At 37.1% G+C, this 72,089-nt stretch overlaps 7 protein-coding genes and 1 long non-coding RNA gene across 8 annotated transcripts; 3 read left to right on the top strand and 5 right to left on the bottom strand.

Moving 5' to 3' along the window:
- Positions 1–3,814: 3,814 nt before the first annotated feature.
- On the bottom strand, positions 3,815–4,360 carry LOC110913591 (coatomer subunit epsilon-2-like). The gene is made up of 2 exons (XM_022158414.2): positions 4,090–4,360; positions 3,815–3,940 (listed from the first exon to the last, which is right to left on the bottom strand). Exons 1-2 carry the CDS (start codon positions 4,252–4,254, stop codon positions 3,815–3,817), a joined length of 291 nt encoding a protein of 96 aa, XP_022014106.1. The 5' UTR covers positions 4,255–4,360.
- Positions 4,361–4,861: 501 nt separating this feature from the next.
- Positions 4,862–6,450, bottom strand: LOC110911383 (probable zinc transporter 10). Its single transcript, XM_022155990.2, has 3 exons — positions 5,851–6,450; positions 5,594–5,743; positions 4,862–5,283 (listed from the first exon to the last, which is right to left on the bottom strand). The coding sequence occupies exons 1-3, from the start codon at positions 6,442–6,444 to the stop codon at positions 4,978–4,980; spliced, it is 1,050 nt and encodes a 349-aa protein (XP_022011682.1). The 5' UTR covers positions 6,445–6,450; the 3' UTR covers positions 4,862–4,977.
- Positions 6,451–12,161: 5,711 nt separating this feature from the next.
- On the top strand, positions 12,162–22,712 carry LOC110911385 (probable serine/threonine-protein kinase PBL3). The gene is made up of 4 exons (XM_022155992.2): positions 12,162–12,406; positions 12,925–13,060; positions 13,623–13,759; positions 22,103–22,712. The coding sequence occupies exons 1-4, from the start codon at positions 12,221–12,223 to the stop codon at positions 22,643–22,645; spliced, it is 1,002 nt and encodes a 333-aa protein (XP_022011684.1). The 5' UTR covers positions 12,162–12,220; the 3' UTR covers positions 22,646–22,712.
- On the top strand, positions 18,685–19,900 carry LOC110911386. Its single transcript, XR_002576935.2, has 2 exons — positions 18,685–18,760; positions 19,569–19,900. It is a non-coding gene; the product is annotated as an uncharacterized LOC110911386 (long non-coding RNA).
- Positions 22,713–25,913: 3,201 nt separating the features above from the next.
- LOC110913592 lies at positions 25,914–26,312 on the bottom strand. Its single transcript, XM_022158415.1, has one exon. The coding sequence runs from the start codon at positions 26,310–26,312 to the stop codon at positions 25,914–25,916; it is 399 nt and encodes a 132-aa protein (XP_022014107.1).
- Positions 26,313–41,716: 15,404 nt separating this feature from the next.
- On the top strand, positions 41,717–57,190 carry LOC110913593. The gene is made up of 2 exons (XM_022158416.1): positions 41,717–42,698; positions 56,526–57,190. The coding sequence occupies exons 1-2, from the start codon at positions 41,717–41,719 to the stop codon at positions 57,188–57,190; spliced, it is 1,647 nt and encodes a 548-aa protein (XP_022014108.1).
- A 6,048-nt stretch (positions 57,191–63,238) lies between these two features.
- Positions 63,239–63,917, bottom strand: LOC110909592 (coatomer subunit epsilon-2-like). Its single transcript, XM_022154465.2, has 2 exons — positions 63,638–63,917; positions 63,239–63,488 (listed from the first exon to the last, which is right to left on the bottom strand). The coding sequence occupies exons 1-2, from the start codon at positions 63,800–63,802 to the stop codon at positions 63,363–63,365; spliced, it is 291 nt and encodes a 96-aa protein (XP_022010157.1). The 5' UTR covers positions 63,803–63,917; the 3' UTR covers positions 63,239–63,362.
- Positions 63,918–64,409: 492 nt separating this feature from the next.
- Positions 64,410–65,998, bottom strand: LOC110909593 (probable zinc transporter 10). Its single transcript, XM_022154466.2, has 3 exons — positions 65,399–65,998; positions 65,142–65,291; positions 64,410–64,831 (listed from the first exon to the last, which is right to left on the bottom strand). The coding sequence occupies exons 1-3, from the start codon at positions 65,990–65,992 to the stop codon at positions 64,526–64,528; spliced, it is 1,050 nt and encodes a 349-aa protein (XP_022010158.1). The 5' UTR covers positions 65,993–65,998; the 3' UTR covers positions 64,410–64,525.
- Positions 65,999–72,089: the final 6,091 nt, after the last annotated feature.

A 72,089-nucleotide genomic window follows, 5' to 3' on the forward strand; every position in this document is an offset into this window, starting at 1 on the left:
TCTCATGTGCAACGTATTTGCTGAACCGAGCAGCAACAAAGAGTGTAACCGACAAGACACCACAAGAAGCTTGGAGTGGAAGAAAGCCTAATGTTGAGCATCTAAGAGTGTTCGGTTGTGTAGCTTATGCCCAGATTCCGAAGCAGCAATGAAGCAAATTGGATAACAAGACTGAAAGAACAATTTTCATCGGATACAACGAAAATAGCAAAGCATATAAGCTTTACAACCCAGCAACGAAGAAAATCATCATAAGCAGAGATGTTGTGTTTAATGAAAACCAACACTGGGTCGTTGACAAAGGGAACCAAGAAACTTCACTGGTAGAAATAAACGTACGAGGTGATGAGACTCTAAATGACGTAGCTGAAGATCAAGATACAACAGTTGAACAACAAGTGACTAAAGATATGAACGGAAATTCAACATCTAGTATTCGGAATGAAGATGCTGATAATAATTACAACGAAGGGGTGAACACATCTGCAGATGTACGTAATGAAGCCGAAGACGGAGACTCATCATCATCTTCTGAGAATGAGGTCATAAGAACTAAGAAGGTAACCGATGTATATCACAAAACCAAACCACTTACAAAGACTCAAGTAGAAGCACTATATGATAAAGAAAGACGCAATTCTAATAATGTGGTGAACTTCGTTCTCTTTGCCGATACGGATCCGACAACGTATGAAGAAGCAAGTAAACAACACAAATGGAAAGAGGCTATGGACAAGGAGATGGATTCTATACTTAAAAATGAAACATGGGGATTGGTTGAACCTCCAAAAGGTCAAGCACCAATAGGGGTAAAATGGATATACAAAACCAAATATGATGAGCATGGGGAGGTGAGCAAACATAAAGCAAGATTGGTGGTGAAAGGTTACAAACAAAAATACGGCATCGATTATCAAGATGTCTTCACCCCAGTAATCAGATTAGATACAGTTAGGCTCGTTTTAGCGTTAGCTGCACATCATGGATGGCATTTACATCAAACGGATGTAAAAACGGCTTTTTTAATGGGAACTTAAATGAACAAGTGTTCATTGAACAACCAGAGGGATACGTTGTCAAAGGTGAAGAAAGAAAAGTATGCAAACTAAAAAAGGCACTCTATGGTTTAAAACAAGCACCGAGGGCTTGGTACAATAGGATATTTCTTGTCTAGCGGATTCAGGAAATGTACTCATGAACATACGTTATTTATCAAGATAACCGAAAAAGCAAGACTCGTAATATGTCTTTATGTTGATGACCAAATTATTGTAAGTGATTCATTAATGATGATAAGCAAGTTTAAGGAGTCAATGAAAAGGGAGTTCGAGATGACGGATATGGGAGTTCTGCATTACTTCCTCGGAATGGAAGTGTTGTGTAAAGACGGAGATATTATGCTTTCACAACATCAATATGCTAGAGGGCTATTGGAAAGATTTAACATGCCACACTGCACGGGTATCTCCACTCCAATGGAATACGGATTACGACTCTCCAAGCAGGACCCTGATGAAGACATAGAACCGAATATCTATAGAAGATTAGTTGGCAGCCTCATGTACTTGACTAATACAAGGCCGGATATTATGTTTGCAGTAAATAAGATTAGTGAGTTTATGGAACAACCAAAGAGAAGTCATTGGGAAGCTGGAAAAAGGATTCTAAGATATATTAAGGGAACAATAAATCAAGGACTAGTGTACTCAAAAGGAAGCAAAGGTTCATTGATCGGGTTCAGTGACAGTGACTATGCGGGGAGCATTGATGATAGTAAAAGCACGTCAGGATACGTTTTCTATCTCGGATCTGGAGTTGTGGCCTGGCAATCAAAGAAGCAGAAGGTGGTGGCTTTGTCATCTACGGAAGCGGGGTATATAGCACTTTCGATGGCTGGATGCCAAGCACTCTGGCTCAAAGGAATCTTAGAAGAATTAGAAGAAAAAATTAAGCTACCACCAGTAATCTACTGTGATAACAAGTCGACAATATGTTTAGCCAAAGACCCGGTGTATCACGGTAAGAGCAAGCACATAAGAATCAAGTACCACTTCATTCGGGATTTGGTCAAGAAGGAACAAATAGAATTATGTTACTGTTCAACTAAGAAGCAAGTAGCAGACATTCTCACTAAAGCCTTGCAGTTCAAGGATTTCCAGCGATTAAAGGAACTTCTTTAGTTTAGAGAAATCCAGCTTAAGGGAGGGTATTAGACCGAGAAACAGAAAATATAAGCTGGATTATGTTACATATTAGAATATATTAGTTAGGGTTATAAGTTTATTATTATTCTTTATTCGTTAACATAAGTAGGGGCGGTTATCATATGTGAAACCCCCAGATTTATATACTCTCATATGTATCGTTTATGATTTACCAATTCAGTTAAGAACAATATCGATTCTTTCGTCAGAGATATTCAATCTGAAAGTGTGATTCAATCTAACACTGGTAGCAAAATGTCATCAGGGTCGCTTTAAAAAGGTGGCCATGACGCGCCGATTTGAGTTGTTTGCATTGGCAATAAAGATGCGGGATTTTAATTTTGTGGTTGCATTTGAATTCTTTGAGATGTAACTAGTGGGTTTATCACATCTGATTTACATACAATATCTTTTGTTAGCAAATGTGGTGGTTAAGTAAAGTACAAGTTGAAGTTTTGCATTGTAGATTATGTGTAGTCACGTTTATGATATTCGTTGGCCTTGATGTGCTTACAGAGGAATCACGAGCAAAAAAGAAGAGAAGATGTGTTTTCTTCGTGAAAAATAGATGGATTGGACTGATCAACAGTTAAAACCCTGCAAATGTGGTTATGAGGCTTGATTTTAAGTAACTTTTTTTTTTTCCAAATTGTTTTGTTAAGAACCTCTTAATTGTCTAACAACAAATTGACCATGTTTGACTGTTGACCTAGCTAATGACTTGGTCAAAACATTTCTTCAACAGGTTTGTGATCCTTGAGTAAAATCAGTGACTTATTTACTTGAGTAAAATCAACACAAATCATTTATTCCTTCTGTATTTGTATATTTTAATGACAGTGGTCTTCATTTTTCCATCCAACATAATTACTCTTTCATCAATTAAGCAAAACTTATTCTTATCTTAGGGATAACTCAAGAAATGAATTAGTGAATTGTCTAAATTGCTTTATTTGTAGTCTAAATTGCTATGATTAATTATTGCTACTATTAGACCACATCAATATTTCAGGATATATTTCTCATTTATTGTAAATATTGTGATATATATTTAGAATAGGTCAAAGTGTAATCTCTATATATGGTCTTGTATTATGCAATAGCAATCAACGATTCTTTACCAATTATCAAGCACAATGTTAGTGTTTCGTTGTTGGTAACATGTTTATATGTTCATACAACTGAAGACCTGGATCCGTTAGTGGCTGCTATAGAGCAGTTGGCTATTGCCTATTGCCGACCATGACGCTGAAGATGCGCATGCCCATGCCAAAATTTGAGTTGGGTCTTCACAACCTCCTGTCACTTCATCATCATCGAATAAATTTAAACAATCGTCAACAACATGTGTTAAAATAGTCATTTCATTTTAAACTAATAAACCTGTTTATTTATCCCAAACACATGATCATTCGTGTAATTTACTCTTAGGTGCTGTTTGTTTTTGCAGACATAAACTGTCTGCAATCTGATTTCATCTGTTCTCATGTCTGCAACTGAAGATGTGGTCTGAAGCTCTGCAAACTGAAAAATATAAGACTGTTTGTTTTTATAAATTAATGATGTCTGCACAAACTTTGTTCGAATACTTTCCCCTCATCCCTTTCATTTTAAATCATAGCACACCAAACACTCTCTGCCTTCTCTCTATACTCCGATGACCGGAGCCATTTTTCGGGCCAGTAGGGCAACACATCCACATATCTAGCATCCATACCACTCACACATTCACAGATCTGAAAAAAACAAAAAACCTAAATCAAAAAATTAGAGATCAAGTCAAAGCTGTTTGTTGAATATCAAAAACAAAAATATTAGATCAAATCAAAGCAAATCAAATCAGCAATTACAACTGATGAACGATGAAATCAAATCAGTAACTTACTTGATAGCTTCCGAGAGCAATGTAGGATCTGTAAATGAGGCAATTGCGTTCGATCGCATCCTCTTTGGAGAGGTTTTGAACATCGCCGCTGTTGATTGCTGCTTGAAATGCTCCGAAGTAGAAGTTGTTTCTCAGTGCGAATAACAGATCTGGTGCTCCCGCCATTGTTAGGTTAGATCTAGGTCGGTGGTGTTAACAGACGTGGAGAGAAGATGATGCACGAGTTGTAGGAGATAAGTGATTTTCTTGTACCCTCTCACACACACACACACGCAAAATAGAGAAATAGAGAGAGTTCAGGAGATGGAGGGGAAGAGAGGAAGAAAAGGTTTTGTGAAGATGTTTGAAGAAAGGGTTACATAGCTTTTTTTTTAAGATGAAAAAAACCATTTTTAGATCTGTTAAAAAAAAGAAAACAAACAGTCTTCAAGGGTATGTCTGCGCGCCTGCAGACATCAGCTCCTTGAAGATGTTAATAATAAAAACCCAATGAGTTTATCATCATATATACTCTTTTCGAACGACAAACACATCCCCTCAAATCCGCCTACCAATTCGTGGGACTCAGACCTGCATTATGTTGATAAAGATAAGCACATCCTGCCACTAGGCTAAGAAGCCATTGGCTTATCATCAAATATATAGAAACCTATTTTAATTCGAATACTTAAAACTTAAAAGTTAAAACCGATCGACTATTACCAACAAAAATCTTAAGACGTGAATCCAAACATTCATAAAAAGCAAAATTTATATTATTAATTGATTCAGATATAAGAATGCGTGTAATTATTTGTAGAGTAATCAAACTTATGGATGTTTATACAGTCAATTAAAAGGACAGACTTTTATGTATCTTGAATTGATGACATGGTGAAAGATCTAGGTTTAAGCCCATTTTGTCATCAAAGACATCCCACCGGCGCCAAGTAAGACGGCTGCATAAGACTTAATTTGAAGCTTAATGCTTCCCTGAAGCTTTGGACCCATGAAATCGGCAGCAAGAAGATCGACCAGTGCCATGTAGATAAGAAGTCCAGCTGATGAAGCGTTGAGTAAACCGACTGTGATTAATGAGCTTGGGCTATTCTCTTTGTATGTCTTCGACAACGCAATCCCAAGAGTGATCCCAAATGGAGTCGTTATTGAGAAGAAAAACGCCATTGCTGCTTTCTTCACAGTCTTGTATTCAGCCTGCCATTGCTTAAATATTTAGTTATATATGTAGTGATAGGGTGGGGTTCTAGAGTGAACACTAATGTATTTGCGAACTGAGTGAACAAATCCTGGCCATTGATCTACACACGTGTATGACCAGGATCTCATCATCAAATCGTAAAATACACTAGTGTATTTCAACATCAAATCCTGGCCACTGATCTACACACATGTATGGCCAGGATTAGTTCACTCAGTTCGCAAGCTACACTAGTGTTCACTCTTGAAGCTAATCCTGTAGTGATATATATCAAATATATAAATATAAATATCATTTTTGTAAGACCTGAAGAATGCAACCACCAAGACCCATGCCTTCAAACATTTGATGGAAACAAAGAGCTGCCACCAATGGCTTTATTGTGCACACATCATTTGAAGCCCCAACTCCAAGTCCAATCACTATCGAGTGAACCACTATTCCAAGTTCAAGAACCTGATGATCAAATTTCAAGTTGTTTTAGTTCTTAAAACAATTGCGTCTTGTGGAAACATATAAAAATCATGTAAATTGTAAAATGTCAATGTTTATTTAAAACGTACCATGGCTACAACACGATAACGAAGAAGTTGTTGTCCTATTGCGCCCTTTTGGTGGCCATGATTGTGTCCATGAAAATGCATTGCACCACCACTTGCAGCCGCCATCTCCTGGTCTCTAGTAACTACTTCACCCCCTTCAGCCGCTATGGCGTTGTTCTTCGATGTATACATGCTTGTAGCCATCGAGTCAACTATGAGTGTGAAAATAGCTGATAACATAGCAACAAAGCCCGTGAATGGAAACTTATGCCACGGGTTATCAGCCAAGCAACTTGATGTCAACATGTCAAAAGAATCAGGCAACACATGCATAAATCCAGTAGCCAAAATGATGCCTGAAGCAAAAGCTTTGACAATCACAAAAAGACTACGGTCTGGGCTAAGGGCGGGGATGGAACGAGTGATTAGAGGTAGACATACCCCGATGATGCTTGTTATTAGGATAGCCGCTATACCAATGATCTTTAAGGGTAAAGCTTTGGATTTGTTATTACAAGGGTTGTTGGTTTCATCTTCACATTGTGCCAAGGCTTTGGTGCATAGAAATGCTATATAGATGATGAAAACTGAGAATAATTTTGAATTGAAAGCCATGTTACTTCAAGATTCTTGATATTTGTTTGCTGGGATGTGTTATGAGTGAAGCTCATGGTGGTTGCTATTTATACATATGTTCGTGGTATCATGTTTGTATATATTAAACATGGATATCCTATAGGCCCCAATGGAACTATTTTAAACATTTATATATTGTTACTTTGGAACGTTATTTGGTCAACTCTTAAGAGCATTTTCCACGACACTCTTTTTGTGTGTGTATATCTATTGTATATTTATATATTCTTAAAGTGAAAGGTCGGTGCGATCGACAAAAGACAAAATTGCCCTCCAGCGCTTCCCCCTTTGTTCTTCACGGTGTTTCATTCTTGGCTTTCAAATAATCAATTACATAATTGCAAACTGCGGCGACGATGACCTTCGATTTCGAGAAGGCGAAACAAGCGACGATAGAGCGATTGAAACAGTGATGGGAAGGGAGAGAGACTCGGTTGGGCGGATCGCGATGGAGGAGGTGGTCTATGGCAAGAGCAATTGTTCGTTGCTAACGGCGTCATCGGCTACAACATACAATCGTTCGAACGAATTTTCGTTTCAGGTTTGCAGGTTTTCTTAGTTTTTTTTTCTAGGGATTTTAGCGCTTCATTATGTTCATATGGATTCTTCATCAATTGAGATCAAGGTTCGTTTCTTCATGTTTTTTTTCGCTTTAGTTTTGCATCTGCATCTTTCTAATTTGCTCCAATCGTGCTATACTGCTATTATGTCTAACTTTATATTGCTGTCTTCTCTTTCTCTGTGTTTTGTGGTGTAACAAGTGAACTGAACTAAGTATAGAACTAATATGGAACTGACATTAGAATACTTTGGTATTTTAGGAATTAACCTTACATGAAGAGATAGTATGGTTGGTTGTGTGAGAATTGAAATGTTACTTTGTTGGAGCCATAAGAAAGATGGAAAAGAAGACAGAAGAGCCTTTGTCTAAAGTAACATGATAAATGAGGTTTAAAGAAAAAGATAAGGATGGGCATCGTTTATGCGGTATGATGTCTGGTAATTTGGGGATAACTAATTGTGACTTGATTGAACTTATGTGGTTTCAGTTGAGTTGAGTTGATCAGTGAATTCGAACACGAATTTTAATTAGGTTTTTGTTGTTGTTTCGTGCAGGAACTGTATAAATCGCAACCAGGGATATGCGGCTCATGAGATTTGCAGAGTATTTGCTTCAGTCAACAGTTCTAAGTTTTCGTGGATGAAAACACTCAAGGTCAAGGAAGCTACTATTGAGAAAATAATAGATGTAAGAACTTTCTCTTTTAAGTTGTTCTAAAATTTTAATGTTTATGATCATGTATCACAGTTAGCTTTTGGATATTTATGTTTTTTTTTATGAATTACAAATATCGGTGGCCTTTGTAAACAAGTTGAAAACAGTGTAAAGCACTTTTTTAGTCTTTTAGTTGGAACTCCAAGTCGAAACATGATGGAGAATATCATTGACTCCATCCTCGGGTAGCGAAGTCGGCATCCGAACCCAAGCAAGCAGCATCTGAGTCCATACCTCCTTAGCCAAGGGGCACGAAACAAGAACATGCTCAATGTCTTCAACATCCATATTGTAGTTAGGACACAACAGCCATGAATAGTGATTAGAATTTTTATTCTTTTGGGTTTGCCATGCGCCGTTATTTAGAACAAAGGGAAGACGGCGCCTACTATGTGACAGGACGTATTTGGGTCCCACTATATGGCGGTTTACGAGAACTTGTGATGGATGAAGCACACAAGTCTCGCTACGCAATACATCCAGGGTCGGATAAGATGTACCACGATCTCAAAACAACATATTGGTGGCCTAGCATGAAAGCCCACATCGCTACTTACGTCGGCAAGTGTTTGACATGTGCAAAGGTCAAAATGGAGTATCAGAAACCAGCGGGCCTACTTCAACAACCCAGGATACCACAGTGGAAATGGGAAGAAATTTCCATGGATTTTGTTACAGGCCTACCTAGATCTCAGCGTGGGAATGATACCATATGGGTGATCATGGATCGACTCACCAAGTCTGCACACTTCCTGGCTATTAAGGAAACGGATAAGTTCTCCACTCTCGCAGACGTTTATCTTAAAGAAGTTGTTTCGAGGCACGGGGTGCCCACCTCCATCATTTCGGATCGGGATGCACGATTCACGTCAGAGCTATGGCAAGCGATGCACAAATCTTTTGGCTCACGATTAGACATGAGCACAGCATATCATCCTCAGACGGATGGACAGTCTGAGCGAACGATCCAGACTCTTGAAGACATGCTTCGGGCATGTGTTATTGATTTCGGCAACGGCTGGGAAAAGCATCTCCCTTTGGTGGAGTTTTCGTATAATAACAGTTATCACACCAGCATACAAGCCGCTCCATTCGAGGCATTGTACGGACGTAAATGCCGGTCACCTCTCTGTTGGGCAGAGGTGGGGGATAGTCAGATCACGGGTCCAGAGATTGTAGTGGACGCCACGGAAAAGATTGCACAGATACGACAACGCATGGCGGCAGCACGCGACCGTCAGAAAGCCTACGCGGACAAACGTAGGAAGCCTTTGGAATTTCAGGTCGGGACCGGGTTTTACTTAAAGTCTCACCCTGGAAGGGTGTGGTTCGTTTTGGCAAATGGGGCAAACTAAATCTGCGGTATGTCAGACCGTTCGAGATCATTGAGAAAATAGGCAAAGTGGCCTACAAGCTAAACCTACCAGCTGAACTCGGTGCAGTTCACAATGTATTTCACGTGTCGAATCTGAAGAAGTGCCTGTCAGATGAGACCCTCATAGTTCCTTTTAAGGAACTCACTATCGATGAGCGGTTGCAGTTCGTCGAGGAGCCAGTTGAAATCACGGACCCGGATGTTAAGGTCCTCAAAAACAAGAGAATCCCTCTTGTTCGAGTTCGTTGGAACTCCAAACGTGGCCCAGAGTACACCTGGGAACGCGAAGACCAGATGACAGAAAAGTATCCCCAGTTATTCGGAACCAATGCAATTACTACTGAGGCTGAAGCTCCTACTGCGGAATTTCGGGACGAAATTCCAAATCAACGGGGGGATGATGTGACACCCCAGGAAAACCAGTGAACGATACAGCTTACCTAGCTTCCTCAGTGAGTGGGTACCAAATTTCAGGATGAAATTTCTTTTAAGTTGGGGATAATGTGACAACTCGAATTTCCAAGATTTCTATTTCGCATTTATTGCACGTTCATTTATTGTTTAGTTGTTTATTTGCACAATTAGTTGCTATGGAATTGTATACGCTTTGATGCAATGAATTGTATTGTGTGATTGTGCATGATTGTTTGTTAAATATTGAAAGACTTGACAAATATATAAACTTGGTGGTGAAACTGTGAAATTGATGTGAGATGGTGTACTATTGTAAAATATAATACTTGAGGATGTAGAGGGAAATTAGTGAAATCCTAGTAATACTTAACCCTAAATCATTCACTAAACCCCCACACTAAAATCCAAGCACGTACTTTCACTTCTTTGGTTCTCTCTGGCAATCATCACCATCATCATTGGCAAGCTATTCATCACTTTCGATTTCACATTTCTCTAGAATCAACACAAGGTAAATGATTATTGTTTATTGATTGCTTGGTTCTTATCAATTCTTGATTCTTGATTATGTGTTCATGAAAACCCTAGTTCCTCATATAATATTCTGTGATTTTGATTTGATTCTGGATAATTGCGATTATGATGATGATTAGTTGCACGCTCGATAGATTATTCTTGTGATGATTGTTGTTGTTAAGCATAGGCTGATTGATTATGATTCTGCTGTCAATATGTATGAAATTAGGGTTAGAAACCAAGAAACGTAACTACTTTAATCACAAAGAACGTATAATGTTTGTCTGACCTTTCTTCTTGTTATGCATTGTCCGAATTTTAAAACTAAAGAAAATAGTCTGAGTTTTGAATGATGCTTGTAGTCCGAACTTTAGATGGTGTGCATAGAATCCGAGTTTTACATGTTGATAGGTCCGAACTCTTTAACACAAGCATGTCCGATCTTTTTGTAACATGATAAGTCCGAGTTTCAGGATATATTGTGTCCGAGTTTTTTTTATGATGTGCCTAAGAGTCCGATGTTTGCATATATGAGTAACCTGATGTCCGAGTTTTGCTTGTGTGGTCCGACCTTTATGATGTGTTGTGTTGATGTCCGAGTTTTGACACAAGACATGGGGTCCGAGTTTCATGAGAAACCCCCATGTCCGACCTTTGAACCCCCACCCCCTTTGGTCCGAATTTTGAACCCCAAACCCCCTCACATGGTCCGACTTTTAATCCCCATGTGCTAGTCCGACTTTTAAACAGGGGAAACCCCCCCCCCCCAACACTTGTCCGAGCTTTTAAGAAGGGCAAGGCCCTGTCTATTTTGTGTATGATTAATATGAGGCCATGTATTGTATGTTAATTTATGATTGGATCTGTTAGATGTGTATGCTACTGTGTTTAGCCACAAACTCTGATTTAAGCTTGATAACGATGTTAATAGGTTAAGTATGTTAACGTTGGCAATTAGGTTAAATATCCACGATAGATTAAACAGTGAAAATCAAAGACGTGACGCATGAATTATGTGAATACGATTAACTGTTTACGTGATGTATGATTCTATATAATCGCATGATACTGAATGCAACTGTATGATCCCGTATGTATGAACATTCGATGTGATATCAGACTGTACACAATAAGCACACAAAACACAGTTGCTTGATTACCAATGACTCGCAAACCCTAATTGGATACAAACACTTATATCGTATCATGTGCAATATATCCTAGGTCGTGTGTAACGGACTTAGACATTTGATAAACCCTAGAGCATAGCATACCGAGCAAACCAAGGTGAGTTCACACTCTTACTAAGGCATGGGATTCCCGGGGAATAGGGAATGGGTTGAATGATGGAATTGAACAATTACGCGTACACATACGGTTACTAGACTATCTACCATGGTCCTCGGGTTAAGCAGGACACTTACGTAAAACCTACGTAAACAGGAATATGCTACTGTCTTCCGGAGTCAGGAAGGACACTTACGTAAAACCTACGTAAACAATAACATGCTACTGTCTTCCGGAGTCAGGAAGGACACTTACGTAAAACCTACGTAAACCCCACGCGTACCACTGTCCTCGGGTACAGAAGGACACTTACGTAAAACCTACGTAAAGCTTGTACGTACTACTGTTCTCGGTTGTGAAGAACACTTATGGTTACCAATAGTCTAGTGGATATACAACATGGGAAGCCCCCACCAATAGAACGTACTATCGGCCCAGTAGAGCCACATGTTACAAACGAACTTACTGTTACGCATTTACTTTCTGTGAACTCGCTCAACTAGTTGTTGATCCTCTGTTACATGCCTTGCAGGTCGTTAGATACATGGAGCTTGCACAGGGAGGAGCAGGTCGTTGTGGAGCATGGATTATGAATGCTTAATTAAACACTTATGAGAGTTCATATATTCTTATTATGTTGGGTTTATTTACATGCTTCCGCTACTTAAACAAAGTTTGGTTTTGAACATCAATCATGTCGTGATGAATTACATTATCTACTTTTATTATTAAATGCTGTGTTCGATATGATTGGTGGCTTGATCCTGGTCGGTCACGCTCTCAAGCGGTGGTATTCCGCAGGTGGATTTTGGGGGTGTGACAGCGTTAGTACACCACGATCCGAAGGAGAGGTATTATCATCTTCAAACTTGAAGCCCTTCTCCTTCATGGAGTTAATGAACGCCACGCGAAACTTTAGACCCGACAGTCTGCTAGGAGAAGGAGGGTTCGGGTACGTTTTCAAAGGATGGATTGATGAACTCACTCGTTTGGCTACGAAGCCCGGGTCTGGAATGGCGATTGCTGTCAAAAAGCTTAAACCGGAAGGTTTTCAAGGCCACAAAGAATGGCTGGTATGCATCTTTTCATTTTGTTATCACCTAAACTCATTTGCCAAATGTTGGGCTTCTAAATGGGTCGTATTCGTGGGTTGTTGGGTCAAACTTGACACTAACCTGAAAATTTTACACGAACCTGAACACACACGAGTAATCAATGGTTGACTTGAACATGACCCGTTTAGCTTGAATTTTTCTTTTCACGTATTAATACTCTATATTTTTTAATTTACTTGTTATTTTTAAACGTTTTGATTTTGGCATAGATATATCCAAATAGTTTAGTTTTTTACAAAAACACATTTTAAAATAAATAAATAAATAAACTGGTTAAATGGGTCACCCTGCGAACCTGTCGGGTTGACACAAACACGACCCCTTTAGCTAAACGTGTTAGTAGGTGGACTTAAACACTGACCCGGATCTTTTTAGACTAAACCTAAACCCACGAATTTCGTGTTTGGTTCGTGTCGTGTCTAAAGTCACACCCTTACCAAAATGTTTGATGAATGCTGATGGTTCGTTGTTTGCAGACAGAAGTAACTTACCTTAGTCAGCTGCATCATCCGAATCTGGTGAAACTTATTGGCTACTGTTCAGAGGGTCATAACCGGCTTTTGGTTTATGAGTACATGCCTAAAGGAAGCTTGGAGAATCATCTTTTTAGAAGTAAGTTTTCATGCTTTTATATCTTCTTATATATTTTTATTATTTAACTAGGTGTGTAAATAACTGAACGTTCAGTGAACCGTTCTCTGGGAAGTTCATTCATGAACATAATTTTTTGTTCCTTCAGTTAAACAAACTAACATGAACACATGGCTCTAGTTGTTTACGTTCTTGAACGTTTGTTTGTGTTAGTACACTTATGTTCGTTTACGTATTTTTTTGAATTTGTTTGTTAGTAATAAGTAATACCAATTGCCTATTTTTTTTTGAAATAGTTGTTTACTTTTCATTTGTGTTCATCTATATTTTTGTGTCCGTTTATACTCTTTGTGTTGGTTTGTGTATGCTCGTTTAAACATAAATGAACGAACATAGCACGTTCATTTCCTTAACGAATGGACACAAACAAGAAATTCCGTTCATTTAAGTGTTCCTATTCGTACGTTTGTTCGGTTAAAGTTAAACGGACGAACACAAACAAGCCTCCACCCGTGTGGGTTCAATTCGTTTACAGGCTTAGTTTTATTTCAAATCATTAACGTTATTTTTTTTAAATTTACAGAGGGTCCTCAACCACTTCCATGGGCGACAAGACTCAAAGTGGCAATAGGTGCTGCAAGAGGCCTAGCTTTCCTTCATGATGCTAAAGACCAAATTATATATCGCGATTTCAAGGCTTCGAACATCCTTCTTGATGCGGTAAGTATGAGAATTTGAGAATAGTTAAATGTGTGTATTGGTTTCTGTGACTATTACAACAATTTACAACAAATATATATAAAGGAAAATACATCTATACATTTAATACATAGTAGGGAATTGTGGAAATAAAAAGAGTAGTAATGTTGACTGCATGATTTGCTCCTTGAGATTGGGTAACTTATTGACTGCATGATTTGCTCTTTGAGATTGGGTAACAGCTTGACTATATTAATTATGATCTACATTCCTTATACGCCCACGCAAGATGGAGGATCCGTCGGATACGCCAATCTTGGATCTATTACGAAGAAATGGTGCTCTCGTTAGTGGTTTAGTGAGCATATCCACTAATTGATCTTGAGAGCTAACATGAAGCACCCGTAGCTGCCCGGCCGCAATTTGTTTTCTAACAAAGTGATAATCAAGTGCTACATGTTTCATCCGCGAATGATATACTGGATTGGCGCAAAGATAGGTAGCACCGGAGTTGTCACAAAACAAGGTTGGAGTTGCCTTTGTAGTAAGACCGAGTTCATGCAATAAATTCTTAGTCCATGTGATTTCCGCTGCGGCGTTGGCTAGAGCTTTATATTCAGATTTGGTTGAGGAGCGTGAAACTGACTTTTGACGAGTAGACTTCCACGAAATAATATTAGTGCCTAGGTAAAGCATGTAGGCAGTAGTAGACCAACCAGCATCATGTACACCGCCCCAATCCGAATCTGAGAAAGCCGAGAGATCGAGCGAGGAATTTCGGTTTAGGAAGAGACCATGATGAATTGTGCCTTTAAGATAACGCAGAACACGTTTTAGAGCTTGCCAATGTGTTTGACGTGGGTGATGCATAAATCTGGAGAGTTTGTTAATGGCAAAGGAAATATCTGGGCGAGTGAATGCTAGATATTGAAGTGATCCTACGAGTTTTCGATATGGTGTTTCATCGACCGTAGGGGAAGAGTCAGATTCAGTGGCACTGAGTGGGGTAGCAACATCTTTTGATGCAAAATATCTTGGATGTAGCGATGTTGTGATAGAAAGAGACCATTTGGGGTGGGAATCACTTCAACACCAAGAAAATGATGAAGCATGCCAAGATCCTTGATAGAGAATTTGCGGCTTAGAGCCTCGATAAAGTGATCAAGGAACTTTGAGTTGTTGCCCGTAAGAACGATATCATCAACATAAACCATGAAGTAGCAGGTGATATCTTGATGTTTGTAGGTAAAAAGAGAGGCATCGGCGAGGGATTTTCGAAATCCAAAGTGAAGCAGAAAGTTTGCAATCATGTAGACATCTTCATGGAGTGTGCCATGAAGGAAAGCATTATTAACATCTAATTGACGCAGTGGCCAATTTTTGGTGAGTGCGATGGAGAGGATGGTTCGAATGGTATTGGTTTGGTGACGGGACTAAAGGTATCGAAGTAGTCCTTACCATGTTGTTCATGTTGTTGGAGGAACCCTTTTGCAACAAGGCGGGCTTTGTATTTTTCAATGGAGCCATCTGGATTGCGTTTAATTCTAAAGACCCATTTGCACCCAATGGGTTTATCAGGTGTAGCAGGAACAAGTTCCCATGTTTGGTTTTGAAGCAATGCATTGAACTCGGAGTCCATAGCAGCACGCCAGTGGGGGTCTTTAGATGCTTGGTTGTGAGTAGTGGGTTCAAGAGTGGGTGGGAGAGGGTGGAGAGTAGTGTTGTTAGTATGATGAGAATTGTAATATTTTGGATTCGGTTTACGAATTCTTTGTGGCTGAGAGGGAGCAGGAGAAGAAGAATTGGTTTCGGTTGTGGAAGTAGCGGCTGTAGAGGGTGATGGTTGGCTATCAGCTGGGTTTTGATTGTAATCGGCCGGAGTAGGATTGGATAAAGATTGGATGTCGGCATTTGGTAAGGAATTAGCTGGGATGGAATTTGATGAAGATTGGGTGTCGGCATGAAGGGGAGGAGAGTCGGGTGGTGATGTGGTAGTATGGGAATTGGAAGTGGAGTTCGATGTGAGAGAATTTGAAATTGGTTGGCTGAAAGGCGACACGGGATTAGGAGGATTAGTGGTAGTGTGTGAAGGGTTGGTTATTGGATTAGAGAAGTGCATGGAAGGGGAAGTGGTATTAGGAGGAGTCGTTGAGTTGTTATAAACAGTGTGAATGGAGGTGGTAGGAGTGGGTAGAGGAGTTGGATCATTAGCTTGAGTTTTAAATGGGAACATATGATCAACAAATTCAACATGACGAGAGTGGTATAAATGTTGAGAAGATGGGTCATAGCACTTATAGGCGGATTTGGAGGATGAGTAACCAAGAAAAATACATTTGGAGGAACGATTGTGAAGTTTCGATTTGGCATAAGGACGGAGCCATGGAAAACACAAACAACCGAAGGGTTTGAGTTTTGTGTAGGTAGGTGATGTTTTGTGTAATTTTTCAAAGGGCGATAAAAAATTTAGAATTTTGGTTGGAAGACGATTGATAAGGTGGACCGCGGTTTGAAATGCATGAGACAAAACGTGAGAGGTAGATTAGCATGTGAAAGGAGTGATAGACCGGTTTCAACAATATGTCGATGTCGGCGTTCTGCGACTCCATTTTGTTCCGGGGTGTGGGGAGGGGTAGTGAAGTGAGAAATGCCATTTCGTTGAAAATAAGAAGCAAGTCCTATATATTCGCCTCCATTATCCGAAAAAATTGACACTAGTGGTGTACGGAAAAAATTTTCAACCAGTGTTTTAAATTGTGGAAACAATATAGAAACGTCTGATTTCTTTTTAATTGGGTAAAGCCAATTGTACTTAGAGTAAAAATCAACAAAAAGTACATAGTAGGAATAACCATCATTTGAAGTTTGAACCGGTCCCCAAACATCCGTATAAACAAGTTCAAGAGGTTTGGATGCAATAAAAGAGTTTTCACCGAAAGGTAATTTATGACTTTTATTCAACGAACATGCATCACAATGAAAAGAACTAGCGGACGTATTATTGTAAACAAGTCCTAATTTATTTAGAAGACGCTTTAGAACTTGAATGGATGGGTGTCCAAATATGTGATGCCACGAAAGGAGAGAGGTAGGTGTCTTGATGCTTGAATGAACTTGTATAGGAGGATGTGGAGGATTGGATGTTGCATAGTAGACATCCACTACTAGAAAATTGGGCAATTGTGACCAAAATTTGCTACCAAAAAAAATGGTAGCAAATTTAGCCACCGATTTGCCACGGAAATGAGAATAAGTGTATTTATCATGATATGGTAGCAAAGTGGTTGCAGTTTTTGCCACCTTTTTATTTTCGGTGGCAATTTGTGGGAAAAATACGCAAAAACGTGAAAAATAAAAATGTATTTGTTAATTGTGACCATATTATCGGTGACAAATGAAAATTCAAATGGACAAGTTATTTTTTTATTGAATCTGTGCACTCTCCAAAAGTTAAATAATTAGGGTTCCAACCAATAACTCCCCACCCAAAATTTTATTCCCTGATTCTCACCCGCTCCCCTAGGTATAGCCATTCAAAGAACTCTTCTCCTATATGTTTGATCTGATCGAAGAACTCTACAGAATTCGAACATCAAATCGGCCATTTTAGAGTTCATTTGAAGCCACAACAACTGTTGATTTTCACTATTCAATCTATATTCAGGTCAGATACACAACATCGAACCCTAATTGATTCAGTTTTCGTCATAAATTAGTCATCTTTGTGTACCAATTTGTGAGAATTTTATACTCTAAATTGTTCCAAAATGATTGGATCAAGATACAGTGATGATGATGAAGATGATGTATTTTACTATTGATATTCCTCTGCACCACCACAACAACCTTCATCATCATCATCTGCAGACAAAACCCTAACAAAATCCTCTTCGAATCGGAACCGAAGTGGCGGTTTAGCCCCATCGAAATCAGGTTCAAGTATTAAAATTAACCGCACATTTTAAAACAAAGCTTCTAACAACTAATTACATCAACAATGGAAATAGTTGTATTAAGTTATGAATTATGATGTTATTGGTGTCTATGAATAAGCAATTTTGCATAGGTGAATTTTCTGTTTTTGTTGGAGTTTCATGAGATTCTTTGTGGGGAGAAAGTTAATGAGATAATATACTTCTGTGAATTCCATGTGACCTGGGGAGACTTGGGAGAGAGATAGTCGAGTTGAGTATTCATTGCAAAGTGACCCTGCATTTATAGTTTGAGCTGCATGGTTGTCTGTCCACGATGTCTTATGTTTATTAAATTTTTATTAACATTTTTAGGCAAGTATGTAAGTGTCACACCAAATATCAATTTACATGGTAGGGGATTTTCCAGGAAAAACAGTTAATTAACTTTTTAATTTATCATATTACTGAAAATACATAAAATGGAGATCAGTGACTGCAAGTAGATGTTGCAAAGTGAAGGGTTCTGGTGGGTCAGGTAATGGATAATACTAGTGTTTAATTTGGGCCGAGAGGGTCAATGTAAGTATAACCCAGAACATTGTGTACAAAGGATGTGATTATTTTTACATAATTATCTAGTGTGTTAGGTATGATTACAGTTACGTTTCTTAATGATATAATTTTTTGGTTAAGGAAGACTTAGGAGGTTTCATGCATGAAAGATACGCATTGGGCAACTTTTGATTCATCTGATGCTTCCATATGTTTCATTTAGGGGTGCAAACGAGTCGAGCCGAGCCTGAGCCCGACCAGGCTCGAGCTCGATTAACTTATGAGAGCTCGGGCTCGAGCTCGGCTTGATTCGAGCTTTGTTTTCAAAGCTCGAGGCTCGAGCTCGGCTCGTTGGTATTTTCTCAAGCTCGAGCTGGGCTCGTTTATTATCTATTAATTAATATATTAAATAAAAATAATATAAATAATAGACTTTTTAGGCTCACGAGCTCGATAAGTGAAGCTCGGGCTCGAGCTCGATAAATGAACCCAGGAGGGTAATCAATTCTACAAAGAAATGTTGGAGAATGGTGTCAATAAGCTAGGTGACAAGCAGGTATGTGTAGTAGAGGCTTATGTTATATGTAATGTGTTGACTACTTTTGGCTATTTATCTAATAGTTGTACCTTCTTGTTTGGAGGTGAATCTTTGTTCTTTATTCATATTTATTGTTAATTTGTATTTTAAAGCATACTAAAAACATATGAAATTTGTTTATGTTTTTTAAAGTTTTGAAATTGTGGGAAGCGGGTTTAGGGGTGTTGATGGTTATGGATCAATTCAGATGGTTATGGATCAATTCACTTTTATAATTGCTCTATAATATCTGAGTTTTAGAAAATTTTTGGTTTCAAGAATGAGCTGCAGAGGAAGTCAACGAGGATACAGGGTTTAGATATTCTTGCAAGTATGAATGCACTTTTTCCAATTGCTCAACTTTGTTTTCTTGAAAGATTTAAGTTATTTAGTAAGGACATCATAATTGAATATGATATTAGTCGGGACACTCGCCGCAACGCGTGGGCTTTCCCACTAGTTTGCTTATAATAAAAGTGTGGTATATGGTATAAACCATATCGTTATCTGCCAAAGATTTAAACTCATGAAATTACCTTCTATTCAGCATGCTTTGCCATCATCTTTAAATAGCCAACTTACATGACTCATACGTAATTATATATGTGTTCGTCAGTAATCTTTGCATGACTGGAACTATGATTCTGATGTGTTCGTTAGTAATCTTTGCTTCTAGCACTTGAGTTGTAGCTTACAATTGGATATTGTTATCTTTGCAACCAACTTGACCCGTTATTAGTTTTTGTTAATTCTGAATTCTTGATTTAATTCATTGGTTGTTTTGTAGATTGAAAAGTTGAACTTAGTTATCAAGGAGCTCGTTAAGGAAAATGATGAAGAAAAAGAAAGGCGAAATGGAATTATTGCTGGGTTGTTGGCTGAAAAGAAAAAAGATAAGGTGGATAAAGATGCTATGCTCGATACGATGCCACAAATTGAAGCTATGTTAACAAGTACAATTTGAAGATAGACTACAAATACTTGGTTTTGAATGTTTTGATGTTTATCATATAAGGATTTTTTTAGTTATTTCATGTTTTAGCTGATATTTCTATTAGAATGTTTTATATGCTTTTGATACACATATGTTTTATATAATTTTGGGTTTTCGTGATCTTATTAGACTTTTTATATAATTTTGTAATTTTATTGATTATGTAATTTTTATGAAAAAAGCAGGGAAAAATGAAAAATCAAGCTAAATAAAAAACCAATATTCAAGCAATCACAAAATGGTAGCAAACCCACAGGTTTTCAATGAAAATGGTGTTTAATGGTGGCAAATCGATAGCAAACATGGTGGTTAAATGGTGGCAAATCGGTAGCAAACATGGTGGTTAAATGGTGGCAAATCGGTAGCAAACAAGGTGGACCGTAGCAAACTTTTCAAGGAAAATGGTGGTTAAATGGTGGCAAATCGGTACCAAACATGGTGGTTAAATGGTGGCAAATCGGTAGCAAATAAGGTGGACCGTAGCAAATAAGAAGCGGTGGCAAATAATTTTGACCAATTTTGTGGTGGCAAAAATAAGGTAGCAAAATATAAAAATGGTGGCTATTTGGTGGCAGTAGGGCAATTGACACGGGTGTTTTTGTCACCGCATTTTCGGTGGCGAAATGGTGACAACAGGGACTCCCCGCATTAGGTGCGCCCCCGTGCGAAGATCCTTAACCAAAAAATGAAATGGAAAGAATTCAACAGAAACTTGGTTAGTTTTGCAAAGTTTAGCAACCGAAATAAGACGATTACGTAGTTTTGGAACGAGCAGTACATTTTGAAGTAGTAAAGAACGAGATGATGTAGGAATAGAAGAGTGACCAATGTGAGAAATGGAAAGGGTATTACCGTTACCTAGGACGATCTCATCGGGCCCCCCGTATTCGGAGAGGTTGTGCATGAAGGCTTGGTTGGGTGCGGCATGATCGGTGGCGCCGGTATCAAACGTTAGTGAGGATGAGGAGCTTGCCATAGATGAGTTTACTTGAGGATTTGAAGATGATGCCGATGCAATGGTGATATTGTTGTTCTGTAAAAAACGTGCTAACTTCCTGCACTCTTTAGTATCATGACCGGGAATATTGCAATATTGACAAAAAAACGAGTTACGGTTACCGCGCGAAAAGTTGTTTGGTCCACCGGTTTGTCCTTGGGCCTTGTTGTACCTTGATCCATAGTTATTGGGCCTGTTAGAAACTCTGGCTTCATTACCAGACCTGAAAGAGTGCCGCCCTCCTTGCCTCTGTGTTTGATTCACGGTAGAAATGGCAGGAGTTGGGTGGGAGGAAAACAAGGTCCTTTCATGATCTACTAACTTGTCGTACATATCAGTAAAAGTCATTGGTGTGTCTCGCATCTTGGTGGCAGCAGTGATGTGTTTATAGTCATCTCCTAGGTGGGCAATGCTGTGAACAATTAAGTCTTCGTCTTTGATGGGGCTCTGAGCAAAGGCCAATTCGTCTGCAATTGCTTTCATCTCGTTAAGGAACTGAGCAATCGGTTTGTCACCTTTGCTGTGGGTGGCGAGTTGTGTTTTTAGGGAGATTACCCGTGACCTGGATGTACTGGCGTAGGTTTCAGTGAGCCGCTTAAAGAATTCATGAGAGGTAGCGGCGGAGGAGACAATCGCCTGGACAAGATCGGAGCAGCTGCCAAGAAGGGCTCTGAGAAGTATCTGGTCTTGCCGGTGCCAGAGACGGTAGGCTGGATTTGTTTTGCTGTCTAATTCTTTCGGTGGTGATGAGGTGAGTCTGTCAACAAACTGATCGAGGTCAAGTCCAACCAGTGTGGACATAACCTGTTTACGCCATGTCGGGAAGTTGCTTCCGGTGAGTTTAATCGGAAAATTTGTGGCTGTGGATAGGGGGATGACTGTGTTGGATGTTGTCATTAGAGCAGGTTTCGAAAAAAAAAGAGGAAAAAAATGATGACAGGATCGAAATTCTCAGAGGAGAGTGTGAGCTCTTGATACCATATGAGAATTTGAGAATAGTTAAATTTGTGTATTGGTTTCTGTGACTATTACAACAATTTACAGCAAATATATATAAAGGAAAATACATCTATACATTTAATACATAGGAGGGAATTGTGGAAATAAAAAGAGTAGTAATGTTGACTGCATGATTTGCTCCTTGAGATTGGGTAACGTATTGACTGCATGATTTGCTCTTTGAGATTGGGTAACAGCTTGACTATATTAATTATGATCTACATTCCTTATAGTAAGCTTATTAAAAAAAGCTCACTTTTGTTAAACAAGTTGCTTGATTACTGTGACTTGTGAAGTCCTAAATTCTAGTTATAATGCTTTCTTGATACAGGACTTTAACGCAAAACTAACCGATTTTGGATTAGCTAAAGCAGGGCCGACAGGTGATAAGACTCACGTGTCGACTCAAGTGATGGGTACACACGGGTACGCGGCCCCAGAATACGTTGCCACAGGTCGGTTAACAGCAAAGAGTGACGTACACAGCTTTGGGGTTGTTTTACTAGAACTACTATCAGGTCGCCGTGCAGTAGATAAAGGAAAAGTTGGTGTCGAGCAAGATCTTGTCGATTGGACAAAACCGTATCTAGGAGATAAACGAAAGTTGTTTAGGATCATGGATACTAGATTGGAAGGACAGTACCCTCAAAAGGGTGCCTACACTGCAGCGACACTTGCTTCACAATGTCTTAACAAAGAACCGAAAGCCAGACCGCGAATGTCTGAAATTTTAGCCAGTCTAGAAGAGCTTCAAGACGCTAAAAATGCTTCAAAAGATCACCGAACATTGTCTAGTCCAGTTCCTAGATCACCGGTGGGTCATCATCGTCAACGACGTTCAACACCCACGGCATCTCCGTTACCGACGCCGTGACAAAGTACCAGTCAAGTTAGATGATAAACAAACAAACATAAGTTTTACATGAGTTTTGTTGTTTGTATGTATGTATGTATGTATGTATGTATGTATGTATGTATGTATGTATATGATGGTGTTTTAGTATCTCCCACTTGTATTGTATTAGAATCTTATATTGTCACTATATTAGTCAAGTAACAAGCATTGGCATTTATTTTTAAATGTTTTTGTAGTCTTTGAAGTAGCTAGTATTGGCATCTTAGATGATATCCCATTTATGGACCCCTAGATCTTAAATTCATTGGGGTTTTAATGTGCCGTATTCACGGATTCGAGCCGGCTCGAGCTCGAATTTCAAATCGAGCTGAGATTTGAGTCTCGAGCTCGACTCGATTAGAATTCGAGCTAGCTTGGCTCGGCTCGATCTAGCTCGAACTAACAAAAAAACCGTAAAATTTACTACTTAAAAAGCCCTTAAAAATGAATTTCTTCATAGACTAAGGGCCATAACTGTCATTTAATTTAAATATATTCGCTAAATATGCAAGTATAAATAGTTAATTCACTTTGTACATTGTCTTTACCTTCTTTTATAGGGGAAATACTCCCTTAGTTTTGGTTTTCTAAGCGATGTGGGACCAAAAAATGAAGGATATAAACCTTATCGAGCCAGCTCACGAGCTCACGAGCCGAGCCAGACCAAGCTCGAGCTCGGCTCGTTTACAAACCGAGCCGAGGCTCGTTAACAACCGCGCCAATTTCGAGCCGAGCTTTCTTCGAGTTTTTTTCGAGCGAGCTGCGAACCACGGGTTTTTTGAACACCCCTAGGCCCAACTTGAAAATTGTGTTAAGAGGTATGAAGCGGAATACAACACAAATTGCATAAATATCATAGCTATTACCATACTATAAATTAATAACATTGTTATACTATATAGTGTTGTAATCCACGCATAGGGAGTTTTTCAAAAAAAAAAAAAATAATAATAATAATTGACTTTTTACTTTAAACCCAAAGGTTTTCATCTTTTCTATTTTAACCCCTTTGATTATTTTACATTTGACCCAAATCTTTTACTTTTTGCAATTTAACCCCAATTTTTTTTTGTTAACCATGGGTCACCATACTTTTCATATTTCCCAAATTTTTCGTTTTACGTTTCCTTTTAAATTTTGCGAGTTAACACGTCACAACATACGTGTGAGGTTCAACGTTTTTTCGTCTATTTTTCCCGTTTGACAGACCCATCGCAACGCGTCTATTTTTCCCAGTTTGATAGATTCGTAGCAACGTGCGAGTCGTAGATCGACTTAGTTATTTTTTTCTACGTTTTTACGTTTCGGTCTAATTTCTTCGCATTAACACGCCGCAACGAGCGTGCGTGGTTCAACATTTTTACGTCTGCTTTTTGTTCGGTGTTTTCTTTCTTTTTATTTATTTTATTTTTACGAGTTTTTCTGATGTTGGTGGTCGTTGGTAGTGGTGTGGCATTGGTGCTACTTGGCACGGTTTTACGAACGTTTTAAACATATTAATTTTTTTACTAATAGTTTGTTTCGAATTTACCCTATACTTCCTTTACTTAAAAAACAAATTATTTACGTGCATATTTTTATGTACGTGTCTGCATAAATTTGATTTCCTCTACGTTTTGACGTAAATATTTTCCGGAAACGAGTTAACTCAAATATTATACATTTTCTTTTAAAAAATCATTTTTACGTGCATATTTTTATGTACATTTTGGTATAAATTAGAGTTAGTCAACGATTCGACGTAAACTTTTTTGGGAAACGAGTCAGGTCAATATGTTTTCGTCCTTATTTTATGGATGTTTCCTTTTTTTCCAAAAGCTCTAATTAGTCGCTTTTAATTACACGTGTCAGCTTTTTCTTTTATACCCGTTACATTTTCTATGTATGAGTCGGGTCACATACATGTGTTAGTTTTTTCTTTTATACCCGTTACGTTTTCTATGTACGAGTCGGGTCACATATAATATGTTATGATTGTACGTTATAAACTCGATTTACTTTACGTTTTGATACAATCGTAATGCTTATATAGGTTATATTGAGTTCAATTGAATACGTCGAAATCCGTGTTTTCATAGGATTAACGCATCGCATAACGATTGAACTAACCGATTCGATGTTTGTGATGTACCCGCGCCGCAACGCGCACGGGTCTTGTTACTATTTATTGTTAAATAATAGCTTTTAGTATAATGATATACTAGCTTACAACCCCGTGTATTACACGGGTTGAATGACGAAAAATGTAAATTATAAAGTTGTATATAATCCTTATTAATGAAATGACTTATTTAGATAAATTAGTAAAACAAAAGAACAATTATATTTTCGTTAATTGTACATGTGATTTGATACTTTATTAGTAATTATTGTTTATATCCAAATAATATATTTCATCTTAACAAATATATATGGTTAGGGTAAAATGAAAACTTGTACGAGTTGTGAGAACTTAGAGAACTCAACCTTACAAAAGGTTTTTTGAATTTTTTTACAGAGAGTGTGAATGAGCGTTTAGAGACTCGGGGCGTTAAACTTTTTGATTTTGGATTCAAGTGGTTAAAACCATTAAAACACAGGGACTCAAAAATTAATTTACTATTAATTAAATTTGAAATTATACGTTTGATCTCTAACTATATTAAATAATATTATACTTATTATATTATTTAATACATTTATATCTGTTACAGATAATTATTACTTAAATTTGAATTTATATGTTTATCTCTAACTATATTAATTAATATTATATTATATTTTGTGTAAAAAAATTAATATGTAATACTATTATTAAAAGGGAGGAGGCACCAGAGAGTGACACGTGTACAAAAAGGTTTTCATTATTATTATTATTGTTGTTGTTGTTGTTGTTGTTGTTATATAAGATACTTAAATAATATTATTCTACACCTTTTTAATGTTAATGTTAGTTTGCTAAGGGTGAAAGGAGTGGTTAGATACTTTGAATAGGTAAACTCACAAAACACCCAATCAAACAGTGTCACGTCATTTTACCTATTTTGTTTATCTATTGCTCAAAAACGTTGACGGTGGTTAGACATTTGGAATAGGTAAACTATTTTTTTATTTTTTATTTTTTAAACTAGTATATTTAATATTTAAACATCTATTTTAACATAATAAATGTAGAATAAATTAAAAATAACATTACATTAAATTAAAAACAACAAAAATTACAGTAAATTAAAAAAATTAAAATTACATTAAATTGAAATAAATTAAACTAGTCTTCGTCGGAATCGACCAACAGGTGAGGTAAATCTTGACTTGCGAGATGATTCACGAGATCGTGTTTTAGTCTCCAATGCGTGTCTTCATCCATCAGCTCGTCCAACAGCGTATCGTCTAGAGCGGGCTCGACCGGAGGATCCCGAATGTGTACCGGTGCTATTGCGTTTCCGTCGTCTTTTAAAATCATGTTGTGTAAAATAATACACATGTACACAACATTCCTATTTTTTCTAATGCTTCTTGCTCGCATCGGCCGACTCAATACACCCCATTTCGACTTCAAAACACAAAAAGCCCGTTCGACGTCTTTTCTTGCCGCCTCGTGTTGCCTCTTGAACTTCTTTTCGTCTCTTCGTGAGGGTATGAGATCGATTTCACAAACACGGACCATGTAGGGTAGATTCCATCCACGGGCAAATAACCACGTTTGTATAAATGATTGTTAACGTAAAATGGACATTTAGGCGCGGTTCCATTTCGCTCCTTTAAAAATAATGGAGATTGTTGTAGTACATTGATATCGTTTTGTGAACCTGGTGGACCGCAAAAAGCATGGCAAAGCCATAAATCTTGAGATGGAACCGCTTCGAGCATAACAGTCGGGTATCGGTGATCTCCTCGCATATACTGGCCTCGATACTCTGTGGGACACATTCGCCAAACGAAATGGGTGCAATCAAGGCTACCGAACATACCTGGAAGGTGATGTTTTTCCTCATGAGCTTCGTATAAAAGTGCCATGTCGTGGCTTGTCGGTGTACGTAAGAACTCCGGAGCGTATATTTCCATGTCGCAAAAATATTCTAGGCACTCGCGGGAAGTTCTTTCGGCCATATGCAACTACCCGTCGTTCTCGTCTGGAGTGCTACCAGTTGCGAGCTGTTTAATAGCCGATGTAACCTTTAGCAACGGCGTAAAGCCCTTCATAAACCTCGCGCATCGAAGGCCTCTTGAAACCACGAGTCGTTCGCTTCCACGTCACTCACAATTTTTGGAAACAAACGTTTCGACATACGGAACCTATGCCGAAAAATATCTTCGTTGTATTTCGGATCTTCGACAAAATAATCCGCCATGAGTATCTCACGCCCCACCTCACGTTGACGTTCAATATATCTCCTTCGGTTTGATGTGCCTGTGTCTTGAAGTTCGGCTTCTTCGATGAGATTTTGGAAAAAAAGGATGCTACTATCGGATGATTCGTCGCTACTATCGGGTGGAAAAAACAACGGGAGTTCATCTGCCATTTTGTTTTGGAATGATTGGGTAAATGTTTGGTATTTTTGGTTTGGTTTGGGTACGAATTTAAACGTGTTTGGATATGAATTATGTTTGGTATATATAGTTAAATTTTAATTTTTTTTTTTTTTTTTTTTTTTGTTTTGAACGGCTATATAGCTGTTGAATGTCTCCAATAGTCACATCTTTAACATTTGTCGATCGGTATAGCTTCACTGAACCATCAAACATATCGAGCGGTAAAGGGGGTTGGCGGCGGTGTTACCGCTCGGTAAAGGAGTTTACCGCCCCTCTTTACCGCCCACTCCGTTCACCCTAAGATTAATTTCTTTGTTTCATTTATTATTTTAAAACTTTTATTTTTACAATAAACACTTTAACCCATTGAATATTTTACTATTTACAATTTAACCTGTAATGTTATTATTATTCAATAGGTAAAGATAATCCGTTTCCATTTTTATTCTTATTCATAACATACACACATACCTACTTATAATTGCACCATCCAAGTACTAACACCGATGACAACTAACTAAATATATAACACAGCATACGTATTTGTGCGTCCTTAGCTAGTCTAAAGTCTAAACCATAAAATGAAGATAATCCACCTTATTGCCCGCCCGTACAAGTTAACTACATACTACTATAGCATGTTGAATGGATGTAGCTTTGTGACTTTGTCACAAAATTCTTAGTTTTTCAATCCCCATGTTCCAAAGCTGCATCCAACATGATCTTGAGTGTCAATGTTCTATCGTTGTCGCATCACTACCATCGACGATTAAAAAGCAGAGCCGTCCCTATAGGCTTCTAAATCTAGGCAACGGCCTAGGGCCTCCAAAAAATAGGGCCTCCAAATATTTTAAAAATCTTTATATAGCATGTGTATTATGCATTAAACCCAAATAAATAACCGATTTTTAAATAAAAGAGCTTAATTCCAACTCCAACCAATTTGCAATTCGTATTTAATTTAGGTCGCCATCTTTATTTTCACTAACTCTAACATCGCACTTGCCCATTTTGCTCAATTGTGTTGTCGATTGAGGAAAAATTAGACGTGAAATTAATGGTGTCGCAAGGATAATCTAGGTTGTTTAACGGCTATTTTTTATAGTGATCTCTATATATTGCGATTCACTTAATCACTGTTCTCCCTAAGTTCCTAATTGATACTTTGAATCTTTGACTTTTGATATTGTGCTTGCGACTGAGACTTAGAAGGAAAAAAGCAGAACCGGCATTTTCTTTATACCCATTCAAAGGGCCTCACCTCTGTAGTTTGGTTAGGGCCTCCAAAAACGTTGGAACGGGTCTGTTAAAAAGGAAAACATATTATGTAAAAGCACGTTGACAAGAAGGCATAACATCTACCAAATTGTTGAAATTGTGAAAGTAAAGCTTTGAAGCTAAGCCATCAAAACCGTCTACTACTAAATGCTCCAGGGAGGTCCAAGTGCACAAAAAACACTATTGTTTGAAGCAAACTTCCCTTTCCTTTAACCTTATCCTATTATGACCTTTCGTCATAAGGTCCATCAGAGTTTACCTTTCTACAGTAGCTAGCTATGTTCATATTCCCACCACAATTAGCTAATAAACGTTTTTAAAAGATCCTTTAGATATCAACATCATGTGCGAAATCTGATTAAAGTTAATTCAAGTACTGTTTGAATTACCAATCAATTGGACCGGATTGATAATGGCCCTAACTATCTGCACACCCAGTTTGCCTATCTGCACACTTAGGGTTTACCTACGCAGCGTATTGGTCAATACGCAGCGTATAGGGTTAACCCTATACGCTGCGTATTGACCAATACTCAGCGTATATAAACCATGGATCTCAGTGCCTAATTACCAATCATTGCACAGAAAACAAGGTTTATATACGCTGCGTATAGCTCTCTACGCAGCGTATATAAACCATTAGACTTTTTTGGGTCATTTTGGTAGGTTTGAGGGATCATTTTTTCACAAAGTTTATATACGCTGCGTATTGACCAATACTCAGCGTATGTAAAGGTCTGAAAATGTCATTTTTGCCCTTGTATTAAGGCTATACGAAGCCAAATACAAGGGTAGTTGTGTCATTTTCGTCTTATAGGCTGCGTAGTGATCTCTAAGGAGCGTATATAAAGCTCTATTTTTGTTTTTTTTTTGTATTTCTTTGTTTATTTATAAAAAAAAGGAAAATAACACCCGATACGATACTATACGATACGATATAACACCCGTATAAGCATATAGGTGTGATTTAGTTCCCGTATTGACCTCGTATAAGCCTATAAGTGTGATATCGTATCGTATAGGTGTGGTTTAGGTCACGTATTGACCTCGTATAAGACTATAAGTGTGATATCGTATCGTATAGCATAGTATATGTCCCGTAGTGACCTCGTATAAGCCTATAAGTGTGATATCGTATCGTATAGCATAGTATATGTCCCGTATTGACCTCGTATAAGCCTATAAGTGTGATATTGTATGGTATAACGTAGTATATGTCATGTATTGACTTCGTATAAGCCTATAAGTGTGATATCGTATCGTATAGCGTCGTATAGGTCACGTATTGACCTCGTATAAGCCTATAAGTGTGATATCGTATCGTATAGGTCACGTATTTACCTCGTATAACCCTATAAGTGTGATATCGTATCATATAACGTAGTATAGGTCACGTATTGACCTCGTATAAGCCTATAAGTGTGATATTGTATCGTATTGCGTCGTATAGGTCACGTATTGACCTCGTATAAGCCTATAAGTGTGATATCGTATCGTATAGGTGTGGTTTAGGTCACGTATTAACCTCGTATAAGCCTATAAGTGTGATACCGTAGTATCGTATAGGTGTGGTTTAAGTCCCGTCTAATCCTATATGCATATACAAGACCTATAGGAAACCTATACGAGACTTATACTACACTATACGATACGATACGATACTAAACAATAACACTCGTATAGGCCTCTATACGAGACTTATATACTATACACTATACGATACGATATGATGCAATACGATACGATACGATACGATACGATGCAATACGATAAGATAATTTAATTTAAACGATAACAATATAATATATTTGTATTATTTACGAATAATATTCTTTTTTTATAAATAATTTTCTTTTTTAATAAATAAACAAAGGAATACGATAATTTAATTTAAACGATAACAAAACAATATATTAGTATTATTTACCAATAATATTGTTTTTTTTATAAATAATTTTCTTTTTTAATTTTTATAATTCATAATATTTATATTATTTTTTATTTTTATAATTTATATTTGTATTATTTACTAATAATATTGTTTTTTTATAAATAATTTTCTTTTTTTTATAAATAAACAAAGGAATACATGATAAAAAAAATACAAAAATGGAGCTTTATATACGCTCCTTAGAGGTCACTACGCAGCGTATGAGACCAAAATGACACAACTGCCCTTGTATTTGGCTTCCTATAGCCTCAAAACAAGGGTATAAAAGACATTTTCAGACCTTTATATACGCTGCGTATAGGTCAATACGCAGCGTATTTAAAGGGTGGTAAAATTATTTTTAACCCCAAACCTGTGGTAAAATTATCTTTTTAACCCTTATAGTTTATATATGCTGCGTATTGACCAATACTCAGCGTATGTAAAGGTCTGAAAATGTCATTTTTGCCCTTGTATTAAGGCTATACGAAGCCAAATACAAGGGTAGTTGTGTCATTTTCGTCTTATAGGCTGCGTAGTGATCTCTAAGGAGCGTATATAAAGCTCTATTTTTGTTTTTTTTTTTTTGTATTTCTTTGTTTATTTATAAAAAAAAGGAAAATAACACCCGATACGATACTATACGATACGATATAACACCCGTATAAGCATATAGGTGTGATTTAGTTCCCGTATTGACCTCGTATAAGCCTATAAGTGTGATATCGTATCGTATAGGTGTGGTTTAGGTCACGTATTGACCTCGTATAAGACTATAAGTGTGATATCGTATCGTATAGCATAGTATATGTCCCGTAGTGACCTCGTATAAGCCTATAAGTGTGATATCGTATCGTATAGCGTCGTATAGGTCACGTATTGACCTCGTATAAGCCTATAAGTGTGATATCGTATCGTATAGGTGTGGTATAGGTCACGTATTTACCTCGTATAACCCTATAAGTGTGATATCGTATCATATAACGTAGTATAGGTCACGTATTGACCTCGTATAAGCCTATAAGTGTGATATTGTATCGTATTGCGTCGTATAGGTCACGTATTGACCTCGTATAAGCCTATAAGTGTGATATCGTATCGTATAGGTGTGGTTTAGGTCACGTATTAACCTCATATAAGCCTATAAGTGTGATACCGTAGTATCGTATAGGTGTGGTTTAAGTCCCGTCTAATCCTATATGCATATACAAGACCTATAGGAAACCTATACGAGACTTATACTACACTATACGATACGATACGATACTAAACAATAACACCCGTATAGGCCTCTATACGAGACTTATATACTATACACTATACGATACGATATGATGCAATACGATACGATACGATACGATACGATGCAATACGATAAGATAATTTAATTTAAACGATAACAATATAATATATTTGTATTATTTACGAATAATATTCTTTTTTTATAAATAATTTTCTTTTTTAATAAATAAACAAAGGAATACGATAATTTAATTTAAACGATAACAAAACAATATATTAGTATTATTTACCAATAATATTGTTTTTTTTATAAATAATTTTCTTTTTTAATTTTTATAATTCATAATATTTATATTATTTTTTATTTTTATAATTTATATTTGTATTATTTACTAATAATATTGTTTTTTATAAATAATTTTCTTTTTTTTATAAATAAACAAAGGAATACATGATAAAAAAAATACAAAAATGGAGCTTTATATACGCTCCTTAGAGGTCACTACGCAGCGTATGAGACCAAAATGACACAACTGCCCTTGTATTTGGCTTCCTATAGCCTCAAAACAAGGGTATAAAAGACATTTTCAGACCTTTATATACGCTGCGTATAGGTCAATACGCAGCGTATTTAAAGGGTGGTAAAATTATTTTTAACCCCAAACCTGTGGTAAAATTATCTTTTTAACCCTTATAGTTTATATATGCTGCGTATTGACCAATACTCAGCGTATGTAAAGGTCTGAAAATGTCATTTTTGCCCTTGTATTAAGGCTATACGAAGCCAAATACAAGGGTAGTTGTGTCATTTTCGTCTTATAGGCTGCGTAGTGATCTCTAAGGAGCGTATATAAAGCTCTATTTTTGTTTTTTTTTTTGTATTTCTTTGTTTATTTATAAAAAAAAGGAAAATAACACCCGATACGATACTATACGATACGATATAACACCCGTATAAGCATATAGGTGTGATTTAGTTCCCGTATTGACCTCGTATAAGCCTATAAGTGTGATATCGTATCGTATAGGTGTGGTTTAGGTCACGTATTGACCTCGTATAAGACTATAAGTGTGATATCGTATCGTATAGCATAGTATATGTCCCGTAGTGACCTCGTATAAGCCTATAAGTGTGATATCGTATCGTATAGCGTCGTATAGGTCACGTATTGACCTCGTATAAGCCTATAAGTGTGATATCGTATCGTATAGGTGTGGTATAGGTCACGTATTTACCTCGTATAACCCTATAAGTGTGATATCGTATCATATAACGTAGTATAGGTCACGTATTGACCTCGTATAAGCCTATAAGTGTGATATTGTATCGTATTGCGTCGTATAGGTCACGTATTGACCTCGTATAAGCCTATAAGTGTGATATCGTATCGTATAGGTGTGGTTTAGGTCACGTATTAACCTCGTATAAGCCTATAAGTGTGATACCGTAGTATCGTATAGGTGTGGTTTAAGTCCCGTCTAATCCTATATGCATATACAAGACCTATAGGAAACCTATACGAGACTTATACTACACTATACGATACGATACGATACTAAACAATAACACCCGTATAGGCCTCTATACGAGACTTATATACTATACACTATACGATACGATATGATGCAATACGATACGATACGATACGATACGATACGATACGATGCAATACGATAAGATAATTTAATTTAAACGATAACAATATAATATATTTGTATTATTTACGAATAATATTCTTTTTTTATAAATAATTTTCTTTTTTAATAAATAAACAAAGGAATACGATAATTTAATTTAAACGATAACAAAACAATATATTAGTATTATTTACCAATAATATTGTTTTTTTATAAATAATTTTCTTTTTTAATTTTTATAATTCATAATATTTATATTATTTTTTATTTTTATAATTTATATTTGTATTATTTACTAATAATATTGTTTTTTATAAATAATTTTCTTTTTTTTATAAATAAACAAAGGAATACATGATAAAAAAAATACAAAAATGGAGCTTTATATACGCTCCTTAGAGGTCACTACGCAGCGTATGAGACCAAAATGACACAACTGCCCTTGTATTTGGCTTCCTATAGCCTCAAAACAAGGGTATAAAAGACATTTTCAGACCTTTATATACGCTGCGTATAGGTCAATACGCAGCGTATTTAAAGGGTGGTAAAATTATTTTTAACCCCAAACCTGTGGTAAAATTATCTTTTTAACCCTTATAGTTTATATATGCTGCGTATTGACCAATACTCAGCGTATGTAAAGGTCTGAAAATGTCATTTTTACCCTTGTATTAAGGCTATACGAAGCCAAATACAAGGGTAGTTGTGTCATTTTCGTCTTATAGGCTGCGTAGTGATCTCTAAGGAGCGTATATAAAGCTCTATTTTTGTTTTTTTTTTGTATTCCTTTGTTTATTTATAAAAAAAAAGGAAAATAACACCCGATACGATACTATACGATACGATATAACACCCGTATAAGCATATAGGTGTGATTTAGTTCCCGTATTGACCTCGTATAAGCCTATAAGTGTGATATCGTATCGTATAGGTGTGGTTTAGGTCACGTATTGACCTCGTATAAGACTATAAGTGTGATATCGTATCGTATAGCATAGTATATGTCCCGTAGTGACCTCGTATAAGCCTATAAGTGTGATATCGTATCGTATAGCATAGTATATGTCCCGTATTGACCTCGTATAAGCCTATAAGTGTGATATTGTATGGTATAACGTAGTATATGTCATGTATTGACTTCGTATAAGCCTATAAGTGTGATATCGTATCGTATAGCGTCGTATAGGTCACGTATTGACCTCGTATAAGCCTATAAGTGTGATATCGTATCGTATAGGTCACGTATTTACCTCGTATAACCCTATAAGTGTGATATCGTATCATATAACGTAGTATAGGTCACGTATTGACCTCGTATAAGCCTATAAGTGTGATATTGTATCGTATTGCGTCGTATAGGTCACGTATTGACCTCGTATAAGCCTATAAGTGTGATATCGTATCGTATAGGTGTGGTTTAGGTCACGTATTAACCTCGTATAAGCCTATAAGTGTGATACCGTAGTATCGTATAGGTGTGGTTTAAGTCCCGTCTAATCCTATATGCATATACAAGACCTATAGGAAACCTATACGAGACTTATACTACACTATACGATACGATACGATACTAAACAATAACACTCGTATAGGCCTCTATACGAGACTTATATACTATACACTATACGATACGATATGATGCAATACGATACGATACGATACGATACGATGCAATACGATAAGATAATTTAATTTAAACGATAACAATATAATATATTTGTATTATTTACGAATAATATTCTTTTTTTATAAATAATTTTCTTTTTTAATAAATAAACAAAGGAATACGATAATTTAATTTAAACGATAACAAAACAATATATTAGTATTATTTACCAATAATATTGTTTTTTTTATAAATAATTTTCTTTTTTAATTTTTATAATTCATAATATTTATATTATTTTTTATTTTTATAATTTATATTTGTATTATTTACTAATAATATTGTTTTTTTATAAATAATTTTCTTTTTTTTATAAATAAACAAAGGAATACATGATAAAAAAAATACAAAAATGGAGCTTTATATACGCTCCTTAGAGGTCACTACGCAGCGTATGAGACCAAAATGACACAACTGCCCTTGTATTTGGCTTCCTATAGCCTCAAAACAAGGGTATAAAAGACATTTTCAGACCTTTATATACGCTGCGTATAGGTCAATACGCAGCGTATTTAAAGGGTGGTAAAATTATTTTTAACCCCAAACCTGTGGTAAAATTATCTTTTTAACCCTTATAGTTTATATATGCTGCGTATTGACCAATACTCAGCGTATGTAAAGGTCTGAAAATGTCATTTTTGCCCTTGTATTAAGGCTATACGAAGCCAAATACAAGGGTAGTTGTGTCATTTTCGTCTTATAGGCTGCGTAGTGATCTCTAAGGAGCGTATATAAAGCTCTATTTTTGTTTTTTTTTTTTTGTATTTCTTTGTTTATTTATAAAAAAAAGGAAAATAACACCCGATACGATACTATACGATACGATATAACACCCGTATAAGCATATAGGTGTGATTTAGTTCCCGTATTGACCTCGTATAAGCCTATAAGTGTGATATCGTATCGTATAGGTGTGGTTTAGGTCACGTATTGACCTCGTATAAGACTATAAGTGTGATATCGTATCGTATAGCATAGTATATGTCCCGTAGTGACCTCGTATAAGCCTATAAGTGTGATATCGTATCGTATAGCGTCGTATAGGTCACGTATTGACCTCGTATAAGCCTATAAGTGTGATATCGTATCGTATAGGTGTGGTATAGGTCACGTATTTACCTCGTATAACCCTATAAGTGTGATATCGTATCATATAACGTAGTATAGGTCACGTATTGACCTCGTATAAGCCTATAAGTGTGATATTGTATCGTATTGCGTCGTATAGGTCACGTATTGACCTCGTATAAGCCTATAAGTGTGATATCGTATCGTATAGGTGTGGTTTAGGTCACGTATTAACCTCATATAAGCCTATAAGTGTGATACCGTAGTATCGTATAGGTGTGGTTTAAGTCCCGTCTAATCCTATATGCATATACAAGACCTATAGGAAACCTATACGAGACTTATACTACACTATACGATACGATACGATACTAAACAATAACACCCGTATAGGCCTCTATACGAGACTTATATACTATACACTATACGATACGATATGATGCAATACGATACGATACGATACGATACGATACGATGCAATACGATAAGATAATTTAATTTAAACGATAACAATATAATATATTTGTATTATTTACGAATAATATTCTTTTTTTATAAATAATTTTCTTTTTTAATAAATAAACAAAGGAATACGATAATTTAATTTAAACGATAACAAAACAATATATTAGTATTATTTACCAATAATATTGTTTTTTTTATAAATAATTTTCTTTTTTAATTTTTATAATTCATAATATTTATATTATTTTTTATTTTTATAATTTATATTTGTATTATTTACTAATAATATTGTTTTTTATAAATAATTTTCTTTTTTTTATAAATAAACAAAGGAATACATGATAAAAAAAATACAAAAATGGAGCTTTATATACGCTCCTTAGAGGTCACTACGCAGCGTATGAGACCAAAATGACACAACTGCCCTTGTATTTGGCTTCCTATAGCCTCAAAACAAGGGTATAAAAGACATTTTCAGACCTTTATATACGCTGCGTATAGGTCAATACGCAGCGTATTTAAAGGGTGGTAAAATTATTTTTAACCCCAAACCTGTGGTAAAATTATCTTTTTAACCCTTATAGTTTATATATGCTGCGTATTGACCAATACTCAGCGTATGTAAAGGTCTGAAAATGTCATTTTTGCCCTTGTATTAAGGCTATACGAAGCCAAATACAAGGGTAGTTGTGTCATTTTCGTCTTATAGGCTGCGTAGTGATCTCTAAGGAGCGTATATAAAGCTCTATTTTTGTTTTTTTTTTTGTATTTCTTTGTTTATTTATAAAAAAAAGGAAAATAACACCCGATACGATACTATACGATACGATATAACACCCGTATAAGCATATAGGTGTGATTTAGTTCCCGTATTGACCTCGTATAAGCCTATAAGTGTGATATCGTATCGTATAGGTGTGGTTTAGGTCACGTATTGACCTCGTATAAGACTATAAGTGTGATATCGTATCGTATAGCATAGTATATGTCCCGTAGTGACCTCGTATAAGCCTATAAGTGTGATATCGTATCGTATAGCGTCGTATAGGTCACGTATTGACCTCGTATAAGCCTATAAGTGTGATATCGTATCGTATAGGTGTGGTATAGGTCACGTATTTACCTCGTATAACCCTATAAGTGTGATATCGTATCATATAACGTAGTATAGGTCACGTATTGACCTCGTATAAGCCTATAAGTGTGATATTGTATCGTATTGCGTCGTATAGGTCACGTATTGACCTCGTATAAGCCTATAAGTGTGATATCGTATCGTATAGGTGTGGTTTAGGTCACGTATTAACCTCGTATAAGCCTATAAGTGTGATACCGTAGTATCGTATAGGTGTGGTTTAAGTCCCGTCTAATCCTATATGCATATACAAGACCTATAGGAAACCTATACGAGACTTATACTACACTATACGATACGATACGATACTAAACAATAACACCCGTATAGGCCTCTATACGAGACTTATATACTATACACTATACGATACGATATGATGCAATACGATACGATACGATACGATACGATACGATACGATGCAATACGATAAGATAATTTAATTTAAACGATAACAATATAATATATTTGTATTATTTACGAATAATATTCTTTTTTTATAAATAATTTTCTTTTTTAATAAATAAACAAAGGAATACGATAATTTAATTTAAACGATAACAAAACAATATATTAGTATTATTTACCAATAATATTGTTTTTTTTATAAATAATTTTCTTTTTTAATTTTTATAATTCATAATATTTATATTATTTTTTATTTTTATAATTTATATTTGTATTATTTACTAATAATATTGTTTTTTATAAATAATTTTCTTTTTTTTATAAATAAACAAAGGAATACATGATAAAAAAAATACAAAAATGGAGCTTTATATACGCTCCTTAGAGGTCACTACGCAGCGTATGAGACCAAAATGACACAACTGCCCTTGTATTTGGCTTCCTATAGCCTCAAAACAAGGGTATAAAAGACATTTTCAGACCTTTATATACGCTGCGTATAGGTCAATACGCAGCGTATTTAAAGGGTGGTAAAATTATTTTTAACCCCAAACCTGTGGTAAAATTATCTTTTTAACCCTTATAGTTTATATATGCTGCGTATTGACCAATACTCAGCGTATGTAAAGGTCTGAAAATGTCATTTTTACCCTTGTATTAAGGCTATACGAAGCCAAATACAAGGGTAGTTGTGTCATTTTCGTCTTATAGGCTGCGTAGTGATCTCTAAGGAGCGTATATAAAGCTCTATTTTTGTTTTTTTTTTTGTATTCCTTTGTTTATTTATAAAAAAAAAGGAAAATAACACCCGATACGATACTATACGATACGATATAACACCCGTATAAGCATATAGGTGTGATTTAGTTCCCGTATTGACCTCGTATAAGCCTATAAGTGTGATATCGTATCGTATAGGTGTGGTTTAGGTCACGTATTGACCTCGTATAAGACTATAAGTGTGATATCGTATCGTATAGCATAGTATATGTCCCGTAGTGACCTCGTATAAGCCTATAAGTGTGATATCGTATCGTATAGCATAGTATATGTCCCGTATTGACCTCGTATAAGCCTATAAGTGTGATATTGTATGGTATAACGTAGTATATGTCATGTATTGACTTCGTATAAGCCTATAAGTGTGATATCGTATCGTATAGCGTCGTATAGGTCACGTATTGACCTCGTATAAGCCTATAAGTGTGATATCGTATCGTATAGGTGTGGTATAGGTCACGTATTTACCTCGTATAACCCTATAAGTGTGATATCGTATCATATAACGTAGTATAGGTCACGTATTGACCTCGTATAAGCCTATAAGTGTGATATTGTATCGTATAGCGTCGTATAGGTCACGTATTGACCTCGTATAAGCCTATAAGTGTGATATCGTATCGTATAGGTGTGGTTTAGGTCACGTATTAACCTCGTATAAGCCTATAAGTGTGATATCGTAGTATCGTATAGGTGTGGTTTAAGTCCCGTCTAATCCTATATGCATATACAAGACCTATAGGAAACCTATATGAGACTTATACTACACTATACGATACGATACGATACTAAACAATAACACCCGTATAGGCCTCTATACGAGACTTATATACTATACACTATACGATACGATATGATGCAATACGATACGATACGATACGATACGATACGATGCAATACGATAAGATAATTTAATTTAAACGATAACAATATAATATATTTGTATTATTTACGAATAATATTCTTTTTTTATAAATAATTTTCTTTTTTTATAAATAAACAAAGGAATACGATAATTTAATTTAAACGATAACAAAACAATATATTAGTATTATTTACCAATAATATTGTTTTTTTTATAAATAATTTTCTTTTTTAATTTTTATAATTCTTAATATTTATATTATTTTTTATTTTTATAATTTATATTTGTATTATTTACTAATAATATTGTTTTTTATAAATAATTTTCTTTTTTTTATAAATAAACAAAGGAATACATGATAAAAAAAATACAAAAATGGAGCTTTATATACGCTCCTTAGAGGTCCCTACGCAGCGTATGAGACCAAAATGACACAACTACCCTTGTATTTGGCTTCCTATAGCCTCAAAACAAGGGTATAAAAGACATTTTCAGACCTTTATATACGCTCCTTAGAGGTCAATACGCAGCGTATTTAAACTTTGTGAAAAAATATCCCTCAAACCTACCAAAATGACCCAAAAAATCTAATGGTTTATATACGCTGCGTATTGACCAATACGCAGCGTATATAACCCTTGTTTTCTGTGCAATGATTGGTTGTCAGGCACTGAAATCCATGGTTTATATACGCTGAGTATTGGTCAATACGCAGCGTAGAGGGTTAACCCTATACGCTGCGTATTGACCAATACGCTGCGTAGATAAACCCTAAATTTGCTAGGGTTTGGTGTGCCAATAGGCACTTTAGTGTGCCAATAGGCACACCCTTGATAATCTTCTTGGTTATTTCATGGTAAACATCATGCGTCATTTTCGATTATAGTTTATTCGATACTGTTTAATTACATTACATATCAATTGGTTTTGGTTGATATCATAAATTGATACCTCACGCTTTCATCGCTACTAAAATCAGGCGTCGGTTCTTCGTGATTAAATTGATCAACTACTGTTAGTGGTGACATAGCCTCTATTGCATTATATGTAAGCTAAGATGGTTGATGAATCTCATAGTACCCAACATATGGAGTCCTAACTGGCTGAGATGTACCCAATTGTGTTGTTCTATAAACACCTGCCGGTGACTTGGTTTTAAGTGTTGGTTACAGGCCCCTCAATACACTAGCTATACACTCAAACAAACTTACGTATGTATGTAGTATATGTGAAGGAGAAGTTGCAGAGGTTCTAAAATGGCTACTGTATTCAATAATCAAAAGACGGTACAAAAGAAATAATGCCAATCTATCCTATTTATAATAAAACAAAACAGCACATGCTAAATTAATTCTAAACAACCCACGTAGAGTTTGCATGCCCCATGACTTTGGATTTCTTCAACAATCCATATTTCTTCTCCCTTTTATTCGGTCAAATCATGACCCAGTTTTCCACAAATAAAACGTGTGGAAAGTATTAAATTAAACCCATCGAACCATTTAGTTCGTGACCTGATCACGTGCCGAACCAATGACCCGCGAACAAACCCGAGTAAACCCAACATTTAGGATGGTTTGGCGGCGGTGGCTGCAATGAGAAATTGTACCATTGGGTTAGCTGCCTACTGAGTATATAATACACGAAATTCTATGCATTGTAGGTGCTGGTTATTAGACCGAGAAACAGAAAATATAAGCTGGATTATGTTACATATTAGAATATATTAGTTAGGGTTATAAGTTTATTATTATTCTTTATTCGTTAACATAAGTAGGGGCGGTTATCATATGTGAAACCCTAGATTTATATACTCTCATATGTATCGTTTATGATTTACCAATTCAGTTAAGAACAATATCGATTCTTTCATCAGAGATATTCAATCTGAAAGTGTGATTCAATCTAACAAAGTGGTATCAGAGCCACCGATCGTCAAATACAAGATCTGCAAATTATTTTTTCTTTCGAGTGTAAAAGCCTAATTTATGCATGGCGACCAACGGGGGAATCCAAACTCAGATTCCAAAGTTACTGGGGCGAATTACTATCATTGGCATATACAAATGAGAGTATTACTAGAATCACAAGAGTTATGGACGATAGTGGAAGAGGGATACTCCGATCTGCCTACAAATGCGTCTGAAAGCGATCAGAATATTGAAAGGGAGAAGATCAAGAAAGATCGGGAAGCGTTACACATAATGTTTCAGGCTGTCAGTGAAACGATATTCGAGCGATTGGCGACGTGTAAAACTTCAAAGGAAGCGTGGGAAATTCTGCATAAGGCATATAGGGGAGAGAACAGGGTCAAAACGGTAAGGTTACAAACCCTCAGATGTGAATTCGATGCATTAAAAATGAAAGATAGTGAATCTATAGAGGATTATATTAATCGGACAACGGTAATAGTTAATCAACTCCGTTTAAATGAAGAACGGATAGAGGAACAAAGGATTGTAGAAAAATTTTTAAGAAGTTTAACCCGGAAATATGAATCGGTGGTTGTTGCCATAGAAGAATCTAAGGATTTGAACGCAATTTCCACTGAAGAACTCCAGGGAATTTTACAATCACATGAATTACGGTTGAAGCAATATGATGATGCACCAACCGAACAGGCTTTTCAAATACAAAGCAATCAATATGACAGATCAAGACAGTCAAGATCAGAAAACAGTAGCAGAGGACGGAGCAAGGGAAGAGGAAAGTTCAACAGTTCAATACGATGTTTCAATTGTCAAAAATTGGGACATGTGGCACGCTTCTGCAATAAGAGAAGTGAAGATGATAAATCTAATACAGCACTCATACACACTGATGAAACAGAAGACGGGAATGATGAGACTATGTTCATGATATTTAATGTCGAAGAAGTTATTAAAAATGATTGTTGGTATCTTGACAGAGGGTGTAGCAATCACATGACGGGGGATAAGAATATATTTATCACATTAAACGATTCCGAACGGCGTGAAGTAAGAACCGGAGATGATAAGAGATTGGAGGTACTCGGCTGTGGAGAGGTACTGATAAAGGTTAATGTAGGTCCCTTTTCTCGGAGGATCGAGAACAAACCTAAACCTTGTTATACTAACCCACTAGCGAGTGCGGAATCCAAGCTAGCGGGCAAACCGGAATGATGCAAGAACAAACACAAGAACACACAAAGTTCACCGATTAACACCACTGTATTAATACGTATGAAGGTTTACGGTTACAAGCACAATGTTTACAATCTTGTTTGCAAACTCTCTCTAAAGTGTGTGTGTGTGTGTTTTCCAGCAGAGTTTCTCTAACTCTCTATGTGTGCATCTATCTAACACTAACACACTGCATGGGTATTTATACCCATACAAAGCAGATCTGTCCGAAGGATTCGACAGATGGTCCGAAGGATCATCTGTCGATGACAATGTGTCCGAAAGATCAGCATGGACATCGAAGGATCATCCTTCGATGCCTAATGGTCGAACCATGGTCGAACCATATCTTTCGAGCACCTCGAAGGATCAGTTGTATCCTTCGAGGCTATCCTTCGATCCAGACAACATCATGTTGTCCAAGTCTAACTAGGAGGATAGTTTACTTGGTCAACTTACAGACTGACTTAGGACATCGTTTTTATACAGACCGAATACAGACAAAGTACAGACACAAGTGCACCAACAAACTCCCCCTTGGCTGTAGCTTTGTCTTTATCTTTTATAGTTGCAGACTCGTCTTGAACTTCGACGGTCTTTGGTCTTCGAGTTACCAAAACTCTGATGTCCTTTCAAATCTTCAATGTCGGAGGATCTTCAAAGTCTTCACGTCTTGAAAGCAGAGAGTGTATCAACAAACTACCCGTATCATGTAGGAAGTGCGTTGACAAACTCCCCCTTAACATAAGCTCCCCCTTGAGTTATGCTCGTGAAATACTTTAACTTTATGAAGTGAGATCCTTGTGGTGTTGATGATGGCCAGCGGCAACTCGATCATCTTCATCTTTTGAGTGCCTTCTCGTCGTGTCTTCATTCCAAAGCTTGCCATCGACCATGTTCTCCTAGCCTTTAGAATCTGCACATGCAAGAAATCTAAACGCGTAATGAGAACAACTGCTTGGAACATAGGATAAACAAATGACACACGAATGACCATGTCACAATCAAACACCGTCCGACAGTTTGAAAGTTTAATAAATTTGTCAATTTAAGTCTTTAACTTTCAAAACTTGCAAATTTCGACCGTTTATGAAGATTTAGTCAATTCGGTTTTCGTTCAGGTTTCAGGTAACGAAGACTCGAGCTCCAACATCGTACGATCGAAAATAAAGTAGAAATAAAATCTTTTTGGCTTTTATAAAGTTTATATTAAAACACACCTAAAATCTTTTTGGAATTTTTGAAAGTAAAAGACAACAATTTAAAATCCTTTGAGTGTTATCAAACGACATCACCGCTAATGTCGTGCTGATATGCACCAAACGACGAAACTGTTTAAAAGAAGAACAATAAAAGTTAAGCAGTAAATAAATAAATATATACAGACATTCTTTTTGCGAGTTTCGAGGGTAAGAGAATCATATCAGTGTACGGTCATGCCAAAACACTCTTGTTGTTCAGTTAGTTAACATTAAAATAAGCATCCTATAACAATTATCGGTATTGTTGTCCACTTAAGCTCAACTTATCAGATGTAATCATGTTTAGAGGATACGTTAATGTATGATTTATACTTACCGACCGGTGTTCATCCACATCACGACACATTCCCGTATCAAGGTATGCACGAGAGTTCATCTTACCGGTGAGTATACCGATTATCATCTGTTTGACCGTATAAATTGTGAGATACTCACTTATTTTGATTTGAAAACAAGTCCTATGTGATATAATCACTTATTGATGAGGAACTTGATTTTCGTATGCATGAGGGCACAGGTGCAAGTCCGTGAACAGGTCAGTACTTCCGTACAGCAGAGAGACGAACTTGACACCCAGATAAATGTGATATTTTTATCACTTATTTGATTTGGACATGTGATTGTTTATCACTTATTGAGGTCGAATGCAGTATGCAATATGTACACGTATGTATAGTATCATGGAAGATCTAGACTTGCGTCCCCGTTATTTTTCGGTAAAAGATACAACCATGATACCCAGATGATAAGCAGCATAAAGACCGAATATCTCAGAACCTCGGCAATCTATCAAACGAAATTTCGGTACTAAGACCATATGCCAATGAATGGTTCCCACCTGGTCTTCAGTCGATTAAGATTTATATCACCCTGCACACTTTAAAATGATTGTGAGCCTACCGATACATCTTATATAGAGCTGCTTATCGTTTTTCATTTAAGGTTTAAAGAGGTTTGGATAGACCACTGATGTACTATCATTTTCTCTTTTGCTCTCCAGGAAACTCATTTTTGATTTTCTATTGTTTTTGAGTTTTTGAAATTTTTCGATGTTTTTGTATTTTCCGATTTTTGGATTTACTCCCCCTAAAATCAACAAACTAAGATAAATTTAAAAACACACAAAGATATTTACAAAAATGATTTTCCGATGTTGGTTTACTCTTGCTTGACCTTAATGCCATTTACCAATAATAAGAAGTCAAATCTAGATTTGTCAAAAGCTTTGGTAAATAAGTCGGCACGTTGGTCATCGGTGTGGACCTTAACAACATCGATTAGCCTTTTCTCAAAGCAATCACGTATGAAGTGATATTTGATTTCGATGTGTTTGGTCTTTGAATGCTGCACAGGATTTTTAGTGATATCTAAAGCAGCAGAATTATCAACGTAAATAGGAGTAGTTAGGAATTCAAAACCGTAGTCCCGCATCTGTTGTTGGATCCAAAGAACTTGGGAGCAACAACTTGAGGCAGCAATGTATTCAGCTTCGCATGTTGATGTAGCTACACACGTCTGCTTCTTGCACTGCCATGTGACTAGGCGATTTCCTAAAAACTGACATCCAGCCGTTGTGGATTTACCGTCGATTTTACATCCGCCAAAATCAGAATCACTGAATGCGACCAAGTCAAAGTTATTATCCCTAGGATACCACAGACCGGTGTCGGGGTAAGCCTTCAAATAACGAAAAATCCTTTTGACAGCTGCAAGATGTGAGGCCTTCGGATTAACTTGATATCTGGCAAGCAGGCATGTTGGGTACATTATATCTGGCCTTGATGCTGTGAGGTACATAAGGGATCCGATCATCGCGCGATAGTATGAAGGGCTAACAGGTTCACCCTTCAAGTCAGGAGTGATTCCGTGATTAGTTGGCAATGGGGTACCAATGGGCGTTGCATCGGACATCTGGAACCGGCTCAAGATGTCTCCAACATATTTAGTCTGATGGATGAATATCCCAGACTCCGTTTGTTGCACTTGTAGGCCCAAAAAGAAATTCATTTCCCCCATAGCACTCATCTCGAACTTATCCTGCATGATGCGCTCGAAATTCCTACACAAAACATCATTAGTAGAACCAAAAATAATATCATCAACATATACCTGTACCAGAAGAAGATCTCCATCTTGTTCTTTGATGAAGAGAGTACAATCGATAAGACCTCTTCGAAAACCGTTCTCCAGCAGATATGTAGATAAGGTTGCATACCAAGCTCGTGGCGCTTGATGAAGACCATAGAGAGCTTTGTTGAGCAACCAAACCCGATCGGGATGAACAGGATCTTCAAAACCTGGAGGCTGTTCGACATATACCTCTTCTTCAACCACACCATGTAGAAATGCACTTTTGACGTCCATCTGGTAAACCTTGAATCCTTTGAATGAGGCATAAGCCAGAAAGATCCGAATAGCTTCCAGACGTGCAACTGGTGCATAGACTTCGTTGTAGTCGATTCCTTCTATCTGACGAAAACCTTGAACGACTAAACGAGCTTTGTTCCGAATAACCACTCCACGGTCGTCTTTCTTGCATTTGAAGACCCATCGAGTGCCAATCTTCTTGTAGTTCTCAGGCTTTTCAACAAGCTTCCAAACACCCAGCTTGTGAAATTGCTGTAATTCTTCCTGCATGGCTTCAACCCAAGCACTGTCTTTCAATGCTTCCTTCCACGACTTTGGTTCTTCTTGTGACACGTAGCACGCGAAGGACCAGTCATTCTGTTGGCCAGATTCTCTTATGGCTGAATACAAACCAGCATTCCGGTTGTTTCTCAGCTGATTACGCGTCTGCACCCCGCGATGGACATCTCCTATGATATTCTGCTGTGGATGGGTATCGTGAATCCTCATTTCAGGATTATCCGGTACACGAGCATTGATACCCAAATTATTCAGATTAAGATCAACAACCAACTCCACACCAGGAATGTGGTTAGAGGTGGATGCATTCCCTTCAGCAATATCTATATTCTGCGTATGAGGTGTATCACCAGAGGCACCTTGAACAGGAGCAGCTGGAGCTGAAGATCCTTCGGCTGCATCATGATATTCATCATCTTCAGAAGAGTCATTATAATCAGCAGCATCTTCATAAACCTCATTTTGAACCATATTGTTGACTGACGTAGAAGCTTGAGGGTCAACAACAATAGGTCTAACCAATGGCGAGACAGCAGCGTTGTCACTTTCCAACAGCATCCGAGCAGCTGCTGATTCTTCGTCAAAGGTTGGCAGATTGAAGGAGTCAAATAGCCCATCATAATCGAACATCCACGGATCACCCGGAGCCCTAACAGGACTCGTGTACCTTTGAACCCTAACTTCGCTCCATAGCTCAATCTTTTTAGTAGCTAGATTCCAAACACGAAAATTCGGAGTTGCATATCCAAGGAAGAAACCCTCGATAGCTCTTGCACCAAACTTTCCATCCGGCTCAATCATAGTACAAGGAGCACCAAACGGTTCAAGGTAAGAAAGATCCGGTTTCCTTCTCTGAAGGAGTTCGAAGCAAGTCTTGCCATGTCTCTTAACTGTAAGAACTCTGTTCAACGTGTAGCATGCAGCCGATACAGCCTCTCCCCAGAATTGAATAGGGAGTTCCGACTCTACTAACATTGTTCTTGCAGTTTCAATAATAGTTCGATTCTTCCTCTCAGCGACACCATTTTGTTGTGGAGTATAACGAGAACTGTACTCATGAAGAATGCCTTTAGAAGTACAAAACTCATCCATAACTTGATTCTTGAATTCAGTTCCATTGTCGCTTCGGATCCTTTTCACTTTCAACGTATAGAGATTCTCCAACATTGTAAGAAGATCCTTGAGGATGCCAGGAGTTTCACTTTTGTGTGCCATAAAAGATACCCAAGAAAATCTAGAGTAGTCATCAGTAACTACTAAACAATAAGCATCACCAAACGTTGTCTTGTGCTTCATAGGTCCAAAAAGGTCCATATGAAGACGTTCGAGAGGCATGCTGACAGTGTTGATTTTCTTCAAAGGGTGAGACTTCTTCGTTTGCTTCCCCTTTTGGCACGAGACACAGATATCTTGTAGATGAAAACTTCTTACAGGCACACCATTCACAAGATTATTTTTCACCAAATGGTTCATTTTTCTCAAGTGAATGTGTCCCATTCTTCTGTGCCAAGATATAGACTCCTTTTCTGTGGCTTTTGAGACAAAACAAGTAACTTGTGCAGATGTTGTAATCGCCTGGCTCATGTCGAGAATATAAAGATCATTAACTCTCGGAGCCGATAAGAGAATCCATTCTTGTGGGATTTTGAATCCAGGTTTCAGCACATAACAGCCAGCATCATCAAAAATCACTGAGAACTTTTTATCGCAGATTTGCGACACACTGAGAAGATTGTGATCAATTTGCTTCACATAATTGATCTTGTCAAAGCACACGATTCCATTGGAGATACTTCCTTCTCCAGTGATGTACCCTCCTTTATCACCCGCAAAAGCAACATACCCTCCTCTGATATTTCTCACGTCATACAGGAGCCGTAAGTCGCCAGTCATGTGTCTGGATGCTCCACTATCAACAATCCAGTGACTATTAATAGTTCCTCCTAGAACATCCTGCACATGTCAAATAAACACATCAGTTGAGAATGGGGACCCAAGCCTTAGTGGTCTTGGGTCGTCCCTTGGCATCACGATACGTAAGCTCTATCTCTTGATGGTTTTCAAGAACAACTGCTCCCCCTGAACTGTCACCCGACTTAGGTAACCAAGTTTGTCTTTGCCTACCAGTTTTTGAAGATTCTGGTTTTACAGGTTGTGACACTCTTGGTTCCTTTTGAACTGTTTTAACTTCAGATTTTAAAGCTTTTTCAACAGTTTTTATGTTCTTACGTCGTTGTTTAGTTTCTTGTTCTTTTACAGTTCGTTTATCTTGTTGAGGTGAAACTGACCGACGTTGAGGGTGAACTGCTTCAGGTGGAGCCTTTTCAACCAACTTCTTCTTTGGAGCATTTGGGCAATTTCTGATAATGTGCCCAATTTCTCCACATTTGAAACAAGTTCTCCTTTCAACAGACTTAGGAGAACTTGATCGACTACCAGATGTTGAGCTTGTAGAACCTGAGGTACTTGCTTTTTCATCACACCCGTTTGTGTGTTGGGTGTAATTGTTATCACTGTTTCGTTTCAAAATCTTGACTTGTTGTACAAAATCAGTGTTTGATTTGTTTTCAAAAGTCTCAATTTTATCTGTACCTTTTGATGCTACAAACTTAACATCTTTTCCTTTCTTCATGTAACGAGCTCCTTTTGATTCAACTTTAGCCTTTGGCTTTGGAGCTCGTTGTGGTTGTTTACCCTTAGAAGCAGTAGGTTGTCGAGTGATTGGAGATTTTTGATTACCAAATTGTTTCCTAACCTCAGCCTTAGGAATTGGATCACATTGTGTTACCACAATTCCTGGAAGTGTTTTTCCCAAAAATCTGTTTGTATTGTCTTCAAAGACTTTGTCAATCAAAGATTTATTTACATTCTTAATTGGAAAAACATGATCTGAGTAGATTTTATTATCTCCAACCAAAGTGTACAACACATTACTGCTTTTAACAGTAGACACACCTGTCTTATCAACCTTGACAGGATCAATCACTTGCTTCTCAACAGATGGAGCCTCAGGAGTATCAGGATCACAAAGGATGTGATTCTCTCGAGGAATATCTACTCCTTTCATCTTGCTAAGTGATTTATCCTGATCACTTACAGCCACATCTGATTCATCATCCGATGTCTCATAGTCCTCGATAATTGGAGGACTTTGTTTCATGGATGGTGAAGTTTCTTGTTCCTTAGGGGCTGTGTTTGAAGAACTGTCCGATTTGAACCCTAGGCCAGTAGAAAATTCCTCAAAGTTCAAAGGCACACTGGGTTCATACCGAGGCATTTCCTCTTCATCGGGCATCTTGGTATAGTTGTCCATCAAAGGGGGTGGACACGCCTTATACCCTACACCTTTTACGTTACCTTTCAGTTGTTGAACGTCTATGATGTGATCAAGCACAAATCGGGAGTTAGAATAACTATCCAATTTCTGTTTGATCGCATCATGCTTGCATTGGGCAATGGCTAATTGCTTCTTAGTTTCTTCCACAAGGTTAATGTATTCATTTATACTTACTTGTTTGTGGTAAACTACTTTGTTAACCTCGGACACATTTTTCTTTAATGTTTCTATTACAGATTTAAATTCTTTTTCATTCCGGGTTAAAGCCATGTTTGCCTCTTGGCATTTTGACAGTTCAATAACCAAATTCTGATTATGACTATGAAGCTTTTCTGATTCAAGCTTCATCTCTGCACATGATTTACAAATACTAGGAGCAGGAGGTTCAGAAGTTACCTGACTAGTAGAGGCTGAACCATTTGCCATAAAGGCAGTTTGAAAAGAAAAAGCTCCATCTTCAGAGAATAGCTTTTCCATTTCCATTGATGTAGCAGCAGCCTTCCTAATCAGAATTGATTTCTGACATTTAAGCTCATCAGCTTCATTCAGTAGCTCCTGTATATCATCATCTCCTTCTTCATTCACATCAGGCTCTGAGTGATTATCCCCAGAAACAGAGCCTTCTTCATCCGAACTGCCCGAATACCCAGAACTGTCATCGCTCCCAGAAGATTCTTCTTTTTGAACCTGCTCGATGACCTTAGCATACAATGCAGTTCCACTTCCCTGATCACCTTCGCCAAACTGAACTGACCAGTCACATCCTTCATCAGCTTGAACAGCCAAAGCCCGATTGTGATTGGTAGCTCCTGGCTGTCCCTGATTGTTATTCACTGCCACCATCCTCCGTTCACGGTTTTCTTGTTGGGCATTCACATTAGTCTGGTTTCTGAACGGGTTGTGATTGCCGTGTTTTGTTGGTCGAGTGCACTCACGTTTAAAGTGCCCTTTCTCGCCACAGTTAAAGCACGTGACGGCATTAATATCAAACCCATACTTCGTGTTTTTCTTTCCTTCCAACGAAGTTCTTCCAGTTCGTGCCATGAAATCTTTTGCCCTTCTAACCGCACTAGCAAAAGCCCATTTAATATCCATCAACTCCATTTCTTCCTTGTCGATCTGATCATAATCTTCATTGGTCATGTTGATGTTCCCAAGCTGACCAGCTACCAAACCACAGTAAGCACTGACCATGGTGTTGATAATTTCCATATGTTCCTTAGCAACTTCAATACTAAGGTGCGAAAGATTTGAGTTGTCGACTCGGATTGTGTGATGACTTTGAGGCTGAGGTTGAGGATTGCTTGTATAGTGAGCTTGCTGTTGTTGTTGTTGAGGTTGTGGTTGTGGCTGTGTTGGAACAGGAATGTAAGACCTCGGATCAAATTGAGGTTGTGGTGGAGCAGCTGTTGATTGCGAAAATGGAAAGGAACTCGTATTGGACACAAAGGCAGTTTGCAGCTTCGGTTGCTGAACAGAACTAGCTGAAGGACCAAAACCAGGCAAATACATTTCTGTATTCTGAGGAGCTGGAGCACGCCTTGCTTTCCTAATTTCTTCATCATTTTTATGTTCCAGCTTCTGAATGAACTCATAGATGTTAATCTCATCTAGAGCTTTAGTATGCTTCAACAACTCAATAAACGAACTCCATTTTGGGGGTAGGGCGTCAGCAAACCTATTCACCATGTCTTGTTGAGTAGCTGCCACCCCATAAGCACACATTTCACTAATCAAATGATAGAAACGTGTGGTCATATCATTCAGAGTCTCGTTTTCCAAAAACTGGAAAGATTCAAATTCTTTCTTCAACAAATCATGCCTAGACTTTCGAGCAGCTGCATTGCCTTCTCCTCTAGCAACTAAGGCATCCCACAATGCTTTCGTGGTCTTGCAATATGAAAACTGATGGTAGATGTCTTTGTTGAGTGCTTGAGTAAGTATGGCATAGGCCTCGCTCTTTACCTTGTTTAAAACCGGTTTGTTCAAGTTCTTGGTGTGTTTGGACACTTGGTTTAGCACCCGTTTTTGGTAGTTTTCTGCATAAAAACGCGTACTAAACCTATCGGGAGTGTTCGGGGTCGGTTTGGGTAACATAAAAATCGTTTTTGTGAAACTTTGATTTTTCCGGCCATATCTCCGGTGTGTTTCCGGTGACCAGTTCTTGAAGATAAGGTTGCTTATTTTGGCAAAAATTTTTGAAAGTCAATTGTTTGGTGAAAAGTTGTTGCAGAACCATCCTTTCTGCCGAAAGTTGGTACATCAACACATCACCTTTTCCACCAACCTGTCCTTTCGTGTCAGGTGTGTCAGAGGATTCGAAAGATATCCTTCGACATCGAAAGATCATCCTTCGAACAATTGTAGGTCCGTGTTTCGGGATCCAATCCGTGATTTTCATGTTCATGTTCAAAGATGGAAGAGATAAGAGAGGATAAAGATAACAAACTTTGTATTAATCCGGTAGTAAACATTACAAGTCGGCCCGATTACATGATAACCGAACTAATACCAAAGAAGTATACATCCTGGGAGAAATCAAGTGGTGATTTCTCCCGGTGAGGACTCAAACCTCCATTCACTCTCTAGCACACACTTGTGCTCTCACTCTTGTGTTTTACAAGACAAGGTGTTGGTATTTATACCAAACACAGGTTGCACAGTCGAAGGATCAAGCTGACTGGTCGACAGATCATCTGTCGACTATCCAGCTTTCGAAAGACACATACATACCTCGAAGGATCACATATCCTTCGAGGTCCATCTTCATCCTTCGATGGGTATCTTTCGAGCTCATCGAAGGATATCATCAATCCTTCGATGCCTTATCCTTCGACACCAACATTAACAACCATAACTTGTCTTGCAACAACACACGGTCAACCGAATAACCCTCTCGTTTGACCACTTCAAACGAGTGGGTCTATACACGTTCGATAGACCGTTTCACTAACTATTACAAATTCAGCGTAAAATAATAACTAATCTATTCGACAAGCATCGGACACAAAATCTGCATCAACAAATTCCCCCTTGTCCGTTGCTGTCGAATGCTGAACATGCAACTGCAATCGATCTTCAGTCAAGTATTCATCTTCTCTGTGTTAACCAATTCCCCCTTGACCGATGATCCAGGTAAGTAGTATCTTGATGCTCCTTGTATAATGTTTCCCCCTTAAAGTACGCGTATCCGTGTTGAGTGTTGTGCAATTTCCTCAAGAGGCTCAATTGACCGATCTTCCGCTGATCTTCCAATACTCCAACCGGCATTTGATAAGGGTTCCATTCTTTAAAAGCTGCATCAAGTCTTGATCTTCAAGCATACTACATTGATAGAGATTTCTGGTGAACTGTCTTCTGTAAACCGTCTTTGTGAAATCGACCAAGTAATGCACTTTAATCTTCAGCATCAACACTCAGGAAAGTCAGCTTGACCAAGTGTATCCCTTGCAAGCTCAACCAAACGGCACGCTTAGTTGAACTACATCCAGATCTCATTGTCTCGCCTTTGTGAAGTCGACCACGTAATGCACTACGAATCTTCAGCATCAGTACTCAGGAAGTCAGCTTGACCAAGTACATCGTTTGCAAACTCAACGAATTGAGTTACCCCCAGATCCCTGTAAAATCCCAAAGAAACATCAAACCCAAAACCGAATCCTGCAGGTCTTCAGCCTTGAACTATCAACTTCCATAAAGATTCCCCCAGGTCTTCAGTAAACAGCGCTTTGAAACAACTGTCGACTTTAGATACCTGTATGTTTCCGTGCAAAACCCTTCACGCTAGCTGGAGAATTAATTAAAATCCTCAAATATGTGTCTGTGCAAAACATTCCACTCCGAACTGCTTGTATCACCAGAAAAATCACAAACTCTACCACCTGTGATTGCGTTTAGAAATTTACCGAAGAAATTCAACAAATGAGAATTTTTTATCCCCCCATTTCTTTGGTAAAATCTCTAAACCTTAACAGATTCTTTCCACTTCAAAGAAACTGTCGTCAAATGTTCACCAATTCCCTCCACTGAGCGGAACTGTCATCAATCTTCATTGAATGTTCTCGGTTCCGAAAATTCACGAACATGACTTTCTTCTTTGCATAATCTAGTTGAATAAGAACGTCCCCTGATACCCCGTAGGATCTGAATTGTATCCCTCCAAAGAATTTGTGAACTCGTTAGGACCGGTATTGACATTCTAGGTTCATTCATTCGTTACCAAATGCGAGAATATGACAATAAACAAAAAGATTTCTTCGTTGCATATTCTAGTTGATAAAGAAATTTCGCCTAGTACCCCGTAGGATCCGACTTGTATCCCTCCAAAGACTTTGTGAACTCGTTAGGATCGGTATAGACGTTCCAGGTTCATACGTTCGTCTTCAAATGCGAGAATATGACAATAAACAAAATCCTTTCGAACATTTCCGAATAACCGGTAACAATCATAAATACTGATGTGCGGAAGCGAACATACCGTGTTGTTTTTGGCCCATAATAGTCGCGTTACCATTTTTGTCATTTCATCGGTAACCGTGACTACCCCACAATTTTCAAACATCAAGTTTTCATCATCTCTTGTGTTCATCATGCTGCATCACCCCGCGTGTTCCCAAAGCCCGTACGAATTTTGATGTTGAAACTTTAAAGCCCGGTTTGAATAATCCTTGCGAACACCCGACCCGACTCCAAGTGAATTAAATGATTAACCCCAACACACTGTCTGAGCTCATAAAATTCCACAACATCTGGATCCTTCGAAACATCTGCATCAAACGAAAGATAAACACCAAGACAGCTTCGAAAGATGATCTTTCGTAAGTCTTTCGAGCGCATGTCACATATCTTTCGAGCATCTTTCGAGCACATGTCACAGATCTTTCGAGCATCTTTCGAAGTTGGACATGGCTGATCCTTCGTACACTTAAGAGTTGATCCTTCGAAGTCTTTTTGATCCTTCGAAGAACTGATGATCTTTCGAGCACTCCTGTTCATCTTTCGAATCTCCTTGTTCGAAGGATGATCTTTCGAGATCGAAAGATATCTTTCGATGGTTCTGACACAAGGACAGAAAGTATGACAGGTTGGTGAAAAGTTGATGTGGTAGGTGACCAACTTTCGCAAATTTCGAAGCATGAAAATTTGAAATTTGAATTTTGTTTCATCCTTCGAAAAACTGTTCAATCTTTCGATGGACAAACAGCATCTTTCGAAATTTTAAGCTGTCAAGAACATCAAGAACACGGAGGACTGTTCATCTGCAGATCTGACGAAAACACTTTGTATACAGTTTTTGATGATGGAAACTTGAAGATTTAGGAGAAAAACATAAAACCCAACACCTGGTTTAGCACAGATCTGGATATCCGGGTCCAGATCTGGGTTTTTCTCATTTTCACCTTTTTACATCTTGAACAAAAACCCACAAAAATCACAGATCTAGAGCACATGTGACTTAGTAAACGGTTAGTTTTACTAAATCGGGCACCATGGCTCTGATACCAATTGTAGGTCCGTGTTTCGGGATCCAATCCGTGATTTTCATGTTCATGTTCAAAGATGGAAGAGATAAGAGAGGATAAAGATAACAAACTTTGTATTAATCCGGTAGTAAACATTACAAGTCGGCCCGATTACATGATAACCGAACTAATACCAAAGAAGTATACATCCTGGGAGAAATCAAGTGGTGATTTCTCCCGGTGAGGACTCAAACCTCCATTCACTCTCTAGCACACACTTGTGCTCTCACTCTTGTGTTTTACAAGACAAGGTGTTGGTATTTATACCAAACACAGGTTGCACAGTCGAAGGATCAAGCTGACTGGTCGACAGATCATCTGTCGACTATCCAGCTTTCGAAAGACACATACATACCTCGAAGGATCACATATCCTTCGAGGTCCATCTTCATCCTTCGATGGGTATCTTTCGAGCTCATCGAAGGATATCATCAATCCTTCGATGCCTTATCCTTCGACACCAACATTAACAACCATAACTTGTCTTGCAACAACACACGGTCAACCGAATAACCCTCTCGTTTGACCACTTCAAACGAGTGGGTCTATACACGTTCGATAGACCGTTTCACTAACTATTACAAATTCAGCGTAAAATAATAACTAATCTATTCGACAAGCATCGGACACAAAATCTGCATCAACAGTTAAAGGGGTAGAGAGACGAGTCCCCAATGTGTTTTATGTGGAAGGGTTAAAACACAATCTATTAAGCATAGGTCAATTAATCCAAAAAGGATATGATGTGAGGTTCAACAATCGAGAGTGCACCATTAAAGACTCGTTCAGATCACATATTGGAACGGTAAAGATGACTGGTAACAAGATGTTCCCATTAAACATGAAACAAGACTTAATTCCTCGGGTATGCAATGTAACAACTACAGAAACTTCAGAATTATGGCATCGAAGGTTCGGACACCTGAACTTTAAAACGCTATATGACATGGGTATGAATTCCACAGTGAGAGGGCTACCGAAAATCAACAAGACACACACTGTGTGTGAAGGCTGCATGTTCGGTAAACATGCTAGGAAACCTTTTACCAAGCATGCAACATGGCGTGCAAAGGAGCCATTACAACTTGTTCATTCGGATATATGCGAACCAATGAGAACACTATCAATAGGAGGATGCAAGTATTTTATAACTTTCATAGATGATTTTAGCAGAAAGACGTGGGTATACTTTCTAAAACTCAAATCGGAAGCCTTAACCTACTTCAAGCAATTCAAGGCTCTTGTCGAAAATCAAAGTGACTACAGAATAAAATGTATACGAACAGATAGAGGAGGAGAATATTGTGGTAATGAATTTCAAGAATTACTTAAGAATAGTGGAATTCGCCATCAACTTACCACAAGTTATACACCTCAGCAAAATGGGGTAGCCGAGAGGAAAAACAGAACTCTTATGGAGTTGAGTAGAAGTATGTTAAAGATGAAAGGTTTACCGAATGAGTACTGGGCCGAGGCTATCTCATGTGCAACGTATTTGCTGAACCGAGCAGCAACAAAGAGTGTAACCGACAAGACACCACAAGAAGCTTGGAGTGGAAGAAAGCCTAATGTTGAGCATCTAAGAGTGTTCGGTTGTGTAGCTTATGCCCAGATTCCGAAGCAGCAATGAAGCAAATTGGATAACAAGACTGAAAGAACAATTTTCATCGGGGATACAACGAAAATAGCAAAGCATATAAGCTTTACAACCCAGCAACGAAGAAAATCATCATAAGCAGAGATGTTGTGTTTAATGAAAACCAACACTGGGTCGTTGACAAAGGGAACCAAGAAACTTCACTGGTAGAAATAAACGTACGAGGTGATGAGACTCTAAATGACGTAGCTGAAGATCAAGATACAACAGTTGAACAACAAGTGACTAAAGATATGAACGGAAATTCAACATCTAGTATTCGGAATGAAGATGCTGATAATAATTACAACGAAGGGGTGAACACATCTGCAGATGTACGTAATGAAGCCGAAGACGGAGACTCATCATCATCTTCTGAGAATGAGGTCATAAGAACTAAGAAGGTAACCGATGTATATCACAAAACCAAACCACTTACAAAGACTCAAGTAGAAGCACTATATGATAAAGAAAGACGCAATTCTAATAATGTGGTGAACTTCGTTCTCTTTGCCGATACGGATCCGACAACGTATGAAGAAGCAAGTAAACAACACAAATGGAAAGAGGCTATGGACAAGGAGATGGATTCTATACTTAAAAATGAAACATGGGGATTGGTTGAACCTCCAAAAGGTCAAGCACCAATAGGGGTAAAATGGATATACAAAACCAAATATGATGAGCATGGGGAGGTGAGCAAACATAAAGCAAGATTGGTGGTGAAAGGTTACAAACAAAAATACGGCATCGATTATCAAGATGTCTTCACCCCAGTAATCAGATTAGATACAGTTAGGCTCGTTTTAGCGTTAGCTGCACATCATGGATGGCATTTACATCAAACGGATGTAAAAACGGCTTTTTTAATGGGAACTTAAATGAACAAGTGTTCATTGAACAACCAGAGGGATACGTTGTCAAAGGTGAAGAAAGAAAAGTATGCAAACTAAAAAAGGCACTCTATGGTTTAAAACAAGCACCGAGGGCTTGGTACAATAGGATATTTCTTGTCTAGCGGATTCAGGAAATGTACTCATGAACATACGTTATTTATCAAGATAACCGAAAAAGCAAGACTCGTAATATGTCTTTATGTTGATGACCAAATTATTGTAAGTGATTCATTAATGATGATAAGCAAGTTTAAGGAGTCAATGAAAAGGGAGTTCGAGATGACGGATATGGGAGTTCTGCATTACTTCCTCGGAATGGAAGTGTTGTGTAAAGACGGAGATATTATGCTTTCACAACATCAATATGCTAGAGGGCTATTGGAAAGATTTAACATGCCACACTGCACGGGTATCTCCACTCCAATGGAATACGGATTACGACTCTCCAAGCAGGACCCTGATGAAGACATAGAACCGAATATCTATAGAAGATTAGTTGGCAGCCTCATGTACTTGACTAATACAAGGCCGGATATTATGTTTGCAGTAAATAAGATTAGTGAGTTTATGGAACAACCAAAGAGAAGTCATTGGGAAGCTGGAAAAAGGATTCTAAGATATATTAAGGGAACAATAAATCAAGGACTAGTGTACTCAAAAGGAAGCAAAGGTTCATTGATCGGGTTCAGTGACAGTGACTATGCGGGGAGCATTGATGATAGTAAAAGCACGTCAGGATACGTTTTCTATCTCGGATCTGGAGTTGTGGCCTGGCAATCAAAGAAGCAGAAGGTGGTGGCTTTGTCATCTACGGAAGCGGGGTATATAGCACTTTCGATGGCTGGATGCCAAGCACTCTGGCTCAAAGGAATCTTAGAAGAATTAGAAGAAAAAATTAAGCTACCACCAGTAATCTACTGTGATAACAAGTCGACAATATGTTTAGCCAAAGACCCGGTGTATCACGGTAAGAGCAAGCACATAAGAATCAAGTACCACTTCATTCGGGATTTGGTCAAGAAGGAACAAATAGAATTATGTTACTGTTCAACTAAGAAGCAAGTAGCAGACATTCTCACTAAAGCCTTGCAGTTCAAGGATTTCCAGCGATTAAAGGAACTTCTTTAGTTTTGAGAAATCCAGCTTAAGGGAGGGTATTAGACCGAGAAACAGAAAATATAAGCTGGATTATGTTACATATTAGAATATATTCGTTAGGGTTATAAGTTTATTATTATTCTTTATTCGTTAACATAAGTAGGGGCGGTTATCATATGTGAAACCCCCAGATTTATATACTCTCATATGTATCGTTTATGATTTACCAATTCAGTTAAGAACAATATCGATTCTTTCGTCAGAGATATTCAATCTGAAAGTGTGATTCAATCTAACACTGGTAGCAAAATGTCATCAGGGTCGCTTTAAAAAGGTGGCCATGACGCGCCGATTTGAGTTGTTTGCATTGGCAATAAAGATGCGGGATTTTAATTTTGTGGTTGCATTTGAATTCTTTGAGATGTAACTAGTGGGTTTATCACATCTGATTTACATACAATATCTTTTGTTAGCAAATGTGGTGGTTAAGTAAAGTACAAGTTGAAGTTTTGCATTGTAGATTATGTGTAGTCACGTTTATGATATTCGTTGGCCTTGATGTGCTTACAGAGGAATCACGAGCAAAAAAGAAGAGAAGATGTGTTTTCTTCGTGAAAAATAGATGGATTGGACTGATCAACAGTTAAAACCCTGCAAATGTGGTTATGAGGCTTGATTTTAAGTAACTTTTTTTTTTCCAAATTGTTTTGTTAAGAACCTCTTAATTGTCTAACAACAAATTGACCATGTTTGACTGTTGACCTAGCTAATGACTTGGTCAAAACATTTCTTCAACAGGTTTGTGATCCTTGAGTAAAATCAGTGTTCAGATCAAACCTGTGTTAACCCCAACATGTGGTATCAGAGCCACGGGGACAACACTTCCCTGTCAACACTGCAATGACAAAGAATCCAGACGACCACTGAAAATGCATCGAACAAAATTATGTTATTATTGTCATCGTCCAGGCCATTTCATATACGACTGCAAATCAAAGGAGAATGATGAAAATACACAACTGATCTCTCAAGCAGTAAATGCAGGAATAAGAAAACAAAGAGTATCAGTGGAAGAAAGAAACGAGATGATTGTGACTGGTTCAGAAGGCGGTACATGGGGAGACATATGGTATGTTAGTCTTTCGTTTACACAACACTATGCCGGTAATCTAAATGTTTTTAAACGTATCAAACATTTAGTGGGGGTTGAAACCAACTCGGGGGAAAATGATTTCTTGTTTATGAGGGGTATAGGGATTGTGGAAGTCAAATCCAATAACGAAAAACTGTTAATTCAGGGTGTCTTATACACACCGGAATTAGACAGAAACGTACTCAGTCTGAATCAGTTAACTATGCAAGGCTTTACGGTTAAGAAGGACGGAGATACTTGCAAAATATTTCCTATGTTCTCATCTCCAATTGATAACACAGTAAATGAAATAACGGGGTTAACGAAGGAAGATGAACTAGGCCTAAAGGAAAAACAAAAGGTCATACGGCTAAATGATGTAAATGAAAAATATAAAGAGGAATATCTTAATTCCTATTTCGAAGATTTACATGTTTCCTCCGATGAAACGGATTGGAGTGTGATGATCATAAGGGCTTTGGAATTCAATGATTTCAAAGATTGTGTGAATCTGTTAAATATGTTAGAAGATAGCAAGTTTGTGTTCCATTACAAGTACGAACTCGAAAAGAAATTCGACGAAATGGTGTCTTGGTTTCTTATAAGTTTCCTGGGTATAACAACAAGGCCAATGCCTCCGGTTATGACCGAGAACAGGAAAGTGGATCTGCTGAGTTTATACATGATTGTGGAACGGGATGGGGGTTACAACAGTGTAACCGAAGATAATCTCTGGCCGATTATCGCCAAAGACATGGGCTTTGAATACAAGGATGGTGAATACATGCGGACAGTTTATGCCATGTATTTAGACATCCTTGTGTACTATTATAAGTTTAAAGCTGTGCAGACAAAAGCCAACGATTCAGAAAGGATGAAGGATAAGCAAGATGCACCTGAATGCAGTCTCGAAAGGAGCACAAGTGCTGAAGAAGTCAAGAATGTAACTGAAGTGGAATCCTTTGCGCTGTATGCAGAAAATAGTTGGGAAGGAGCATGGAATGCACACAAGAAACGAAGAAAGTTTAACTTTGATCATGCAAGAAAAGCGGTTGAAGAAGCAAATGCAAGCGTTCTCAAGGGTGTTTCTAAACGTAATTAAGTTTAGGGGGAAGTATTAGATGAAACAATTATTAAACTTAATTTATGATATGTATATGTATTCGTATGATAATATGATAACTAGAACTCGATATGTATATATGATAAGTCAAGGTGGATGTTATAAGCGGGTAATTTAAACTGCCAATGACAGTTTCCCGCTTGAATTAACCGCCAAGTTTGACATGTATATAAGTGTAAGGACCGGCATCATTTACCGGTACCAAGACACTCAATTTCCTTTCGTTAATTGTCTGTCCATTCGTTTGTTTATTATCTGTTAATTATGTCAAACAAGTCCGCTGCAAACCATTGTTTGAATCATCTGCAAGATGATGATGTTCAGATCAAACCTGTGTTAACCCCAACAGTTACATATTAGAATATATTCGTTAGGGTTATAAGTTTATTATTATTCTTTATTCGTTAACATAAGTAGGGGCGGTTATCATATGTGAAACCCCCAGATTTATATACTCTCATATGTATCGTTTATGATTTACCAATTCAGTTAAGAACAATATCGATTCTTTCGTCAGAGATATTCAATCTGAAAGTGTGATTCAATCTAACACTGGTAGCAAAATGTCATCAGGGTCGCTTTAAAAAGGTGGCCATGACGCGCCGATTTGAGTTGTTTGCATTGGCAATAAAGATGCGGGATTTTAATTTTGTGGTTGCATTTGAATTCTTTGAGATGTAACTAGTGGGTTTATCACATCTGATTTACATACAATATCTTTTGTTAGCAAATGTGGTGGTTAAGTAAAGTACAAGTTGAAGTTTTGCATTGTAGATTATGTGTAGTCACGTTTATGATATTCGTTGGCCTTGATGTGCTTACAGAGGAATCACGAGCAAAAAAGAAGAGAAGATGTGTTTTCTTCGTGAAAAATAGATGGATTGGACTGATCAACAGTTAAAACCCTGCAAATGTGGTTATGAGGCTTGATTTTAAGTAACTTTTTTTTTTCCAAATTGTTTTGTTAAGAACCTCTTAATTGTCTAACAACAAATTGACCATGTTTGACTGTTGACCTAGCTAATGACTTGGTCAAAACATTTCTTCAACAGGTTTGTGATCCTTGAGTAAAATCAGTGACTTATTTACTTGAGTAAAATCAACACAAATCATTTATTCCTTCTGTATTTGTATATTTTAATGACAGTGGTCTTCATTTTTCCATCCAACATAATTACTCTTTCATCAATTAAGCAAAACTTATTCTTATCTTAGGGATAACTCAAGAAATGAATTAGTGAATTGTCTAAATTGCTTTATTTGTAGTCTAAATTGCTATGATTAATTATTGCTACTATTAGACCACATCAATATTTCAGGATATATTTCTCATTTATTGTAAATATTGTGATATATATTTAGAATAGGTCAAAGTGTAATCTCTATATATGGTCTTGTATTATGCAATAGCAATCAACGATTCTTTACCAATTATCAAGCACAATGTTAGTGTTTCGTTGTTGGTAACATGTTTATATGTTCATACAACTGAAGACCTGGATCCGTTAGTGGCTGCTATAGAGCAGTTGGCTATTGCCTATTGCCGACCATGACGCTGAAGATGCGCATGCCCATGCCAAAATTTGAGTTGGGTCTTCACAACCTCCTGTCACTTCATCATCATCGAATAAATTTAAACAATCGTCAACAACATGTGTTAAAATAGTCATTTCATTTTAAACTAATAAACCTGTTTATTTATCCCAAACACATGATCATTCGTGTAATTTACTCTTAGGTGCTGTTTGTTTTTGCAGACATAAACTGTCTGCAATCTGATTTCATCTGTTCTCATGTCTGCAACTGAAGATGTGGTCTGAAGCTCTGCAAACTGAAAAATATAAGACTGTTTGTTTTTATAAATTAATGATGTCTGCACAAACTTTGTTCGAATACTTTCCCCTCATCCCTTTCATTTTAAATCATAGCACACCAAACACTCTCTGCCTTCTCTCTATACTCCGACGACCGGAGCCATTTTTCGGGCCAGTAGGGCAACACATCCACATATCTAGCATCCATACCACTCACACATTCACAGATCTGAAAAAAACAAAAAACCTAAATCAAAAAATTAGAGATCAAGTCAAAGCTGTTTGTTGAATATCAAAAACAAAAATATTAGATCAAATCAAAGCAAATCAAATCAGCAATTACAACTGATGAACGATGAAATCAAATCAGTAACTTACTTGATAGCTTCCGAGAGCAATGTAGGATCTGTAAATGAGGCAATTGCGTTCGATCGCATCCTCTTTGGAGAGGTTTTGAACATCGCCGCTGTTGATTGCTGCTTGAAATGCTCCGAAGTAGAAGTTGTTTCTCAGTGCGAATAACAGATCTGGTGCTCCCGCCATTGTTAGGTTAGATCTAGGTCGGTGGTGTTAACAGACGTGGAGAGAAGATGATGCACGAGTTGTAGGAGATAAGTGATTTTCTTGTACCCTCTCACACACACACACACGCAAAATAGAGAAATAGAGAGAGTTCAGGAGATGGAGGGGAAGAGAGGAAGAAAAGGTTTTGTGAAGATGTTTGAAGAAAGGGTTACATAGCTTTTTTTTTAAGATGAAAAAAACCATTTTTAGATCTGTTAAAAAAAAGAAAACAAACAGTCTTCAAGGGTATGTCTGCGCGCCTGCAGACATCAGCTCCTTGAAGATGTTAATAATAAAAACCCAATGAGTTTATCATCATATATACTCTTTTCGAACGACAAACACATCCCCTCAAATCCGCCTACCAATTCGTGGGACTCAGACCTGCATTATGTTGATAAAGATAAGCACATCCTGCCACTAGGCTAAGAAGCCATTGGCTTATCATCAAATATATAGAAACCTATTTTAATTCGAATACTTAAAACTTAAAAGTTAAAACCGATCGACTATTACCAACATAAATCTTAAGACGTGAATCCAAACATTCATAAAAAGCAAAATTTATATTATTAATTGATTCAGATATAAGAATGCGTGTAATTATTTGTAGAGTAATCAAACTTATGGATGTTTATACAGTCAATTAAAAGGACAGACTTTTATGTATCTTGAATTGATGACATGGTGAAAGATCTAGGTTTAAGCCCATTTTGTCATCAAAGACATCCCACCGGCGCCAAGTAAGACGGCTGCATAAGACTTAATTTGAAGCTTAATGCTTCCCTGAAGCTTTGGACCCATGAAATCGGCAGCAAGAAGATCGACCAGTGCCATGTAGATAAGAAGTCCAGCTGATGAAGCGTTGAGTAAACCGACTGTGATTAATGAGCTTGGGCTATTCTCTTTGTATGTCTTCGACAACGCAATCCCAAGAGTGATCCCAAATGGAGTCGTTATTGAGAAGAAAAACGCCATTGCTGCTTTCTTCACAGTCTTGTATTCAGCCTGCCATTGCTTAAATATTTAGTTATATATGTAGTGATAGGGTGGGGTTCTAGAGTGAACACTAATGTATTTGCGAACTGAGTGAACAAATCCTGGCCATTGATCTACACACGTGTATGGCCAGGATCTCATCATCAAATCGTAAAATACACTAGTGTATTTCAACATCAAATCCTGGCCACTGATCTACACACATGTATGGCCAGGATTAGTTCACTCAGTTCGCAAGCTACACTAGTGTTCACTCTTGAAGCTAATCCTGTAGTGATATATATCAAATATATAAATATAAATATCATTTTTGTAAGACCTGAAGAATGCAACCACCAAGACCCATGCCTTCAAACATTTGATGGAAACAAAGAGCTGCCACCAATGGCTTTATTGTGCACACATCATTTGAAGCCCCAACTCCAAGTCCAATCACTATCGAGTGAACCACTATTCCAAGTTCAAGAACCTGATGATCAAATTTCAAGTTGTTTTAGTTCTTAAAACAATTGCGTCTTGTGGAAACATATAAAAATCATGTAAATTGTAAAATGTCAATGTTTATTTAAAACGTACCATGGCTACAACACGATAACGAAGAAGTTGTTGTCCTATTGCGCCCTTTTGGTGGCCATGATTGTGTCCATGAAAATGCATTGCACCACCACTTGCAGCCGCCATCTCCTGGTCTCTAGTAACTACTTCACCCCCTTCAGCCGCTATGGCGTTGTTCTTCGATGTATACATGCTTGTAGCCATCGAGTCAACTATGAGTGTGAAAATAGCTGATAACATAGCAACAAAGCCCGTGAATGGAAACTTATGCCACGGGTTATCAGCCAAGCAACTTGATGTCAACATGTCAAAAGAATCAGGCAACACATGCATAAATCCAGTAGCCAAAATGATGCCTGAAGCAAAAGCTTTGACAATCACAAAAAGACTACGGTCTGGGCTAAGGGCGGGGATGGAACGAGTGATTAGAGGTAGACATACCCCGATGATGCTTGTTATTAGGATAGCCGCTATACCAATGATCTTTAAGGGTAAAGCTTTGGATTTGTTATTACAAGGGTTGTTGGTTTCATCTTCACATTGTGCCAAGGCTTTGGTGCATAGAAATGCTATATAGATGATGAAAACTGAGAATAATTTTGAATTGAAAGCCATGTTACTTCAAGATTCTTGATATTTGTTTGCTGGGATGTGTTATGAGTGAAGCTCATGGTGGTTGCTATTTATACATATGTTCGTGGTATCATGTTTGTATATATTAAACATGGATATCCTATAGGCCCCAATGGAACTATTTTAAACATTTATATATTGTTACTTTGGAACGTTATTTGGTCAACTCTTAAGAGCATTTTCCACGACACTCTTTTTGTGTGTGTATATCTATTGTATATTTATATATTCTTAAAGTGAAAGGTCGGTGCGATCGACAAAAGACAAAATTGCCCTCCAGCGCTTCCCCCTTTGTTCTTCACGGTGTTTCATTCTTGGCTTTCAAATAATCAATTACATAATTGCAAACTGCGGCGACGATGACCTTCGATTTCGAGAAGGCGAAACAAGCGACGATAGAGCGATTGAAACAGTGATGGGAAGGGAGAGAGACTCGGTTGGGCGGATCGCGATGGAGGAGGTGGTCTATGGCAAGAGCAATTGTTCGTTGCTAACGGCGTCATCGGCTACAACATACAATCGTTCGAACGAATTTTCGTTTCAGGTTTGCAGGTTTTCTTAGTTTTTTTTTCTAGGGATTTTAGCGCTTCATTATGTTCATATGGATTCTTCATCAATTGAGATCAAGGTTCGTTTCTTCATGTTTTTTTTCGCTTTAGTTTTGCATCTGCATCTTTCTAATTTGCTCCAATCGTGCTATACTGCTATTATGTCTAACTTTATATTGCTGTCTTCTCTTTCTCTGTGTTTTGTGGTGTAACAAGTGAACTGAACTAAGTATAGAACTAATATGGAACTGACATTAGAATACTTTGGTATTTTAGGAATTAACCTTACATGAAGAGATAGTATGGTTGGTTGTGTGAGAATTGAAATGTTACTTTGTTGGAGCCATAAGAAAGATGGAAAAGAAGACAGAAGAGCCTTTGTCTAAAGTAACATGATAAATGAGGTTTAAAGAAAAAGATAAGGATGGGCATCGTTTATGCGGTATGATGTCTGGTAATTTGGGGATAACTAATTGTGACTTGATTGAACTTATGTGGTTTCAGTTGAGTTGAGTTGATCAGTGAATTCGAACACGAATTTTAATTAGGTTTTGTTGTTGTTTCGTGCAGGAACTGTATAAATCGCAACCAGGGATATGCGGCTCATGAGATTTGCAGAGTATTTGCTTCAGTCAACAGTTCTAAGTTTTCGTGGATGAAAACACTCAAGGTCAAGGAAGCTACTATTGAGAAAATAATAGATGTAAGAACTTTCTCTTTTAAGTTGTTCTAAAATTTTAATGTTTATGATCATGTATCACAGTTAGCTTTTGGATATTTATGTTTTTTTTTATGAATTACAAATATCGGTGGCCTTTGTAAACAAGTTGAAAACAGTGTAAAGCACTTTTTTAGTCTTTTAGTTGGAACTCCAAGTCGAAACATGATGGAGAATATCATTGACTCCATCCTCGGGTAGCGAAGTCGGCATCCGAACCCAAGCAAGCAGCATCTGAGTCCATACCTCCTTAGCCAAGGGGCACGAAACAAGAACATGCTCAATGTCTTCAACATCCATATTGTAGTTAGGACACAACAGCCAAGAATAGTGATTAGAATTTTTATTCTTTTGGGTTTGCCATGCGCCGTTATTTCGATTTAAATTCATGAATTTAAGTTTTTTCTTCTATTTTTTCAATGTGTTCTCTTAGATGTTCCCAACTTCAGGGCCTCGGTTTAATCGATCAAATATTTAAGGTTCGGTTTAGTCTTTAAGTACGTTTAGTCGATATGTTCAATATGCTCAATACCAATTACTAACTGATTTCAATTTGCTCCCAGGCCTGTGCTCGCAATTACTAACTGATTTCAATGTTGATATCAGTTAAGGGTAATGTTTGCAATGTTAAGTCGATGTTTGCTGTGAATAGTAGGGGCAATCACCTGGTTTGTTTTTGCAGGTTTGTTTTTAGTTTGTGCACCCCTATTGTTTGTTTTATTTTCTTCGGATATGTGTCTAATTTTACATCTTATTAAGTTGAAGCCCACATTAATTTCATTTGGAATCTACATTTCATAAACCACTGAGCAGTTTGTGAACTTGGAGGAGCAAGATATTTGTAGTTTATACTACATGTGTATGAACACATCTGTTAATAATGAAAACTGAAGATGTTGATGAGAACGGGTCAATTTGCAGGGTGAAAAGGAACACATTTACTTGCGTTACAGAATATGTAAATGCATGGAAGTAATTATGTATACATTTAAAATATATTGAGCCGGTTATGCTTTTGCGTTACAGAATATGTAAATGCATGGAACTAAAACTTGCTGACATTGCTATTTTTTGCATTGATGAGTTTGCCAAGATAGGTGTAAGAGATCAAGTAAGCAAATGATCTCACCTTTGGTACCTCAAATGATCTATGCAATAGTAGAATGTACCACTATCTAATGTCAATGTCATCTTTTAATATTTATTTTCGCCAATGCAAATGAACATGTATGCAACTTATAGTGGATCGCCATCTACATTCCATATGTACAAACACATGTTTTGTAACCTCCACCAACAAATTACACGCACTCTGGAAGTAGCAATATGCACATCTAAATTCCAACTATTCTCTACAAACGCATTACAAGCCGGTCGCCACCAACTGCAACACGCGGGGTAACCAGTGGCGAAGTATAGAAGGGGCGGGGAGGGGGCGCCCGATCCCCCGAACTTTTTACTCAGTAGTGTTATATATGTAGTTTTCGTATTGAAATTTTTTGGTATATACGTTTTCGACCCCCCCCCCTTCTATAGAAATATTTTGGTATATACGTTTTCGACCCCCCGTCATTCGGGTCAAGCTTCGCCACTGAGGGTACGATTCTATTCTATATACTCTTGAAGGACAAAGTCGGTGGAAACCCCACCGCCTTTGCCTCCCCTCCCGCATACTTTTACGATGTTGCAATTTTAGCCCCTTTACTTTGGTACCTTCAAAGTTTCATAAAATGGCAAATTTAGTCCATAAACTACTACTTCATTTTACAAATAGTTTGCTTTTAACACCCCAACTTTGTGGTAGTTTCCTTTTCAGCCCCAACTTTGTTATAGTTTCCTTCTTATCTCAAAACTTTATCAAATTTTATCTTTACCCTTTATTAGCCCTTAAGTTTTGGAAATGCAATTTTTAACCACTTAACTTTTTATGAATTTTGTAAATAGTACTTTGACCCCCTCGAGAGATTTTGGCTTGACGATATAAATTCGAGTTAGTCGGGTCACGTATAATAAGTTATGGTTGTACGATATAAATTCGATTTACGTTACGTTTTGATCCAATTGCAATGCAACTATAGCGTACATTGAGTTCAATCGGATACGCCAGAATGTGTGTTTTCATATGGTTAACATATCACATAACGCTTGGACTAATCCGTTCGATATTTACGAAGTACCCGCGCCGCAACGCGCGCGGGTCTTATCACTAGTTGTATACATATTTTCATTTTCAATATCTAAAAAACAATGAGCAGCGGTAATAGTTCTTGGATTCCACTGGTGGAAAAAGGCGATTTAGCTTTTTTTTTTTTTTTCTTTTTCTTTTTGCTTCAAAGTTACGATGTTGCCCCTGTTAAAAAAATACAGTTTTGCCATCGCTTTAGCTTTTGGAAATTACGATTTAACCTTAGCCAAAAAATACAATTTTGCCCCATATAAAAATTACAGAATTGTCATCGTTTTAGTTATTTTTTTAAATCCCCATTGGCCCGTGTATGATACGATTTTACCTCAGTTAAAAATTATGAATTTGCCCTTGTTCAAAGTTACGATTTTGCCCCTGGTTAAAATATAATAGTACTGACGTCGCTTTAGCTTTTGATAAATTACGATTTTAGCCCAGCCGAAAATTACAATTTTTCCCCTAGCTCAAAATATTGTCATTGTTTTAGTTTTTTTAGCAAAACTCTAGAAATGTTTTGTATTAATTGGTTGACTCGATTTAATATTTTTTCGTGCCAAGCGACTGTCTAACAATCGCTCATTAGTCCAGTCAAATTACAGTTTTGCCCTGACCTTACAGTCTTGCCATCGATTTAGTTTCTTTTTTTTTTTGTAGCAAAACTATGGTATTGTTTTTTTAATTGTTTGAAAAATATTCGGCCTAACGCCCCGCAACGTGGGCGAGACATCAACTAGTTATATATACATATATGAGTTAATTGCCAAAATCGTCCCTGAGGTTTGGGCATGTTTGCCATTTTCGTCCAAAACGACACTTTTATACCAAATTGCCCCCAACGTTTGTAACTTTTTGCTATTTTCATCCAAACCACTAACTTAGTTTATTTTTTCTATTAAGTTGAGAATATTTGGATGAAACTGGCAATATAAAACCACAGGGACGATTTTGGCAATTTACTCAAACTCTCTTAAATTTCTTTTATTTAATTAATTCTGTTACATATATAATAAAAAGAATATACATGCAATTTTTATATGAAAAAAAAAATAACTTTGTCACATAATTTTTATAAATTTTCATCCAACCACTAACTAAGTTAATTTTTCTATTAAGGTGAAGGATGTTTATAAACTAAGACAGAAATTAATTTCTAATTTTTTATATAGATCAGTTTTATAAAAATAAAATCTACTTAAATCTGTAAATTTTATAAAACGAAAATCCTGGTGACCTTATTGAAAAAGGTCAAATAAAAAAATCTTATCATATGTACCAAGTTTGTAATTCATCTTCTACTTTTTTAAATTCGCTCATAAGGAAAAACAGAAGCCGATGCCCCCCCCCCCTCTCAAACAACACAACGTATCGTTACCAAACCTTAAAATTACCCACCAAATTGTAATTATAATGCTATGAACCAAAAGCTTCTTTACTCAAGCCACTCATAATAAGTATTAGTTAGTTACCCTCATAATCTTAATTAAATAAATATTTTATTTCTACCAACATATTTCCTAGGTGCCCAACACATTTAAAAAATATGTAACGTTTTACAATTTTTTTCTATCTCTACAACTGATAAATACTAAAAGTTGTAATCGATTGTTATGTGTTGCACATCAATGACGTTTTCTTTTTATAAAACCGATTTATATAAAAAAGCTGTAAATTAATTTAAAACATCCTTCACCTTAACAGAAAAAATAAACTGAGTTAGTGATTTGGATGAAAGTTTATAAAAATTATGTGACAAAACTATTAATAGTTTTTTTCTAAAAACTTCATGTATATTTTTTTTATTATATATGTAACAAAAATAATTAAATAAAAGAAATTAGAAAGGGTTTGAGTAAATTGCCAAAATCGTCCCAGTGGTTTTATATTTGTCAGTTTCATCTAAATATACTCAACTTAACAGAAAAAATAAACTAAGTTAGTGGTTTGGATGAAAATGGCAAAAAGTTACAAACGTTAGGGGCAATTTGGTAGAAAAGTGTCATTTTGGACGAAAATGACAAACGTACCCAAACCTCAGGGATGATTTTGGCAATTAACTCTACATATATATACATATGAATTTGGTGGTACGATGAACAGTGATTATTATTTAGATATTTGTTTTAAATGTTTAATAATAATATATTATTATTTTTATAATTTATTTATTTATTTATTTATTCTATATTCTATACAAAGTGTGAGGAACAGTACATATATATTATTTTAAATATCGAATTTACAAATATGCCCTTAAGTGTGAAATTAGGGACAAACTAATTTATGATTTAGTCCTGCTTTAAAATTACGATTTTGCCATCGGTTTAAAATTACGCTTTTACCTCCGGTTCAAAATAAAATTATGCTTTTGCCCATCAGTGAGAAATTACACTTTTGTCCTCGGTTCAAAAATACGATTTTGCCCCCTTTAAATTTACAGTTTCGCCATTAGTTTTGTTTTCTTCCTCTCAGGTAAGTTACGATTTTGCCCTAAATTTAAATTTACACTTTAGTCATCGGTTTTGTTTGCTTTCCCAGTCAAATTACGATTTTGACCCGCTTTAAAATTATGATTTTGCCATCAGTTTAAAATTTCGTTTTTACCTGCAATTCAAAATAAAATTATGCTTT

The sequence above is a fragment of the Helianthus annuus genome, chromosome 15, assembly GCF_002127325.2.
Source record: "Helianthus annuus cultivar XRQ/B chromosome 15, HanXRQr2.0-SUNRISE, whole genome shotgun sequence".
NCBI classification, from domain to species: Eukaryota; Viridiplantae; Streptophyta; class Magnoliopsida; order Asterales; family Asteraceae; genus Helianthus; species Helianthus annuus.

Coding starts and splice junctions, on each gene's coding strand:
- LOC110909592 (XM_022154465.2), bottom strand. CDS start 63,802: ATGGCGGGAGCACCAGATCTGTTATTCGCACTGAGAAACAACTTCTAC. Junction 63,489..63,637: donor TTGCTCTCGGAAGCTATCAA/GTAAGTTACTGA, acceptor TGTTTTTTTCAG/ATCTGTGAATGTGTGAGTGG.
- LOC110911383 (XM_022155990.2), bottom strand. CDS start 6,444: ATGGCTTTCAATTCAAAATTATTCTCAGTTTTCATCATCTATATAGCA. Junction 5,744..5,850: donor GTTATCGTGTTGTAGCCATG/GTACGTTTTAAA, acceptor TTTGATCATCAG/GTTCTTGAACTTGGAATAGT. Junction 5,284..5,593: donor TTGGTGGTTGCATTCTTCAG/GTCTTACAAAAA, acceptor AAGCAATGGCAG/GCTGAATACAAGACTGTGAA.
- LOC110913592 (XM_022158415.1), bottom strand. CDS start 26,312: ATGGTCCGTGTTTGTGAAATCGATCTCATACCCTCACGAAGAGACGAA.
- LOC110913591 (XM_022158414.2), bottom strand. CDS start 4,254: ATGGCGGGAGCACCAGATCTGTTATTCGCACTGAGAAACAACTTCTAC. Junction 3,941..4,089: donor TTGCTCTCGGAAGCTATCAA/GTAAGTTACTGA, acceptor TGTTTTTTTCAG/ATCTGTGAATGTGTGAGTGG.
- LOC110911385 (XM_022155992.2), top strand. CDS start 12,221: ATGGAGTTAATGAACGCCACGCGAAACTTTAGACCCGACAGTCTGCTA. Junction 13,061..13,622: donor GGAGAATCATCTTTTTAGAA/GTAAGTTTTCAT, acceptor TTAAATTTACAG/AGGGTCCTCAACCACTTCCA. Junction 13,760..22,102: donor CGAACATCCTTCTTGATGCG/GTAAGTATGAGA, acceptor TTCTTGATACAG/GACTTTAACGCAAAACTAAC.
- LOC110909593 (XM_022154466.2), bottom strand. CDS start 65,992: ATGGCTTTCAATTCAAAATTATTCTCAGTTTTCATCATCTATATAGCA. Junction 65,292..65,398: donor GTTATCGTGTTGTAGCCATG/GTACGTTTTAAA, acceptor TTTGATCATCAG/GTTCTTGAACTTGGAATAGT. Junction 64,832..65,141: donor TTGGTGGTTGCATTCTTCAG/GTCTTACAAAAA, acceptor AAGCAATGGCAG/GCTGAATACAAGACTGTGAA.
- LOC110913593 (XM_022158416.1), top strand. CDS start 41,717: ATGAGAGTATTACTAGAATCACAAGAGTTATGGACGATAGTGGAAGAG. Junction 42,699..56,525: donor ACTGATAAAGGTTAATGTAG/GTCCCTTTTCTC, acceptor TGAATTCCACAG/TGAGAGGGCTACCGAAAATC.